Genomic DNA, 72,089 nt, shown 5'->3' with positions numbered 1-72,089 from the left:
GGAACATACCTCAACATCATAACAGCCATGCATGCAAAATCAAAGGCCAAAATAATTATAAATGGTGAAAAAATGAAAGTCTTTTTTTTGAGCCACTGGAATTTACTACTTTGTGTAGTTATATTTTCATTTTCAATACAATTTTTTAGTCTTTTTTGTCTTTACCTTGGTAAGTTTGTCTGAGGGTTTATCAATCTTGTGTATGTTTTAAAAACAAACTGACTCATTAATCATTTTTATTGCTTTTTACTCTCAATTTCATTGATTTTTACTCTGACTCCATTTATTTCCCTTCTTCCATTGATTTTAAAATAGTTTTGTTCTTATTTTTGTGCCTGAGGTGTACTTTTAGGTAATCTATTTCATATAACTATATTTTTTTAATGTTTCCACTTAGTGCCATTAACTTTGCTGTTATTAGAGAGTTCACACTTTCCCATACATTTTGTTATGTTGTAGAGTTAGTTTCACTAACTGTAAAGGCTTTATGCTTTTTCCAAATTTTGTTTCTGATCTATTTGTAAATCAAAATAAATTAGTCTCCAGGTATTAGTGATAAATTCAGTTTTTACCTTTCATTGATTTCTAGTTTGCATAAATTTCTGATAAGATGAAAGAATTTATCTTTATTGCTTTGTGGTGTTTATGATATGATTTGTGACCTATATTATGACATAAATATTTTATGCACTGCTGAGAAAATAAATGCAGACATTGGTGAATGATATATTCTTCAGATACCTGCTAGGTTCATTTGATAAATAGTATCAATTAGTTCTAAATAATTATTACTAAATTTTTGTCTGAATATTCTATCCAGTGATGAGAGAGATGTGTTCAAGTCACCCAGTAGTATAATATTGTAGTTTATTAGATTCTTAATGTTCAAAACATTCTATATTCATGGATGAATCATTTTGGGGAGCATAAATATTTACATTTGCTGTATATTGGTGTTGAATGAAATTATTAAACAGGATTAAGACATTTTACTTTCCTATTTTGAATGATTTTTACTTGAATTCCACTTGACTGATACAGAAATATAAACCCTAATATTGTAATGGACATTATTTTCAGGATACATCTTTCCCATTCTTATAACTTCAGGTTGTGCATGTTTTTGGTCAAGGTGAGTATTTCATAAACACCATATTGTTTACTCTTACTTTTTTAACCAAATCTGGTACTGTTTATGTTTTGATTAATTGAAGCCATTTACATTCTATGTTATAGTGGTTACGCTTATTTCCTGCCATTTGTTTTATTTATAATGTTGAATTCAAAATTGGTTCTCCTTTACTTAACTCTTTTTCTAGTGTGATTAATCTGCATGCCGGCTTTCATTTTATGTTAAGTTCATATAATGTTTCATTGAGTACTTTTTAAAACAAGCTTTGCAAATTTAATTTGTGGGGTCTCTCCATCCAGTCAGGAACCACCAAACAGCTTCAGCAAAAGAGTTGATGAGAGACCTCCAGAGACCAGTTTCAGAGAACTCAATCTACTTTATTGTTTCATAGTCAGGCTTATATTGTCAAGCAATCACTGGGCAGAATATGTCTGAGAGTAACACAAATGCTCTTAAAATCAGGGTCACAGATAAGCCTTTGAAACATAAACAATATATCTAATTACTCTTGATGGAGATCCAAGACTTGTTGGATAAATAGTAAGGCTGCATGTGAGATTTTACTTTAGTCATTTTGGATGGCAAAGGCTTTTGATGTGGAATTAGATTGTTTACAGTCTCTGCAGTTTGAATGTTTTGAGTGAGCAAGACAGTGCAATGGCTGAGGTGGCTAGGGCAGTAACCAGGGCAATAATGAGGCCAATTGCACACCTGGTGCAGTGCAGGATTTCATTCAGAAGATTCTTCACCTCCATGTCCCATGGACTCTTCCATTCTTGTGACATGTTCACCAGAAACTATATGGCAAGAGGAATTCTAAAATAAACACACATTTAGCATTCATAGCAGGATTTAAGCAATTAAAAAGCCAGCACGAACAGTTATACATACAAGGGACTAGTTCAAAGGTTATATTTGGACTTCCCATCTTATTAATTATCAGCATAGTGAAGTGTGGTGTGACACAAGTTTGAAATGTGTATGAGTGTAATTAGGAAAAAAATTAATAGAAAAAGTAGTTCCTGTATTACTAATATTCATATAACTGACACCCCTTTTATGGGCATCATAGCAAGTAATATGGATGTAAGATCCATTGTGCCAAATTTATTCCCAGCATAATTTTCAGTTATAGATTGTTCACAGTAGCATGTTGCACAATATCCCTGGTGAATTTTGGGTGTATCTGTTATATTACAGGGGGCTGCACTCAACCAGGCACACAAATGTTGATATAATCCAGAAATGTTTCTACCATCTATGAGATAGGCATTGAATTAATGCATTGATTCCAAGGTATGGAGTTATTATCTGAGGAGGATAATCCAAAAAGAGTGATTGGGAAGCTCAACAATGAAAGCTTTTAGCATATACCACTGGGGGGTTTATGAACATTGATCCTTTTAGCTCTGATCCTTAGATCTAAAAAGGTTAAGCCAACATAGGTGTAGTTATATTTATCTACAATTCTCCCTTCAGCAAGGGAGAAGAAAAGAGGTTGGTTTGGATTATAGGTGTCATTTGTAATATCCAAGAAACAAATAGATCTATTAGACAAGGATATGCTACTATTTGATTTTATGGTAGTTAACATCATATTTAGTTCAGGGTCAATGATAGTTGAGTCAGTAGAGAAGAATCTCAGCCATGCTCCTTCCCAATTTGCTACTACCAAATGTGGTGGTCTGGTGATCTAGGCCAAATTTACCTTATAATTAGCTTCACTGCTTGCTGTTAGAACTGTATATAGCAACACTACCATTATAATTCTTGGAATAAGGCCCCCACTGGGTGAGGGGCCATTTATGGTACCTTGCTCAACTATGCCTTTAAGATCAACCCATGAGACTTGTCTGTTCTGTTGTGTTCAGCACCTCAGGGGTCTCTCTTCCAATGATAGTTCTTTCATCTTCTTTGCTGGTGGTTTGAGGTATCCAGAGCTTGAAATTTCTAGTAGTTACACAGATAGGTTGAGGCTCATCCTCTGGAATGACACAAGCAAGCCCTTGACCCATTGTTAGAGGGGACCTGCACCTTTTGAATGTTGGTTAGGGAGTCCTTTTATAAAACCAAAGGCAAAAATAGGGTCCTATGAGGGGAGCCCAATGCTTATGGGCTACTGTTTCTTTTGAAAATTTTGATGTGGTGAGAAACTTAAAAAAAAATGTATGGCATTATGTGGGGAGTTAGTACAGCTTTACCCACTCAGTTTTTGAAGCATTGTATTTTCATGAAGGAAATCAACTATGCCTTGAGCTTAGGGATTATAAGGTATTTCAGTCACAAGATTTATTGTCAAAATGAGCAAAATTTTTATAGGTATTGTTCATATAGACTGGGTCATCATCAATTTTAATGGAAAAAGTGACTCCCATGATCCCAAAACAACTAAGTAAATGAGAGATAAACCTTTTGGTGGTTTCTCCAGAGAAAGCATAGCTAAAACAAAGCCTAAATAAGAATCAATGATTACATGTATGTATTTAAGTTTGCCAAAAGGAGAAAAATGGGTGGCATCCATTTGCCAAAGAGCATTGGATTTCAGCCCAGGAAGGTTTTACTCCTGAGGGCTGTAGGAGTCCAATGGGAAAAAATGGAGCGCACCTTTTACAATCCCTAACTAATTGTTTACAAGATTCCTTAAGAAGGCCTGGGAAAAGCCTATGGAGGCTTTAGGTGGATTGGTGGAAATGTGTGTGTAACTTGCAGGCTTTGTCAGTTATTTTCATGGCCTTCATGGGCCAAGTAAGTTGATCCACTGTCTTAGTGAGATTCACTAAATGTTCTGGTAAATGAGAATGTGCCCTGATTGATAAGTTGGATACAAAGAGGGCATCTTCTTGCTTCTAGCATAGTGTGGATGCTAGAAATCAAAACATCTAGTAGTTTGGTTAGATCTAGCTTGAAACAAGCTTAAGCAAGCTGGGGAATTAACTGGACACAATATTAGCTGTCTGAAAACAGGTAGAAAATGAGAAGTTCTAGATATTGGGGGACAACAATAGCTTGTCTGTCTGAAATATCTGTTGTTTATTGGAGATTACATCCAAATACAATGGCAATGGTTCCATTGGAGGTGGCATCAGTGAAAACTAGCATAGCTTCAGTAATGGGCTGAGTGGACACAGGGTTTATATACTGTAAGGTTAATTGGTTCAGAGTCTGGAGAAATTTATCTTGAGTCAGATGACTGTCTGTTATGCCTGGGCATCCTTTTTAACATATATAGTATAGAGAGATTATTTTGTAGTAGAAAGTTTCATTACTCTTTTGAGATCAGGAGTACCAATATATCAGGCTCTAACCCATAAGTGCCTACACTCTGCATTCTGGACTTTGTACTAATGTGGTTAGGGCATTGAGTGGGCTTCAGGTCTTAGGCATATTGTTGGAGGGCAAATTTATGCATTCCAATTTAGGTTGTTTGGGTTGTCACAATACCCATGTAGGAAGGCCTGGGGTTGCCAAATTGATGGCATATAGATCCTTATTTGTATCAAATATGAATAATTATAATGTCCCAAATGCCTCATTAACCAACTGGATTCCTTGTATTGCCTCAGGAATTAAAATCCTCAAAGAATTTGTGGGTTGCCTTTAAGGCAATTGAATAAAGGAATAAGTTGGGCTGTAATAATCTTAAGCAAGGGACTTACCTAGTTAGTATGTCCTAATTGTACCTAAAGATCATTTAAAGTTTCTTAATCTGGAATGTGAATAGTGGGTCCACTAGGTGTTATGGTGTTAGGTAGCACCAATGTGGCCAAACGAGTGCAAGGTGTGATTTTTTTGTACCTTTTCAAGTGCTACACAAAGTCTGATAGACTTTAAGTTGTTCTGTAGCATCATTAAGGCTTGTTCTATATCATGCTCCTTAGTATCAGCTAGCAGAATATTATCCATGTAATATGCTACTGTTAAATGTAGCCTAACAATGGTTAACAGCCTGTAGTACATACAGTTGTCATATGGTTGGACTATTTTTTAAACCCTGAGGGAGGACTGTCCACTGATACCTTTGTGTTGGTACCATGTTATTGGTGATAGAAACTCTGAAGGCAAATTTTTCTCTATCTGGTGGATGTTGTGTAATACTGAGAAAGCAGTCTTTAATGTCTAAAATTCTAATAAGATGACCCATGGGTAAATTGGTAGCTCTTGGTAAACTGGGCTGTGTAGCGCCCATTTTTTTTTTCATAACAACATTAATACCCCTGAGATCATGGAGAAGCCTTAATTTTCCTTTTCTTTTCTTTTCTATGATGAAAATGGAAGTATTATATGGACTGATAGAGGGATCTTTATGTCCAGCTTTCAATAGTTTCTTTATCAGAGACTTTAAATGTGACAATTTGTCTTTATAGGTCACTGTTCAATCCAGATAAGTCCTTCATGATGCCTTTGTAGTTTAATAAGAGGTTCTGAATGAACACTGACCCTTAGAAATGGAATTGTTTTTCTTTCACCTCTCACAAGTTTAGATTGTTTAACTCTGTGTCTACAATATCTTCATAAAACACCTTGTAATCAGTAGTAAGAACAGCTCCCATGTGCATAGTTCAGAGAAAGGATTAGACTCTGATCATGGAGGGGGACCTAACAAAGGCAGCAGGGGACTGTTAAGGTTGTCCATTTTCTCATCATCTATCTGTAATTGCTGCATGAGTTTAGATATTGAGGAGTAAACCTTCTTTGACTTAACTACCCCTATTTTAGCTTCTGTCTTTTCCTATTGTGCATCGAGAGGTTGAGCCTCTGCCCTTGATGTTACAGTAAGTTCTTACTCTTTCTTCTTGTGTTCCCTCTCTTGACTCCCTATTTCTGCTGGTATTGTGGCTATGACATGAAAAGGATGGGATCCATGGTGGCACTAAGATTGTTGTATGGCTGTCATGATAGGGAAAAAGTTAGAGGTAGGAAACATCCTTGTCTGACCTATTCTTGCCTAGCATTAACTGTGATTCTCTCCCACATCTCTGGATCTAATATATCAACAGTTTTAAATCTAGGATTAGTGTTCAGTACTATATCTCAACATTTTTTGCTTCCTTTATTTAATGTTAGTTCTCCTATGCTAAGAAGGGTATAAAGCAGTTGTAGCTGCAAGTCCTTCATGGAGCTGATAAATTGCCCATACTTCCCCTAATTTCTATGGTGTCCTACATCCACACCTACCTGCTTTCCTCAGGTCCCTGTTTGTGGCACCAAATGTGGAGTCTCTTGGTTCAGCCTGGATGCTCTGAACAGCTGAGGAGGGTGTGGTGATGGAGTCAAAGAATTATCTCCAGAGACCAGTTTCAGAGGTCTCAATCTACTTTATTCTTACATAGCCAGTCTTATATTGCTAAATAGTTGCTGGACAGACTATGTCTGAGTGTTGGAAGGCCGAATGGTTTTCCAACATGTGCAGGGATAAAAACCAATGGACTAAAAATCACTGGCAGAAAAAGAAGAGGAAAACAACATGCTGAGGATAAAAGGGGTTACCATAGTGATGGGGCTCAGTGTGGTTAGTTATCCAACCACAGTATCTGAATTTAGTGCTGAGACATGAGAGTCTCTCACATAGGCAATATAAAACTTTTCACATTTCATGTTCTCAACATTAATTTATTTAAATTCTGTTTATTATGGAGTGCCTCAATTTCATTTTGAACTCTGTAGGAAACATTTTTCCTGGGTACAGTAGTGTTTATTTTCATGTTATTTCTTTTGCATTTTTAATGTATTAATCCAATCCTCTTGTCTTTCAGAGTCTGTGTTGAAAAGATGCATTAGAATTTGAATTGGTTTACCTCAAAATGTAACCATTCATTTTGTACTTGTACCACAAAAATTATTTATTCAATAATTAAAGCATTTTTAATATAATGTGCATTGCAGTAGATCTGTTGTAATTCAGTTGATTTGGAGTCCTAAAAATATCTTCTTTTGTATTTACATATCATTCATAAAAATTGGACAATTTATCAAATTCTTTATTTGAAATTTTTGTTTATCCTGGTAGTTTGTATTTTGGAGTATTCATCAACCCTAATGGTTCTTCAACTTGGTTTCTTGAATATTCTTTCATGTTATCTTCACATTTTTAACTTATGGTCAACTTTAGATATAGGATTATAGAGTATGTCTTTTATTCCTTAAAAAAACTTTATTCAAATTAGTCTAATCTGGGCAGGAGTTGTGAATCCATTGGAGAACCTATCACAATCATATATAAATAAATAAATAAAATAAAACAATCCATTTCCAAATTATTTATATATATATATATATATATATATATATATATATATATATATATTAAAGTGGTGTAATCTGTTCGTCGTGCTACATACTGCATTTTTTTCTATCAATAATTTATCAATAATTTGTAGGATTCTAATTTTGATTTAAACATTTTAATTTCAAAATTGTTTTATTTGTAATTATTTGATAAACTCCATGACTGTGGAGTTTTTTTGATATATTATGCAAACATGAAGTGTGTCTTATTCTAATAAGAATCTCATTCTTGTATGTTATATGTGGCATTTCACTGGTAATATATTCATATATGAACATAGGAAAATTATGTCTGATTCATTCCATTGTCTGTCCTATTCCTCTTCTCCTCACTTTCCTCATTTCCTTTTGCCTAATCCATTCTATTATTCCCTTCTTTTGTGTGTTCACATAAACATATCAGAGAATATTTGGAATCTGCCTATTTTAGCTTGGCTTATTTTGCTCAGCATTATAGTATCCAGTTTTACTGCTTTGCAAACAAATGACATAAGTTCATTTTTCTTTTGGGCCAAGTTGCAATCCATAATGCATATATACAACATTTTTCTTTATTCATTGATCCATTGAAGACACCCACTTTGGTTCCGTAAGTTGATTGTTCTGAATTGAGCTGCTATAAATATCAATGAGGAAACAACATTGTAGTATGCTAATTTCACTTCTTTTTGGTATGTACTGAGGAGTGAAATATCTAATCAAATTGTGGTTCGAATCTATGTTCTCTGAAGTAGCTTCATACTGTTATCCATAGTAGTTGCACTAATTTTGAGTCCCATACACAAAATATGAGTTTATCTTTTTCCCAATATCCACACCAACATTTATTCTTTTTTTCTTGATAACTGCCATTCTGACTGGAGTGAGAAACATCTCAGCATTGTTTTAAACTGAATTTATAAAATTACAGAGATGTTGGTTTTCTTTATTTATTTGAAAATCATTTGTATTTCTTCTGTGAAGTGTCTTTTGCTTTCTTTTGTCGACTTATTGATTGAGTTATTTATTGTTATTTTTGGTGTTATTTGATTTTTGTAAATCCTGAATATTAATGGTCTGAGGTTCAGTAGTCAAATATATTCTCCAAATCTGTACACACTCTCTAATTGCTCTTGATTAATAACTTTGCCATGAAGAGGTTTTTAATTTAAATACCATCTCATTTATTGATTATTTATTTTATGTCTTCTGCTTCAAGAGTTCAGTTGTTGAAGTCAGTTACTAAGCCAGCATGTTCTAGAGTTTGGGCTACATTTTGTTTCCAGTAGTTGCAATTTCTCTGATTTAATGACTAAGTCTGTGATCCATTTTCAGTTCATTTTTGTGCAGAGTGAGAGACACATTTAATTTTTTTCTATTATATATGAAATTTCCCAGAACCAATTTTTGAAAGAGCTATTTCTATACAATATATATTTATGACAACTTTGTCCATTCTGAGATAACTGCAATTATGTGAGACTTTCTCTGTCTTTTTCCATTGTTTTATTTTTTGTGTGTTTTTGTGCCAGCACCATGTAATTTTTGTTACGTAGATCTGCAGTAAATTGAAAAGATTATCTCTGGCTTCATTTTTCTTGATGATGATTGCTTTGAGTATTCTGAACCTCTTATTTTTCAAATAAAATTAGTGACAAATTTTTCTATTTCTATATGAAGAATATCATTGGACCATGAGTATTGCATTAAATCTATATACTGCTTTTGGTAGTATGCATATTATGACAATATTAATTTTCCTTGTTCAAAAACATTGGTGTTATTACCATGTTCTCATGTCTTTTTCAAATTTCTTCTTTAGTGCTTTGTAATTTTCACTGTCATCTTTACTATTTGTTAAGTTGATTCCCAATTATTTTATTTTGTTTTTTGAGGCTATTGGAAATGGGGCAGTTTCTGTAATTCCTCTGTTGGATGGTTAAGTATTGGTGTATAAAATTGCAATGATTTGAGTATATTAATTTTTATTCTGCTTTATTGAAGAATATGTTTATGAGTCCTGAAATTTCTGGTGGAAATCTTCTATGGATGGACTGTTTTGATGGCATTAGGAAAAGATTGAGTTCTTTTTTAACTGTTCATATTTTAAAATTTCTTTATTTTGCCTTATTGCACTGTCCTGGTTTTCTAGGAATATTTTGAATGGAATTATTGAAAAAGGGCATGTCTGGTCTTTTCCTGTGTTTAACAAAAATGATTTCAATTTTTCTCCACTTAGAATTAGGTTGGTCTAGGCTTCATCAAATGGAGCTTTTACAATGTGAATACATGTTTCTGCTATGCCAACATTTTTAATTTGTAATGTTTTGAGAATAAGTGGATGCAAAATTTTGCCAAATTCTTCTACTTCATCTATTGAGATAGGCATGTGATTCTTGTCTTTAAATCATTTGATGTGATGAATTACAGTCTGTAATTTCATACATTGAACCAACCTTGCAACCCTGGAATGAACTGCATTTAATTATGGTGCACTCTTTCAAGTATAGTTTTATATGTGATTTGCCAGCATTTTATTAATAAGTTTTGTATCTATCTTCAAAAGGGATTTTGACCTGAAATTTTCTTTCCTTCATTGTGTCTGTTCGATCTTAGTATCAGAGTGTATACTAGCTTCAAGGAATGAATTTGGAAAGGCAACCTTCTCTTCTGTAGTAAAACAATTGAGAAGTATTGGTATTACCTACTTTGAAAGGTCTGAAAGAACTTAGATGAGAATCTGTCTGGGGTTGAGTTTTTCTTTTGTGGTAGATTTTGAAGACACCTTCAGGTTTATTTCTGAAATTGATATTTTTAAATTTTATATATCCTCCTGATTCAGTATGATTAAGTCATAGGTATACAGAATTTTTTTTTTTTTTTGCGGTGCTGGGGATCAAACCCAGGGCCTTATGCTTGTGAGGTAAGCACTCTACCAACTGAGCTATATCCCCAGCCCTAGAAATTTTTTTGAGAATTATCTATTTCTTTGCAGTATAGAGTATCAAAATTGTATTTGATTATAATCTATTTCAGTAGTGCTCATGTTTATATTTCCTTTTTCACCAAAATATTAGTAAATGGAGTTTTTTATATTTCTTCATTAGCATTACTAAAGCTCTACCACTTTTACTTATTTTTTTTCAAAGAACCTACTTTGTGTTAGGTAGTTATTTTCAAATTTATATTTTATTTTCATTGAATTTAGGTATAATTGTAATTATTTCCAATCTTCTGATTTTGTTGTTATTTTCTTCTTTCCCAATGACTTTGAGATATACATTATCATATTTGTTTTGTGACTTTCTACTTCTTTAATAAAAAATCTCAATGTATTGAACTTTCCTCTTAGTACTGCCTACATAGTGTCCTTGAAAACTTTGTATATGGTGTTATTTTTATTTATTCCTAAGTAATTTTCAAAATTTTATCCCTAATATTTTCTTCTATACATCAATCAATATGTAGCATATTATTTAATCTCCAGGTGACACATTAGCTTTTATTTTAAATTTTATTTTTGATTTCAAATTTAATATCCTTATAATCAAATAGAATGCAAAAAATCTCTAATTTGTATTTGCTAAGAATTGCTTTGTAGGCTGTGTGGTCAATTTAAGAGAAGAATCCATGTGTTGCTAAGAAGAAAGAAAATATATTCAATTTTTGATGCATGAAATATTCCATATATGTTTATTAGTCAAAATTATTTGCATTTCTACAACTTTTCTTTACTTTTTGCTTGAAGGATCTATACAGCGATGAGAGAGATGTATTAAACTTACCCAACGATATTGTGTTGTGAACCATTTAATTATTGAATTTAAGAGTGGTTTTCTTGTTGTATGTAGATGCTCCATTGTTTGAGGCATAAATATTTATGACTGTTACTATTGTTGATATAAATTTCCCTTAAAAAAACACAAAAAGACAATCTTTGAACCTTTTGATTAACTTTGGCTTGATGTCCACTTCATCTGACATGAGGATAGAAACCCCTACTTTCTATGTGATTCATGCAAATGATACAATTTTCCTATTGTTTTACCATCAGTCTTTAGAGATCTTTGCTTTTATCTCAAAATACAGAGCAAAAAAAATGTGCTTCTAAAACTCAAAAAAACAATTTCAAGATGACAGAACAGAGGAGATTGCTTTTTTGCCTGCTCGGTTGAGAAAAAAACAGGAAATCAGACAGGCAGTTCTCAGAAAAATGGGTGAACAGGAGCAACAACAAAAGGACAGACTTTACTTGAATTAAAACTGGATTTTCTGAGCAGACCAGGAATTCAGATGTTGGATACAATAAAATAAGAAATAAAATTCCAGCAGAACATTCACTTCCATGGCCATGCAGGCAGAAACACAAGCAAGGGTGGTCTGTCCATTAGAAAAGTGGAGTGATAAGTTCACTAAATATTCCTCATTTTAGGAGGTCTGGGACATGTCTGAATATACAGTATTTAAAAACATTACCCTACTAAACTGAAATGCATGCTGCATACTAACCATGTGTAGGAAAAAATCCACCACCTCTTAAGGTGGCATGCAGAGGACAAAGGAAGGTATGATTTTGCACCTGCAGCATGTAGGACAGTAGCTGAGGAAACAGATTTCTAGCAAATTCAAATTTGGAACTTGCAGCCCCAGCTTGGAAAGATGTATTTGGCAGGGAATACAGAAGAGAAGTGGTAGGAGATATTGAGCTTGGATTTTAAACCATAGACCATAAAATGTGAAGGCTAAAGATGATGTAGGGGACTAAGATTTAGCTCTTTCACCACATGAGTGGAATACACATGAGATTCCCTACACTACAGTTTTCTAGCATGAACAAGCAATTACTGGTCCCTCGAGGTGTGCTGATTTAAAATCTTCAGAAAAATTGGCATTCAATGAAGATCCTACAGCCCACCTAATGCTAGACATTATTTCCAGGAATTATGCCAATGGGATTATGTTTCTCACTCCAGCAGTGCAGAGAGTGAAACTTCATGCTTCTCATGACTCTGCATAAAACTGTTAAGAAGAGAAGCTGTGAATCTTTTGAACTACAACAGAAAGAATTTGTTAACTTCATGTATATTATTTCTCCTTTTTTTCTTTTCTTTTTCTCTATTACGCTATGTAATACACAAAACTAGATTTCATGTACATATATCACAAATCCTGCTGTTTTTAATAATTTTCACTTTCTAAGTCTGATGAGATAAGAAATATTTCAAGTCTTGTGATCTAGTGGAGTTAATTTGGCTTTGGAATCAGGCACAGTTCATCCTGAGTCCCAGTCCACCTGCTTATTAATTATGGGAGTAGGTCCACAGAAGGAAACAGAAATTACAGCTTGACCATTATGTCTAACCCCAAATTGCCAAATAAGTTTGTATTTTATGTATGTAAAAAATAGTCAGGCCAATGAAGAATGCAGTCTATATCCCTAACCCCTAAGAAACCCAAGTTGTTTTTCCTGCTGTATAATACCTGCAGTGTGAAAAACCTGTGGTCATTATGAAGTGAGAAAGAATGATCAACTTTTGGACTCTACCTGTATTGAGCTCCCTCCTCTCACTCAGGATCTTGTTTCTTCTGAATTTGTGCCTGAGGAGTAATATTATTGGGGAATTGTATCCCTCAACAATAGCATATAAAGAGATATATCAGGTCCTTTAAGTCCCTGACATCAAGGGACCCATAGCCCTCAAACCTGGAATGTGGCTACTGTGAAATGAGGTATGATGGAGAAAGTCAAACTTGATCATGTAGTTCCTAAACATGTTCTTCATTTGTAGTATTTTATAAGTCACATAAAGGTAATATTCTGGAAAGGTTGTGTTATGTTATTAATATCCATTTCAACTCTTTCCTTTTATGCTGTTAATGTGAATACTAGAAATATTTAAGATACATTTGTGGCTTAGGTGTTGTTTTCAGTAGATAATGTTGCTTTAAGAGGTTGTTCCCATTCAAAGTTTACTCTGTCTCCTAATGAGTACAGAGAGCAGAAAAGTTAAATAACATTTCATAGTACTTGTCATATTGTTTTCATTCATGAACAAAATACTGGCATATAAAATCCATAAACTAAAATGACCTTGTGCATTATGTTAAATGGAAGTGTTCTGCTGGTTGGACTAGATCCCACATTTGTAAGGAAATATTGCCTTAAAATAGCAGTAGCCTGAGATTTTGGGGAACAATTCCAAAACCACACACAAAAAAAAAAACTGCTACCAAGAACATGTCATTCTGGTCTTATTCATGCCTGGATTGGATATTATTTGCTGTCAGTCACAGAGAATGCTCCTTGACTCCAGGGGCAGGTCTGAGGCCCTGTCCAATTAGGAACACTTAGATACTGTCTAATACTGTTTGTTTCCAGGGAGTTGGGGGTGGGCTTCCACCTCCTTCCCCATTTCCCCTGAGATCCCCATACCAGTCATTCAACTCTAGGTTTCACTCTTTTACTTTGGAGTCCCAGGTTGCTCTGCTGTGCAGGGGTGAAGATACCTAGGGATAAGGACTGGCTCCAGAGCACCAGGAAATGGTGAGTGGGTAGTGGCATCATGAGACTGAAAAGGGAGGCTGTTGGAATAATGAGACTGACTGTGCAGGAACGGAAACTGGCAGACCTTTATTCTCCGCAGTCTCTGGAGTCTGCAGGCCTGAACCCTCCTGTTGGGAAGTGCACCCTCAGCCCTGGTGGCCATTCAGGTGGGGAGCACATAAGTGGCAGAGACCCTTTCTCGCTTCCTTATCCTTTTAGGGCATCCTCAACCTCTACCTCTAATACCATTTGGCAGGTGTGTGCCTGTGGCCCAGCAGCTAGCAATTGACACGTGGGCCCATTGTCTTGATCAAATCTTCACATGCCATTTTCTGGCAGGAGAGAAGCTGTGGCCTATAGGAATCTTATTTCCTCCTGATCTAGCCAATTTTCATTCTCACTTTCTTTTTTCTTTCCATTTATTTTATTTTTTTGCTGGAAGTTGAACCTCAGGATACTTTACTACTGAGATATATTCCTAGTACTTTTAATTTTTTATTTTGAGACAGGGTCTATGTTAGTTGGTGACATTGGCCTTATTATGGTTTGATTTATTTAGATTTTTCTATTGCAATTAAGTGTATAATTTTTACATACTTATGGATTCATATATGGATTTAGTTTATATTGTGATTCCTTAATGATTATTAAAATACTATAGTTTCATAATATACATGAATGTCAGGTAATGATAAATACTCCTTTTGTTCTTATAATTGAAAAATTTTTGGCTTGGCTACAGTTATATATATATATATTTGTGAATAAATTTTAGAACTTTATAATTTGGTTTCTTATTTCATTAAAAGTAAATCATGTTGATTTTTTACTATTGCATTGTAGTTATACATAATATTCAACTTCATTTTGACATAATCATACAAGTAAAGAATATAATTTGCTCCATTTCAGTAACCAGTAGTTCCTCTTTCCCTCTCCTCCTATGTTCCTCCTCTTTCATTTATTTATAGTTTTATAAATTACTGCTTTACAGATATACATAAAAGTAGAAACTACTATGATGTATTCATATAGGCACATAACAACTTTACAGGGATATATTGTAGGTTAATTTGGGGGAAAATTGTTTTCTTTGTAAAGATTAGTTTTATCATCTACACGTGGGATGTGTGAGTTTTTATGTACTGATATTTGTTTCCTCAGAAGTTCTACATTTTTTTCTAAATATATATACATGTGAAATATCACATACATATTGCACATATAAAACTTAAACATGGTGTTTTATACTATTTCTTAAACTGGATGTACTATAACTAAAAATGTGACTAGCTCCTAGGAACCATTTTTCCCCACAGATTATTATTTATTTCTTCCAAGATGTAAATTCTCTTTAACCATGCACCTCAAATTTTAGGGTTGGTGTTTGAGTGAGAAATGTTGTGTTGTTACATGTTATGGTCACAAATGCTGTAAATTCCGTTATTCTCTGTGACAGTGAGCATCATATATCTTCAATAGCAAGAATTTCCACAAATAATAATAAACTGTTGAGTTTATGAATATTCACTAGTTTTATGTTATCATCAATTTTATTTAGTTGTGTCTATGATGGAATTTTATTTTATATTTCTCTAAATATTTTTTAGTATTTCTTTAGATTTTGAATTTCTTATGATTATTGAAATCTTAGCTATAGCAATCCCTTGTATTAATTGGAAATTCAAGGTATTTGCCTGCATTTCTTCTTTTGTTTCTTGCTTTAAAGATAAGAAAATGTATCCAAAAAGGCAGATAGATCTGGATTTCAAGGAAAAAATATTTTGTTTTTAATTAATAAAATAGAATATTTACATTTTTATTCTGCTGGGTTTGCTTTGTAGGTATCTTGTATGTTTTGTATTTGGAGGTTATTCCAAATGAAATTCTAGGGCTTATCTTTGGAAATTCTAACAGGAAATATAAATAAGGAAAATCTCACTTCCCTATTGCTTCAGGAAAATGAATATATTTACTCAAAATCATTGGTTAAGTAAATTGTTGAATGACACGTTCACTAAAACATCCACTCCTCTTTCTTGAAGTTTTTTAAAAATGATATTGACAGTGAATCATTCTTTGTCTTATCTGAATTCTGGACTTTATTACAAAATATATAGAATAAGATTTGGCAAATCCTAGAAATATGCATCATAATTTATTGTTTTCTAAATGATATGTTATAGAGACAGCAATGAAAGGACATATATTTTTAGAAATAGTTACATATTTTTCCTTCAAAATTTCTAATGAGCTTTTTAAATTTATTTCTTTTCTGAGTCATACTCAGACTCTGGGTCTGTGATGTGCTTTTTTGTACCCTGTAATCTCCAAGCAATTACCTCATAAGGAATCTAGATTGGTAGCTCAGGTTTTGAATAGTTACTTAACATGAAAGAGGGAAAAAAATGTTTTGCTCCTGGGATGTCTTGTTTAAGTACTTTATTCAAAATGGAGAGAAAATAATATTTCTTCAGATACATCCTCTACATCAGGAGCAAATCAAACTTTGAGGAGCTTTGAAGGAATTTCATATAGTTCTGCCACTGTGTAGTACACTCTTTGCAGCTGAGTTGACATTTAATATCCAGAAACCTGTGTTTTCTCATCTCTAAAATGGGAATAATTTTAGAGGACACAGATGTATCAAGCTTGTCAAGGAGGCTAGTAACACATGTATGTGCTATGGCCACAGCTGACAAACCACCTGGAAAATGATGTGCAGATACTGATTGTTTATGTGCCACTCACATGAATTTTATTTCAGAAACTTGTAAAAACCTTTTCACTGTGGGCACTAATGACATCCACATTGCCAACATAAAAGATTGAGTCTTCCTGTCTAAATTCCAAATTCCTATTCTCTGGTGCTTCAAGGTAGTATAACTAATTGTTTCCTTGAACTGCTTTTACTGTGTCTCCCTAATAAAAGAGTTGTCTGTTCAATGCTTCTATCACCCACATTCAGCTATATTTAGAAAATGACATAGAAACCTGTATTTTTTGCTGGTTTGTAAAGGAAGGTTGACATTGCTTCTGACTTGTGTCATTCCTTGTTTTAAACTGAACCAGGATTTCCACAGGACTGAGAAAAGTCATCCCATAAATAATCAAGTATATAAAAAGGTTTTGCTTATATGTAACATATGTGCATATTATATATATACCTATAGGTTTAGGCTAGTCTCTTACCTGATTTTTTTTAAGGTGAGGACACAATTTCTTACCCCTATTTCTTCTCAGGTACAAAACAAAAGGAGAGACACTGCCCTGAGGGAAAGCAGGGAATGTTAAGCATAAAGCTTTGAGAGTTAGGTTTCTGTCCCTCCAAATGCTGGCCATGGTCCATTCCATTCCAGATATCAGAAAAAAGGCAAAATACATTAAAAATTATATAAATGCATGCACACACACACACACACACACACACTCAGAAATCCTGCTTTTTTGAATAAGTGCCACTATCCAAATTCTTAAATAATAAGTAATGTATGAGTCATGTGGTGTAGTAGAGGTGTTTGGGTTTTAAATTATACAAAACTTTTTTTTGTACTCTGGATCAAACCCAGGGTCAGTTAACAACTGAGCCACATCCCCACATATTTTATTTAGTGACAGGTTCTTGCTAAGTTGCTGAGGCTGACTTAGAAATTGCAAACTGCCTATCTCAGCCTTACAAGCTGCTGGGATTACATGTGTGTGCCACCATGCCTGGCAAGAAAATTTGTCTTGATTTCAAGCCCACTTCCTTATTTATGGGCTTTCATCATAGAAAGAAAAATATCATGGTCTGGAAATTATTTCCAAGGCCAAATTGCAAAATAAGGTGTTGATCTTTAATCCTGAATCCTCACAGACAAGTCAAGTGGGGAATATGTCAGCAGTAGGCTCCAGAAGTTCTGTCCTGTTTCTGAAGAATATATTCAACCACTTCCTGAAGTACTATTTGAGCACATATTTGCCAGCATTCCAGCACATTCCCAGCTTGTGTGGTGGATTGTGGAGAAGAATGATCATCAGAATCACAACTCCATGTATTGTTTTCTGCTATAAGGAGAGCTATGGTCTGTGTCTGTAGGTGTTTCAGATCTTTCTTCCTGAACTTGTTTTTCTTTTTTGGTGGGATGGTGGTACTGTGCTTTAAACCCAGCAGTTCTTTACCATTAAACTACATCCCTGGTACTTTTTATTTTATTTGAAACAGATGCTGAGTCAGGTTTTGAACTTGTGCCCAGTCTCATGAGTTGCTAGGATTACCAGTGTGTACCACCCTGGCTGAATCCCCCTAAATATTCTAAATAAATGGGAAGCAAAAGGTGAAATACAGAACCCTGTCTCCCAGCCTATGCCTTTATATATATGTCAATAAAATCCTAAAATTTCACCTCCCTGTCCATATTTCCTATGAAAACTTCTTCTCTGATCAGTATTATCAATAATTTTCCCCTATTACATTTCAAATGAGTACAGCATTTCAATTAATCAATTAATTAATTAATTTTTTTTACAAAGAAGTAGGCAGAACTTTATAAATAATTTGGTTTCTGACTAGGTTCAATGGCTCATGCCTACACTCCCAGAAACTCAGTTGGCTAAGGTATGAAGATTGCAATTTCAAGGTCAACATCAGTAATTAAAGTTGAGCATAGGCAACTTAGAAAGACCTTTCTCAAAATTTTAAAACTCGGACTGGGTGTGCAGCTCAGATTTAAAATGCCCATGTGACAAATCCCCAGGACCATAGAAAATGTTAAAAACAAAGGCTTTCATTGCTGGTTTTTTATGAGTATTTCATATGATAGAAATTAGAGAAAAATCACTTGACCTTCACAAAAATACGTGCTTGTGCTTCTTTTGTCTCAAAGGCCAGACACCTTGTCACATGTCTTTGTGTTCAGAAGTCCCGGGGTGGAATTTATGGTCAGAAGGTTCTCCTTCCCCCTCTGGTATTTTCCTGGTACTGTGTTTCAGAACTTTCTGATATGAGGATCCCACAGCTGACACACCTAAAGTCTCTTGAGAGTCTAATGAATATCAATACTTGGATCTTATCTTGTAAGAGAGCAGACTAAATTTAGGCACTCTAGTTTTTCATGGAAGTAGTTGAGTGCCCTAAAATCTGGGAGAAATCTCCTGGTTTCCCTTCATCAAAGGTCATTTCAGTTGTTCCCTGACCCTGGCTACTGTAAATAATGCTATAATGGAGACTATAATGCAACCATTTATTTAACATACTGATTTTAAATATTTTGGGAATACACCCAGAATTATTATTATTGTGTTAATGTTCAAAGAACTTCAACTTTCAAGGCTTTTTAAAAATTGGCTCTATTGAAATAATATTCTAGCACAGTGTGCAAGTGTTTATTTTTTTCCATATCCACATAATTGGAGTCCTAGCTGTTCTTCCATTTTTTTGATAGTAGCTGCACTCAGGCTACAGAAGTTCTCATAGTTGAGTGGTGCACTAAATTTATGCTAAAAGCTAGAATTCAGGCTGCCTTATACTCATTGAAAGAAGGTGATGTGAACCTATTTTAGAAATAAACAGGAGTCTGTACTTTTAACCCTTTTTCTTCACTCCTGGTGGAGATTGCAGCCCATGGAAATTCTTGCATGTCAAAGTAGAGCCACATTTTGTGATATAGAGAGATATGCACCTCTATATTTGTCATTGCTCCCAAATCCTCAGAGATTAGAATGTAGTACATTGATTGGAAAAAGTTGAATTTTGGACAAATTCCTTACAGAGAGAATTGGTTAGCCCTGGAGTTATTACTGAGGTGTGCTGAGGAAGAGGGCTCATGATGTACTTCATTACCAATTTGGCTGCCAGTTGTAGACTGTATTTTTCTTCTTCACTCTTTGATACTGGATAGATAGAAACTCAACTATTAGCAACATCATTTTGCACATTATGCTGGCAAATGTTTCCTAGGGAAAAGTAGGAAAATTGAGATTTAACTCCTCATCCTCCCTGGTCCCATGGAATAAAGCCCATGGATCTTGCAATTTCATAGAAAAACACTCTTTTTCTCTGATCTTGATAATTTTATATATCTAATCTCTTTCTCTGTGTGTACGAGTTATGTTAAAATTCAAACTACAAATGATTTAGAGTTAAATGTGCTATATTTATGACCCAAAGTGTCTTCCTCTACTCACAGTGACAGTGGATTGAGGCATCCTGTCCCAGTTATAAGGATCATTAAGGAACACTAAAGTCATAGTATAACCCAACTTTTCCAACTGATCTTATCGTAGATTTTTTATATGTTTCTAATTAATTTATAAATTTAAGAGGGATTCACACCAGGAGTAGATATTTATTTGGTGTGTCCATGATTGAATCAAGAGTCAGGAGGTTCATATTCTGCTATATTTTTGTAATCATCCCTTTTAATATCTGCTTTCTGTTGGGCAGCGCTGGGGTATAATTCCAGTGTTACACACATTCTGCACATAATCTCAACCAGTGTCCTGGGCCGCTAGTTCAAATATCTACTTTTAGGCTATATTATATCATTTATTCACATTAAATAATTTTCTTGATATAATTGATTTTATATAGATAAATTATAGACTTTATTGCACTTAACAATAAACACAATGTTTACATACATATGGATTTACCTTTGTAATTTTCTCTATTGTGAATTCTTGATCTTTATATTACCACAATACTATACTTTTATAACATATTTTAGTATCGGGTAATGATAGTTGGTAATTTTGCTTTTACATTGCATAGAGTTCTCAGCTAATTATATACATATGTATAATCTTCCAGGAGAATTTTAGATGTTTTTACTTTGTTCCATTCTTAAATTTTGCTGGGATATTATTATAGATTGGCTTGGGGAAAATAGTCGCTCTTACAATGATAGTTTTACCATGTATACATTGGATGTGCAATTGGATCTTTGATGTACTTCTGTGTATTTGTATTTTCTCAAATTCTGTATGTTTTTAAATATGCTTACATATGAAACACAACATTCATGTGACATCTTTATAAAATATTCATGGTGTTTTTTGATATTTATAAAACTGGATATAACAGAAAATGTTTCAGGTTTCTAAAACCATTATATTCCACAGTTTAGTATTTCTTTCTAAATGTACATCCCCTTTAATCATGACCCTGGATTTCAACTCTGGAGGAACATGATTATGTTCTCATATGTCTAGGAGTGTAATTTCAGTCTCTGTGTTTTGTGGTGGTGTATCACATATTTTTGTTTAAAAAATACAGTTTCTGCACATGGAGAATAACAGTTTAAACTATATTTTCCCTTTATGAGAATACCTTTATTGCACATCAATACTACTTAATTTTGTGTACATGATGTGGTTTTATTTTACATTACATAATCTCAAAGATGTTTAGTTTTTTTATGATTATGGAGCATATATATATCTTCCATTTAAAGTTACTATTCAAGTCTTTTGTGCTTTTCTTTTGCAGTCTGTATTTTCTTTCTTTTATAAGTGATTGTATATGAAGCAATTAAGTCATTTGTGCTTGCATCATTTCATAGAATCATTCAATGAAAATAATTTTTATATTAATATTATATAATTTATAAATTTAAAAATACCACTGTGTAATTTTTAAAATTTTAATTTTTTGTTGTTATTTTTCCCCTTTGTGATATTGGGGATTGAAGTTTGTGTACTATTACTGAGCTATATCCACTGCTCTTTTTTAAAATTTATTTTCACACTTTGCTCAGTTTTATGGGTTGGCCACAGACTCATGATCTTCAAGCTTTAGCCTTTAAACTACTAGATATTTTAGTTGTGCACCACCATATGCATCCTGTCCCACTCTTTTTTATGTCAACTTTAGGATGCTTTATATTATATTTTATATTTCACTATTATTTATTCTTAATTCTTATATTTAGTATGTGAAAATGGGCTTTATGGTATGAGTGAAGGATGCAATAGCATTTTTATTATCATACAAATATTCCAATATCCTAACACCTTTCTTTGGAAAGAATGCCATTTTTCCTCTTCCCTTCACTACAATCTCTAGGATTTAAATCTGTCTAAATAGAAGAGACTTCTTAAGAGTTTTCTCTTGAGTTTCACCATATACTCAATTTATTATGAGTTCTACACTGGTTGTTTTCACTTCATAACACCAGTCTTTTGTGCCATCATGGTTTTTGTTACTGGTAGACTTCATGTACAACAATGGAATGGATATATCATATAGCTTCACCCTGTAATAATCTGTACCATCTAGATTCCTGTCATTACACTCAGATATTTGGAAAATAACAGAATCATCTTAGAATGAGTATTCCAGACTATATTCACTTCAAGTGAGACAACATTTATATATATATATATATATATATATATATATATATATATATGCATTTACATAGTATATAATTGACATAGTTTTTATTTGTTAAATTTTTTAATTTATCAGAGCTCTTTCAATTTTATTTGCTTTGTTTTTTTCTTGGTACTGGCAATTGAACCCAGGAACTTAACCACTGAGCCACATCTCCAATCTTTTATTACATTTAAGTTACAGTGTCTCACTGAGTTGCTAACTGACTCACTAAGTTGCTGAAACTGGCTTTGAACTCTTGATCTCCTGCCTAAGAATCCTGAGTCACTTGGATTACAGGTATGCACCACCACATTTGGCTCATTTGCTTTTTAAAATTACCATCATTGATATTGGTGATACTGTGTTGCTTATTTTCAATATTTTCTATTTTACTCTTTTGCTTAGGATTTTTTCTCTACTTTTATTTTCATAAAATTTATTTTTTCAAACTATTGAGATGAAAGTTTTTGCTAATAAATTTCTAGTCATTTCATGATTTACTAATTTAAGTCTGTATATTTCACTTTGAACGAGAGATTTAGATGCATTCCAATTTTTATAGTCTTATGGAGATTTAATTAGCACATATTAACCTGTATATATCTTCAGTGTATATTTTTATATTCTGGCATATGTTCATATCCACAAAACCAGCACCATGATCAACAAAAATGTCATGTCCATTATTAATTATGTTTATATTTATGTACGATCTATCAAAATGTACAAATGTATTCTACTGTCATGTATAAGTAACTAGAAAAAATAAAATAAAATAAATTAAAAGTAGAATGCTCCCAATTGTCATTTTAAGTCCCTTCTTTCACTCTTCCTCACAGCATTTCATGTAATAAATTTGATTTTATTGAGCACAGCAAGAATAGGCAAACATTTTAATTATATAGATCCTGGAATTATCACAAAGGAGACATATTATGTACTATTGCTTACATCAAGAAGTAGCACTTAACATCTCTGTGACCATTAGTCTCTTTTGCATGTGTGTGATAGATTGTTTCCTTCCTGATGAGTATACAATAGTCTTTTAGCTTGAATTTTAACTTCATTTATTAGTATTGCTTTATACCCATATTCATGGTTTCTTCTGTCATTTAATGTTTCCTCCTTTGTGAAATCTTTTGAAATTTCTCATCTTTGCTGTTCTCTATTGAGAAGTATTTTTCCCAAATAAATAGTCAACAGTGGGTTTCTCAACCTCTTGTTGTATATCACAAATGGCAATCACACTCCAAAAGAAGGAGAAACCTCCTTTCACTGTATGGTCAAGCTGAAAACTTCAAGGACTGTACCTTGTTTTTATCTCTATATAGTCTTATCACCTTTTAGGTGTCAGGAAGGAGTAGGGCAGGGAATGTCATGAGACTGTTTTAACTTCTCAAAGGTAGGTTGGGTTTATGGTTTTTATTTGTTACTTTTAAGGCTTCATGCAGGAGTTTAACTATTAGTCCAAATTAGGGATCAGCATCTGACTGTTTTAGTCAGATTTTCATGGTTGTGACCAAAATTCTGTACAAAAACAATTTTAGAGAAGGAAAAGTTTATTATGGGGCTCACAATTTCAGAAGTCTCAGTCCAGAGATGTTTGACTCCTTTCCTCAGGAATTGGGATGAGACAGAACATCAGGGCAGGAGCGTGTGGTGGAGGAAAGCATCTGGAAAGATTGTGCCAGAAAGCAGAGAGTGTTCAGCTAAACAAGGATAAAGTACAATTCTCAAAGCCCTGGCCCCAGGACACTTCTTCTCCTGACATATCCACCTTGCCTAGAGCTACAACTCCATCCCTATCAGAAGCTTAATGCATTGAACAGGCAAGACTCTCATAACCTAATTATTTAATATCTAAACCTTCTTGCCTTGACTCATGAATGAACTTTTTGGGGAAAACATATATCTAAATTATAACACTGACATGTATAGAAACCTATGTACCTGTCTCCAGTTCCTGATTACTATAAGACTTAAGATAGGACTTACAGAAGTCAGGATAAGGCTTCTTTAAATCTCACATCAAAATTCAGGTCCATTGGGTAATCTGGAATCCCAGATAGGAGACTTGTTTATAAAACTTAGCCATTTTAGTGAACATTCATATCCACATGTGTTTAAGTGTTTCACTGCAGCAATATAGTATAAATATAGAAAAATTTAGTTCATAGTTTGAGTTGGTTATAAGCAGATCATCCACACAGTGTGAAAGGATTTCTTGATCCAGTCATAAACCTCAGCTAACAATTTTGGTAGACTTCTATTCAAAAATATTACAAAAAAATAAATCCATTTGTAAGAAAACCCAGTAATACTGAATAGTCACTCTTGTATTGAAGCCTTTTACTCAAGAGCAGTGATTAGGAATACCTTATCAGAGGAATGCAGAGGAACTCATCACTTAAAATTGGTACTTTTAACCAGCAATTGTTACCTGGCATTACCAATATGAAAGGATAAGGATTTGGTACTATTGTATGATTATCTGAAACTGTGTTTCTTTAACTCTCAGATCTGGCACAAATTCTTATGCATCAGTGCGTTTTTTGAAAATTTCTTTTTCTAAACAGGGAGGATTGGGTTATCGCATGGTGTTTGGCATATACAATTGTACTCATCTTTTAAGAACTTGACCACAAAAGACTTCATTCCTATTAATACTTCACTCTTAAGGGGTTATTTTTTCTTCATGGGGGATTGCCACCTCCTTCAAAAAAAAATTCTTTGAGATAATATCATCCTTCTCATGGTTCCTCTGACTAATATAGCCTCATTTATTTATTTATTTATTTTGTCCATGGATTGTACTCATGGATACATATTCCCAGCACTTTTTATTCTTGTATTTTATTTTGACTCAGGGTCTCACTAAGTTGCTTAGGACCTTGCAATGTTTCCTTAAGTGGCATTGAAATTATAATCATCTTGCCTCCTGCCAAACAGCTGGGATTAGTGGTGTGTGCCTCTGTGCCTGACTCAATCATTTGTTTAAAAAAATCTCAATCACAAATTGATATGTTTTAAAAAATTGAATATTTTTATTTTTCTTTATATAACAATCATTTTAATGTATAAAATGATTATATTTTTATATATGTACACATAGAATGTAAATGTCATTTGATCTAATTGATTTTGCTCTCTTCTTAACATGTGCCCATTGCTCTTCTCATTAATAATAACTGCCCTGCTCTGATAATTGTTTTAATATTCAAACTGTCATTTTGATCTTAATGTTTCTTTAAATCTGAATTCCAGAGCAAATAAACTTTGGTCAAAATTGAGTTGTACCTTTTTATGGATACTTTATAAAATATCATAAAAATGAATATTATTACTGGTGTCATATTATTTTTGGTTTTATGACTTAAGATATGAAAAACTTATGAAGTGTTTTGTACACATTTGAAATAATCAAAAAGATTATTACCAAGGCAGGCAAAATGGTGTATTAGAGTCAGGCAGCATGTCTCCTAAGTCAGTTATTCAGAACTTCAATAGTGGAAATATTACTTCTCTCTGAGACTTCAAGTGAAAAATCTTGAGACTGGAGAGTCAATGTGCTCTTGTGGAACCAGAGACTGTTCAACTCATTAAATTTGTCTAAAAAAAGTTTCCCTGAGTTTACCAAGCATCATTGGAGAGCTGAACCAAGAGTCATGTTGGGAGTACACTACAGATGTGCCAATGGGTAGTGGAAACCCAGATCAGGGAGATTATGACTAGACCTGCATAAACCTATTTGAGCCTAGTAAAGACTTAACTGAGCTTAATAAAATCAGGGAAAATTTCAGAATGAGAGCATTTTTGATCATTAAACTCCACTTTGAAGGCTACAGAAAAGCCTACTCTCTTCAATGCTGTGAGTCCTGTAGCTCAAAGGAACTCATGAGGCTAGCTACATTGGATTCAAAATGATAATATAATTAGTGTCAGGACACTTGACCCTCTGATTGCCTGTCTACTCTTCCTTGGCACTTCCAAGACCACAGCACCCACTTTTCCCTTGCACCCACCTAGTTTGGCACCTGCTGAGTCACTGGCAACAACCCACTGCAGTACCCTCCCTGTTTCTGGCACTGCCAGGTGTCTCATATACAAGTGGTTCTGGCCTTCCTTACCTGACTGGTCACTGAGATCACAATCTCTCTGGGCCCCTCAAAACCAGGGAACTAGTCTGCCAATCCCTTCAGCCTCACACCCTGCCTACCACTTGACCTACTAAACCTGCAGTTTCACTGTTTTGTCCTTAATCCAGCTTGCCAGATGGCAACATTCCTGCCAGGCCAACCTGAAACTACATTGCTCTCTGGCCCACAGCCTGTTACAACCAGACACCATTTTACCACCTGACCTTTCCAGTCTATCACAGATTGACATTTACCATGTTTTAGAAGAATATTGACTCAACAATGCCAGCAACTCCCCACAAATTAAAGTAACAAGAACCACACTAATAGTAAGTCCTTGCAACCAGGAATTCCACCTATGGGAACTGCTCTCAAAGGGGAGAACACACTGGTAATGGATGGACAGCACTTACCATTCCACCCCATACCAATCTCACAAGACGGGAAGTTTAGAAATCTTAGAACCCCACTGGAAACTTGATGAACAACACACTATAAAGGAAGGACTCAACAGGTTACACCCATATACCCACACTCAGTTCACACCTCAATAAGAAATAAAATCAGTTGGAAACAGACAGCAAACATATACGCTCACTATTTGTCAAACATAGTCCAAATGAATCCATAATTTCTTAACTTTTTATTCAGATTGTACACTTTTTTTTGGTTATGATTTGTGGTTTTTTGGGTGTTTTGTTTTACTTCAATTTGTACTAGTTTGTTCAAGAACACCTATACATATAAAGATTTGCTTTTCTTTACTAATTTCTAGCCTTTTTGTTGAAGGTGATTATTTTTCATGATCAGTTGTTTGAACATCAAGGTTTTGATTAGCATAGCTTGATTTTGTTTTGTATTTTTTTCCAGCACTGTATTCTATATTTCACTCTTCTCCCCCTCCCTTTTCTATTGTGAACAACCAAACTCTTGCTTTATATTCTTTCTTCTATTTTTCTCCCTCTTTCTCCTGTTACCACTGCATCTGCCCTATTTATCATTTAAAATTGCAAACACTTTCTACCTTTCTATCACTTCTCTCCTCATACTGAATTCTATCCTTAACATCTCAATGCTACTTGATGTATGTAATGTCCTCCCCTACCACCCCTTACAGAGCAGTAATTAATATGGCAGAAATCATAGACAACACCTATTGTTTGACTTTGTGCCAGACATAATTTATGATTACTGAAGGATATTGCTGATCCTTCTATATCTGCATATTATACCAAGTAACACTGTATATGTCAAAATAGGAATGAAGTACCTAAAGTACAGCTATATATAGTTGGCATAGGTTTTTGTTATCATTGACTTCTGTCCCCAAACTGTAAGGTGCTTATAACATAGAGGGACACTATAAACCCATAAGATAGAAACTCTACTTCTTAAGATTCAACCAGATAGTTGGGTGGACACTCAAACAATATGAGAAATGAATGGAAGAAACCATACCAAACAACATAGAATACCTCAACAACAGATTCCATTGATACAACAATGGAGAAAATGTCAGAGATGATATATAGGAAGTGTGTTGTTCAACTGATCTATGAGGTAAAATATGACAAACTAAATCAAAGCAGAGAGAAAATACAAGGTGAAATGTAACTTCAATAAGGAAATATAGATCTTTCAGAAGAATTAATTGCAAATTCTCAACATGAAGGTATTAATAAATCAAATTAAAAATCCAGTGGAAAGCATCACCAACAGATGAGACCACAAGAAGATAGATTTTGAGAACTTGAAGACAAACTATATAATCTTAAAGGAACAGATGACTACAGATAAATGATATTAAAGGACTATGAATGGAAATTTTAAGATGAAGGTTCTGAAATATTAACTAAATGATGCACAATATTAACAATGAAATAACATCAGGAAATTTCCCAAGTCTTAAAAACAAAATGGAAAATCAAATACAGAAAATATACAGGACTCCAGATGTACAATATTGCAAGAGACTTATATGAAGACACATCATTTTGAAAGTGCCCAATATACAGATAAGAGTATATTAAAGCATCAAGATTAAAAGGCTGGTCACTTTTTAAGAAAAGCCAATATAAATCTCAGCTAGTATTTTAACCCAGACCCCAAAAGGTAGGAGGTTTTATTTTTTATTTATTTATTTTTTGTGGTGCTGGGGATTGAACTCAAGGCCTTGTGCTTGCAAGGCAAGCACTCTACAAACTGAGCTATATCCCCAGCCCAGTAGGAGGTTTTAGAATAACATATACCAAACACTGAAAAAAATAGATGCCAACCAAGAATACTATATAAAGCAAAATTAAGACTTTGACTTGAAGACAAAATAAATATTTTCATGATAAAGAGAGGTTGAAAGAATTTACAACTTAAAGGTGACACTATAAATGATATGCAATAAAATATTTCAAGAATATATGGAGTAAAACCAAAAACTATCAAAGCAGAAACAACACTAAAAGAATACTCAAAGAAGAATCAATTCAAGTTAAAAACTAGAAATAAACCAAAGTGTCAAGAAATTAGAAAACATATTTCAATAAAAAACACTGAAAATAAATTGTCTCAGCTCATCTAAAAAAGACATAGGCTTGCAAGTTGAATCAGAAAACAAGACCCAAATATATGTTGTCCTCAATAGACTTAGACATAAAGAAAGACATACAAAGAATGAAGGCAAAAGTTTGGGGAAAATATCTTATTCATGTTGTCTTCATATACAAGCGGCAGTTTCTATTCTCATATCGGATAAATTGAACATCAAAGCAGAGTTAATCAGAACAGACAAAGAAGGTCCTTTTATTCTCCTTAAGGGAATTATGCAAGAAGTAATAGCAGTCATTGATATTTATGCCCTAAGAAGAGTAGCTACATATTTCAAACAAACTCTCCTCAACATCAAGAGTCAATTAGGCCAAAACACAATACTACTAAATAACCTTAACATACCCCTCTCAAAATAAGTTAATCTAAATAAAAACTAAATATGTTACAGAATGAAAAAAAGTACACTTAACAGACATATGTAGAATATTTCATCCATCAATGACTGAATACACCTTCCTCAACAGTGCTTGGAACATTTTGCAAGGCCAAAAAGCATCTCATTGCAAATAAAAAAATAAAAATAAAGAAAATCCTCTGCATACTATCGCATCAAAATGGAATTACATTAGACATCAAGGAGAAAACAAAAGTAGAAAATACACAAGCACCTGGAGATTAAATCATATTAAATCATTTTATTGAATGATTAATGGATACCAGTGTGAATCAAAGATGTAATAAAAATACTTAGTAGTAAATGAGAAAAGTGGTACAACATATCACAACTTCTGGGCCACTATGAAGAAGGCTATAAGAAGAAAATTCATATTACTGAGCCCATTCATTAAATAAAAAGGAAGATACCAAATAAATGAATTATCATTACATCTCAAGGTCCTGGACAAAGAAGAACAAATCAGTAACAATATCAATAGATCACAGGAAATTAAATCAGACTCCAACTTAATAAATTTGAAATTATAAAAACAATTTAAAAATCAATGAAAAAAGTTCATTCTTTGAAACATTAATTAAATTTGATAATGTTTTAATCCAGCTGAGTATAGGAAAGAGAGAAGAATGAAAAATTTAAAAATCTATTATGAAAATAACATGACAAGCCCTAGTGAAATACAGAGGAGAATCAGAAAGTACTTTGTTTTTGTACTCCAATATATTAGAATATTCCTAGATACATATTACCAAACAAAACTGATTCAGAAGGATATAGAAAATTTGAAGAGGTCAAATTCTAATAAGGAAATTGAGGAAACCATCAAAAACATACCAAAGAGAAAAGTCTAGGACTGGATGGATTCTCATCCAAGTTCTACAAGGCTTTTAAAGAAGAACTGACATCAAAACTCCTCAATTTTTTCCACAAAATAGAAAACTAAGGCATGCTTTCAAATTAATTCTATGAAACTTGTATCTTTGTACCAAAATCAGACAAAGTCACATCAAAGAATGAAAACTTCACATCAATTTCCTTGATGAATATAGACGCAAAAGAATCTTAATAAAATACTGGCAAATTGCAAAGAAAAACATATTAAAACAACAGTTAACCATTGTCATCTCAGTGATGTAATTTGGATCAACATGTGGAAATCAGTAAATCTAACCCATAATATTAATAGACATAAAGACAAGAAATACATGATCATCTTGGTAGATGCAGAAAAAGCATTTGACAAAATATAGCATCCAATCATGTTTAGAACATTGGAAAAACTAGGGATAGACAGAATTTCTCTCAAGGTTTTAAAAGCTATATATGACAAAACCAAGGCTGCCGTCTTTCTAAATAGAGAATCTTAAATCATTCCCACTAAAAGCAGGAAGAAGACAAGGATGCCCTTATTTACCAATTTTGTTCAGCAAACTCCTTGAAACTCTGGCTAAAACAATTAAGCAAAAACTAGAGTTTAAAGTGAAATTAATAGGAAAAAAGAGTTTAAATAATTTATTTTGCAGACATCATGATTCTATACTCAGATGTCCCAAAAACTCATCTGTTAACTTCCTAGAACTCATGAAGATATTCAGCAAAGTAGTGAGATACAGAATTTATACCCATAACTCAATTGAAATTCTGTACATCAGTAATGAATCAGCTAAAATAGAAATAGGGAAAACTATCCCAATCACATTAGCCTTATAAAAAATAAAAAACTCCAGAATCAACTTAATTAAAGTGGTGAAGTACCTATACAATGAAAAGCAGCAAAGAGAGCTTTAGTGTATATATATATATATATATATATATATATATATATATATATACATACATTTATATACACATATATATGTAACACAATGGACACAAAAGCAAATGGAACAGAATAGAAGACACAGAGATAAACTCCACATAAATATACTACACTCATATTAGACAAAGTTGTTAAAAGTAAGAACTGGAGAAAAGATAGTATTTGCAAAAAACAGTGCTGGGAAAAGTGGAAATCCATATGTAATAGAATGAAAGGTAATTCTTTTTTTCACCCTCCACAAAAGTCAACACTAAATAGATCAAAGACCTAGAAATCTTACCAGAAAAACAACACCTTCTACAAGAGCAGATAGCCCAGAACTCCAACACATTGGTACAGGTAATGGTTTCTTGAACAAGACCCTAAATTAAATAAAATTAGTAATAATAATAAATTAGATGGGATCAAACAAAATACTTTCATAGCAAAAGAAAAATGCAGACAGAACCTACAGAATGGGAGAAGACCTTTCCTACATGCATATGTTGTCAAATATCTTAACACACATATGCAAGAAAATATAGAAAGAAAAACATCAAAAAAGGGGCAAAGGAATTGAACAGACCATTCGCAAAGAGTAAATAGAAATGATCAACAAATATTTGAATACAAGTTCAACATCTCTGAATATTAGAGAAATACAAATTAAAACTACCCTGAGATTCCCATCTCAGTCCAGTCAGTATGACATGTATCAACAATAAAATTAATGCATGTTCCTGAGGATGTGGGGAAAACAGAATGCTCACATATTGTTGGTGGGACTGCACGTTGTTGCTACCCCTCTGGAAAGCTATATGGATTTTCTTCAAGGAATGGATCCACCATTTAACACAGTGAAATCACTCTACAATATTTATGCAAGAGACATTAAAATCAGAATAATAGATTGACAATTAAATTAGTATTTTTAGCAGCATAATTTAAAATATCTAGGTTATGAAACCAACTGAAGTGCTCTTCAACAAGTGAATAGATAAAGAAATTGGACCATATATACACAATGCATTTTTATTCAACCATAAAAAAGAATGACTCCATGACTTTTTCCAGTAAATGGATGGATTTGAAGAATATTATTCTATGTGAAATAAACCAATTCCTGAATCCAAAGGTTAAATTTTTTGCTGATATGTGAAATTTAAACCACATAAAGTGTGTGAGGGTAAGAAATGTTCATAAGATTAAACAACAGTGAATAAATGGAGGGGAAGAGGAATAGGAAACAGTAGAATAAATCTAACATAGTTTTCCTATCTACACATATAAAAATACCTAAATGAGTTCCACCATCATGCCCACCCAAAAGACAATTGTTATTTTAATTACAATAAGATATATCCAATGTTTCTATAAGTTCATGAAAATGGTTTCTACTGTCATGTAGAACTAAAAAGAACCAATAAGATTAAATAAAAATGACAATTGTTTGAAGAACTAGATGGTTATCCTGTTATAAACACAACACAATGTAAACATGTATCAAAGCTTTATTACAAAATTGTTTATAATTTTATTTTATATATTAAAGTAAGTTCAAATTTGAAAATCAAAGCATAAAATACCCAAATGGGATTACTGTTGCTCTTTGATATTTTAATAACATACATAAATACCATAAAATATTTGAACTCCAATTCACTAGTAAATGTTTTCTTTAAGTAGTCAACCACATTGCTTTTCAAAAGTTTCTCTAATTCTTCTGGTTCTGGAATAACTAGAGAATTTGCTACATTTTCAGACAACTGCACCATTGCAGAACTGTTAAACCAGATTTTTCAGTTTTGTAAATTTCTGGTTCATGGTTGTGCAATTATATCTGAGGATTCTCTTTATTAATGACCATAACTTTCTCATCTGAGGGATGTGTAAAATTTAATACATGATATATAAAATTACAAAATCTATATTGTTGTGTTGGTGCCTGAGTTTTATATTGTATTCCATAAAAATGAAATTATCATACTCCTTTTGGATGTATGTCTGTTTATCTTCAGAGGTATATAAGAGTATCACTGTATAAAAGTATACTAATAAATAATTAAAGACATCACCTCCATAGGACTCTACTCTCATTGCAACTTCTGTTAAAAACTCTGTGAATGATCAAGTATTCAGTGTACTCTTTATTTACCTATTATTTCAGGATCTGTTGACATTCAGAGATGTGGCCATTGATTTCACTGAAGAGGAGTGGGAATCCCTTCAGCCAGCTCAACAAAACTTATATAGAGATGTGATGTTTGAGAATTACAAAAACTTGGTCTTCCTGAGTAAGCAGCACTTCCCTTCATAATTTTTAATGATTATGATTATTTAATTTTCTTCCCTTGCAGAATACCTTCTGGGAGCATTTCTATAAGAATGTGCTTCAGATTTGTGCTTTCAAAGAAGTAAAAAGACTTTTTTGGTACAGATAAAATGTTAAGGACATTCCTTTTCATCTTTAATCTCTCCTTTTCTTGGGAGGTTATATATCTTTCACTTTAGAAAAGTGGTACTGAGAGTATTTCAGTGATATAAAATATTGTGGCCTGACATAGCAGAAGACATAGTTGAGAGGTCCAAAAGTCAAGGAGGATTTCAAACTTAGAAAGGTTGATGGAGAAGTTATCAAGCAGAAACGATTTCTCAGAAGCTTAGCTTGATTTCTCCTGCTGTCATTGAACATGTACTGCCCTATGTTTATCAAGTTTTCAAAATTTTTAAAAACTGTTTCTCTCCAGTGATGTCCCAGTTCATTTAAATTAACCAACCAAACTCCCCTTTGCCAGGGAGTGTCAGCATGATCTAAAAGATCATCTGTTATTTGTGGGTCTCCATATGGAATGTGTACATTTTTGGAGAATTAAAGGTCAAAACATTGTAAAAAATTAATATACCAAATCTGTTTAACATTATTCATATATTTATTCATTAAAATTACCTTATACATGCTCTTTGTAAATACTTGTAAAGGATTTTCTGTGAAATGAACATCAAGATTCAAAATAAATGTTTTTTGATCTATAGTGATAGTTTCAATTTGTAATTATATGAAACTGTTGTAAATAATAAAACTATTGTTATATATAAGTTATATGTTAAATTTTCCTTTCCCTTTTTCTTTCATTTCAGAGGGTAGGTTTCATGTTGTAGAATAGGTTTTTCCCTTCATGTATTAGTGTTTTATTTTTGGCTATATTATATGAATATATGGCAATTTCTATTATTTCAGAAGTTAGTATGATATTGAAATTAATATATGCTTGATTTTTGCTTCTATTACCTAAAAATTATATGTGCTTTACCTTGTTTCTATAAATAGCACACCTTTTTAAATGAGTTTTATATTTTACTTATATTGCTTTTATCATATGTACATAGTAATGCATATTTTCCACAGTTAATGTAATAGGGATAGAATCCAAGGGTAATCTATTAATGGGTTACACACTTTCTATTACATGAATTTATTGAGGATGGCCTTGAGGTTGTAAATTTCCTACCTCAGAATTATGCTAATAATTCTAGATTATATGCATGACCTTTATCTATATATTTATGAATTTGTTCTTATTTATAGGTTAAAGACCATAGCATTTTAAATTTAGCTTTCAAACATTTTACAATTGTTTTTATTTTTCTTTTTGAAAATTTAATTGTGATCAAAACCACAAAACAGTGCTTGATCTTCCCTACATATCATGTCACGTATACTGTTCAGCAATGTTAATTCAAATTGTGATGTAATATATCTGTAGAAAGTTTACATCTCAAAAGTCAATAAATCAATTCCCATGCAAACAAGCACTCATTTCTGTCTTCTCTCATCAATAATGTCCTTTTCATTTCTGTTCAGAAGGATTTTTTGTTCGTTTGCTTTTGGTGTCTTATGTGAGTAGAGTTTTGCTATATTTTTCTTTGTGATAGTGACATGTTTCAGTCATCACAATGTACTGAGAATTTATCCTGATTATAGACTTTGCAAAAAGGAATTACATTTTTCTTGACAAATATTATGTAGTTTCTATATTCCAAAATCCTCCATTCACTCACTTCAAGGTATATATGTTTTGCTTCCCCATGGTAGCTCTGTTGAATAATACCATAACAAACATTGGTGTTCAAATGTCTTAGTTGCTATATATGCAATAACTTATAAAACTCAGAATTCACTATGTTTTTCTCTCTTAATTTGTCACTATTGCCAATTGAATATTGTAGTGTTTAATGTTTTTAAATCATGAAACAACTTTCTCCCAATTTTTTCTATTTTGAATATATTTGATATATCCATAAAATTTTGACATTCCATAAAATTTCTAGAATAAGTTGGTTTCTGTCTCTGCAAAAAATAACAGGAATTTACATGGAATCTCCATATATCTTTGAGGAGTACAAATGTCTTTTAATTTAATCTTTCTGTTCTGGAAAATGATCATATTCAGCCCTCTTCAATCAACTGCCACATATGTGTGGATTTTTGAATATCCTTTCAACTTTTTGATTTTTATCTTTATTCTATTATGATCACAAAATCATTTTAATACTTACATAACTATTGGCCTTTAGTCTTTTCCTTTTCTATTGGTTGATTCAATTTAATATTTCATATGCTATTGAGAACAATTAGTATATGAGTCAAGTATATTTAAATTATTTTCAAAGTCTTCTGTTTTTGATTACCATTTTTTTTACTTCCTTACAACAAGCATGGATTGATTTCTCCTAATATTAAAGTGTTGCTTTCTATTTCTTTATTTAATTTGTCAATCTTAACTTTTTAATTTTTTGAAGTGTGATGTGAGTTGAAGATATGTCTATTCTTATTACAGTATTCTAGGGAAAGCTCTTTTTTATCTTTGCCTCTTTTCAAAACTTGTTTGTTAAATTTAAAATATATTTATCTCATGTTACTTCTTGCTTTAAACTGTTTCCTATTTCATAATTTGACCGTGCAAACTTTCTTTTGACCACATTTTTATGTAATGCTTTTGTAATCTTTTGCTTACATTCTACATGTTTTCTTAGATATATAGTTCAAAGTTGATTGCATATATTTGTATTTCTTTTAGATTTATTTTTTCTTTAATAAATTTTAATTTGCTATTTTTATACATAAAGTAAAAAGTTATACTTGGAGTATAACTTCCCATGTTTGTGGTTGTATGCAATGTGGAGTTACTCTGCTCGTGTATTCATATATGAACATAGAAAAGTTATGTCTGTTTCAGTTTATTGCCTTTCTTATACTCATTCCTACTTACTTCCTTTAACTCCACCTTATTTAATCCAATTAAACTTTATTCTACACTCCCACACATTATTGTGTTAGCCTCACATATCAGAGAGAACATACAGGTTTATGAATTGATATTTTACTACCTCTACATTTAACATTCACCAGGCACTTCTAAATATCTAGAAAGACTAGAGGTTTCTATTAAAAACTCAATTTGTCCATTGTGTACATTCAGTCTTGAAGGAAGTGCACACATTTAACAATAGTTCTAATTTAAAGATGTCTTTAAAATATGAGCATTCTTGTCCTTCACCAACCCAGTCTGCTGTAATACTCCAATTATAAGAAGAAAATCCTTCCTAAAAATTTAACAAAACATACAAAATTTTGTTTACTGATTCTACTTTTGTCATACATTGGCAACCTATTTAAGATCTAAAAAAGACACATGTAGACTAGGACTCATTTGTCCTTTATATACACTATATAAAGACAATATAAAACAGAACCCATACACATAGTAACAATAGTTACTTTTGCCTCATTTTGTGCACACTGCCATGGTGTTCCAGAGAAACAGCATACAATGCTTATTACTCAATAGAGATATTGTTTATTATCCCCCACAAAACATTTCATAGAAATTTTTAAAGTTAATTTTAAAAATGTTTTTTTTATTTTAGTGCTTCTACTTTTAAAATTGGTGTATCTAAAATATTGATATTTCTAAAAAAACATTTTCAAATATATATACAGGAATGAGGAGTAAAATGCACACACCAAGAAATGGTTAAAATATGAAAAATGTCTTTTAAACAACCAGTCTTGCCCAGAATCCTCTCTTCTCAAGCTCAAAGTCTTCTTCATGTTCTCTTACCCCTGAATAAGTGTGGACAATGTCAGTTCTAGAGGTGGTCTAACAATTCCTTTCAAAATCACTACCAGAGGACATTTCTGACTTTTTAAAACAAATGGGTATTTGTGTAACATTATATTCTAACTGCAACATATATCAGTAACCTCTTCAAAATTTAGAATGTGCAGATGTAGCAAAAGTTTTAATAGGTTGGGGGCAAGTTGAGAGCAGCTTTTTCATAATATATACACAGGTTTTCTACAAATACCTAGTAAATCTAATTGAAAGGTGATGACCTTTCCAATAGATCATATTGTTTTTTACCCTGCAGTTTCTCTTTTTGGTAGAACCAACCACAACTGTTCAAAGGTGTTCACTGTTCCACCTGTCATAATCCACAGCTTCACTCACCTTCTGGGATGGATAAGATTTTTTTGTTTACCTTCTCAGGACAAGGTGTCATCAAATGGAGTCTGCACATAATGGACACAGAGTGCCCTAGTCTTTGCTGATTGGATAAACTTTATGTCATCAATTTTTTCCCCTGCTAGACTCAGTACTTTTGGTTGACTACAATTATTCTTGAAATACCATGCCACCAGAACCCCATGGTGCCATTTTTTCTGTGCAAACTTTGGCCAGGATGGACAGTATTGGGTCAGAAGATTCAACTCCCAAGGATTCCTGGGTCTGGGGTCAGAAAGGTCAATGCAACTATCAGGTCATGCAGGCAGAGATCCCAATCCTTCACAGCCTAGGCCAACCCATGGGAAGTCACAGCAGGAGATATGGGACTCTGCAGGACAAAGATTAAACTTTCCCTCGGTCCTGCATCTTACCCAGCAACCTGGAGCTGGAGGGCCACAGAAGGTTCATAGGATGCTCCATTTCTTGCCACTTATTCTCTGCCAGAACTAACATGGCAGTTCCTTCTTTTAGATTTAATTTTGTTATTCAAATTTTTATTTGTTTTATAATAATGCATTAATAATCAAATAGAATTTGAAAAGTGAAGAACTCGCTACTTCTATTTTGTAAGTTGTTTTCTAAATTTCTTTTTTTTTTCTAATTTGCTCAATAGCTTAATGTAAAATTCATTGCTTTTCATAGTGGCATGTGTTGATTTTTCTCACACTTCCCTTTATATATTTTTATTTTCACTTCTCTTTATATATTTTACAGGTTTTTAATTTATCACAGGATTTCACTAAGTTGCTAAGACTGATTTTGAACTTAAGGTCCTCTTTACTCATCCTCTCCTATGTTGCAGTATTACAGATTTACACACAATTTCTACCTCTCTCAGACAGTTTTTCTTAAGAATATCTTCACATACAGAATTTCTCCTTATTTGTATTAACAATTTTTCTCTGAATTTGACTCACCAAACTTCCTTGGAATTGTTATTCAGCATTCTTTGGGTAATTAATAACTGTCACTTATCTAATGTTTTATTCCTAATTTTTGTTTCATTACTTTAATTTAATCCTGATTTCCTTTGTCTTTATGTGCTGTACTATTTTTAACTTGTTTGTCCATAAAAAAAAAAAAAACAGTCAACAGTAGATTATATAGTCATTTGAGAAAACAGTATGGAAGATATTAAATAAATAAATAAGTCAAGTGGAGTTTCAAACTACATATTTGAAATCTCAGCTAACTGTGAATCCATGCAAAAGAATTTCAAGTTTGAGACAAGTCACAGAAATTTAGAAATAATGTGTCCCAAAAATTTTAAAATGACTATTTTGTAGTTCTTTGGTATAGCACCCTTGGGCTTATACCCAAGCATCACATATATAAAAAAACAGTAGAATGTCTTCATGATCCAGAAATATTAGTCTAAATATATATACATGGGAGATTAAATCAGAATGTTGAAGACATAGACTCAGTATTATGTTCAATGCAAAAAGCATGTCTCTCAATATTCAATTTATAAATTAACTTATGTGCCCATCAATGATTGTATGATTAGAAACAAGGTATTTATATGCTATTACTATTTTGCTATAAAATAAAATATATTGTCAATTAAAGTGATATGGGATTAATATGCAGGATTTTGCCTTATGTGAAATACAGAAGATACAAATGTTAGTTTCAGGAGCAGCTGATTCACATGTGAAAGAAATCCAGAGTGTAATTGTGGTCTCCAGGTACTGTGTTTTGTGAAGTGTTTTTGTATTGTTACTCAGAGTCTACAAATTTTTATTTCAGTGGGAAAATGTAATTAAGAGTTTTGCTGGACCCCATGGTGACTGTTATGTAATATGTTCTTGATAAATACTACTGGAATAATTGTAATATTTGTAAGCAAAAACTGATAATTATACAAATAATACTTATATTACTAATATTACATGTGTCATTTCACCTTGTATAACTACATTAAAATACAATTATATAATTGGTAAATATAGAAAGTTGAATTTGTCAGTAAAAATTCAGCAAATAACACAAATATCAAAAAACATTTTGTTAGTCTTGATTTCCATGTGTTGGCTTCATCCAAGTAATATTAACGTAGGTTCTGAAAGACTCTTATTGCCTCTTGAATTTGTTTCTTTTTTTTTGCAAAATCTTTTAAACTTGTATATGTTTTTCTCATTAAATATTTTTCTATATTTTTTCTTAAGATTCCCTACTCTCTTTGAACTTGTTTAATATCCATTGTTTTAGCATCCAAAAGCTACCTGTTACCTCCAGATCTGTGTGTCTTGGAAGGCAGATACCAGTTTTCACACAATCTTCAAAAAAGTCAGAAATGTTTGTGTATGCTTTATATTTTGTTTATTTCACTGAGAGTGATGGTAGCTTGCAGATTTTTTTCCTAACTGCCCAATGCTATATTAGAGAGGAGGAAATACTATAGTACATAAGGGATAAATTCCTTTCCTCTACTATATTGCTATTCCTAGTAATGCACTCATCTTGGATATAGTGCTTTCTATAATAATTTGGGTACTTTTAACAGCATAATTGTGTATGTACATTTTTATGCAACATATGTTTCTGTAGTAATGATGGCCTTGGATTTATTAATCTGTTACACTTCTGATGTTCTCATATTGTTAAAATTGCTATAATTTCCTGTTATGCATGCAAAATATAGGTATTCATGTCCACTAAGTAATTTTTGTAAAATTTTTGTTTATTTCAGCAATGACTTGCCAGGATACCCAAGAATTTTTACCAGACCAGGGCATAAGACATATATTTAAAAAAGTGATTAATGGAAAATATGGAAATTGTGACCTTGACAATTTACAACAGAGGACAATATGGAAAACTTTAAGTAAGAGTGAACATCACAAATCATATTATCAGAAATCAGACCAAATTCACTGGCAGAGAATTTATACTGGGGAGAAGCCCTACAAATATATAGCAAAAGACAAGAGTTTAAAGGCAAAATCATACCTTATTTGCCATCAGAGTGTTCATATGGGAGAGAAACCCTACCAATGTAAAGAATGTGGCAAAGACTTTACTTGGAGGTCCCTCCTTGTGCAATACCAGAGAATTCATACTGGAGAGAAGTCCTGTGAATGTAAAAAATGTGGCAAAGCTTTTAATCTGAAATCAAGCCTTATTTGCAATCAGACAATTCATACGGGAAAGAAACCCTACCAATGTAAAGAATGTAGCAAGGCTTTTAATCGGAAATTATGCTTTAGTGAACAACAGAGAATTCATACTGGAGAGAAACCATACAAAAGGAAAGAATGTGGCAAAGATTTTAATGCTAAAGCAAGTCTTGTTCACTACCAGAGAATTCATACTGAAGGGAAGTCTTACAAATGTGTAGCATGCAAGAAAGGTTTTAATGAAAATTTTTACCTGATTTGCCATCAGAGAATTCATACTGGAGAGAAGCCATACAAATGTTACAATAAGCAACAAATCTTTCTGTAAAAAATAAACCTTATTTGCCATCAGATAGTTCGTACTGTACAGAAGTCCTATGAATGTAAAGAATGTGGCAAAGCTTTTAAGCACAAATCAAGTTTTACTCAACACCTGAGAGTTCATGCTGGAGAGAAGCCATACAAATGTGAAGAATGTGGCAAAGCTTTTAATAAGAAATCAAAGCTTATTCTCCATCAGATAAATCATACTGGAGAGAAGCCCTATGAATGTAAAGAATGTGGCAAAGCTTTTAATAAGAAATCAAACCTTATTCGCCATCAGATAATTCATACTGGAGAGAAACCCTATGAATGTAAAGAATGTGGCAAAGCTTTTAATAAGAAATCAAACCTTATTCACCATCAGATAATTCATACTGGAGAGAAACCCTATGAATGTAAAGAATGTGGCAAAGCTTTTCATCAGAAATCAAGCCTTACTCAACACCAGCGAGTTCATACTGGAGAGAAGCCATATGTAAGTAATGAATGTTGCAAAACTTTTATTGCAAAATCAAGCCTTATCTACCACCAGATAATTCATACTGGAGAGAAGCCCTATGAGTGTAAAGAATGTGGCAAAGCTTTTAACCAGAAATCAAACCTTATTCACCACCAGAGGATTTATACTGAAGAGAAGCCCTGTGAATGTCAAGAATGTGGCAAAGCTTTTAATGAGAAATCAAACCTTATTCACCATCAGATAATTCATACTGGAGAGAAACCCTATGAATGTAAAGAATGTGGCAAAGCTTTTCATCAGAAATCAAACCTTACTCAACACCAGCGAGTTCATACTGGAAAGAAGCCATACAAATGTAAAGAATGTGGCAAAGCTTTTAATCTGAACTCAAACCTTATTTGCCACCAGATAATTCATATGGGAGAGAAACTCTACCTACATAAATAATGTGGCAAAAATTTTAATCAGAAATCACAGCTTACTCAACACCAGAGAATTCATACTGGACAGAAGCTGGTAGATTACTGCTTTATCTAAGGTTTATATGGTAAAGATTTTCTCTCATTCTGTAGGTCCTCTGTTCATGTTATTAATTGTTTCCCTTACTAAGATTTTTATTTTGAATCCATCCCATTTATTATTTCTTGATTCTTACAAGTTTTGCTAATGAGGTCAGTTTCTAAGCTGACATGGTTTACATTTGGTCCAAAATTTTTATTAAGTTCAGGCCTCTGTTGTAGTGCCTACATCTTTAATCACCTTTGAGTTGATTTTTCCACAGGGTTAGAAATAAAGTTATGATTTCATTTTGCTACATATGAATTTCCATTTTTTCCAGCATCATTTGTTTAATAGGCTATCTCTTTTCAATGTATTTTTGATGCCTTTGTTTAGTATGAGATAAACCTATTTATTTTGGTCTTCTCTACCATTGTACTACATGTCTATTTTGGTGCCAGTACCATGCCATTTTTGTTACCATTACTCTGTAGATCTGCATTGGGAGCCCTCCTGCTTCATTCTTTTTGGTAAGGATTACCTTGTCTATTCTGGATCCCTTGTTTTCCAAATGAATTTTGTGATTGCTTTTTGCAGTTCTGTGAAGAATGTCATTTGGATTTTATTAGGAATTGCATTAAATCTGTACAGTTTTGGTAGTATTGCCATTTTGACATTATTAATTCTGCCTATCAAAGTGCAATAGACATCTTCTCATTTTCTAAGGATAACCTCAATTTTCTTATTTAGAATTCTGAATTTTCCCTTGTAGAGGTCTTTCCTCTCTTTTATTAGTTTGATTCTCCCTATATAATTTTTTGCAACTATTGTGAATGTCGATTCATCACTGATGTATAGAAATGCATTTATGAGCATTGATTTTATATCCTGATATTTTTTCTTAATTTCTTTATTAGGTGTAGAAGTTTTCTGATGGATTTTTTTGTGTATTTTGAATGTAGAAGTATATCTTTGACAAATAGTGATATGCTGAATTTTTATTTACTATTCATGTCTTTTTAATTTCTTTCATCTGTCCTATTGCTGTGGCTCGAGTTTCAAGGACTATGTCAAATAGAAGTATTAAAGAGTTCATTTATATCTTCTTCCAGTTTACAGGGGGAAGGTTTCATTTTTTGTGTATCTAGAATGATGTTATTCTTTGCCTTAGCATGGATGGCTTTCAACCCGATGAGGTATGTTCCTACTCTTCCTAGGTTTTCTAGTGTTTTAAACAGAAATAGATGCTTTGTTTTGTCAAATGAATTATCTCTATATATTGAGATGGCCACATATTTCTCTTCTTTACATCTGTTGATGTGATGAATTATATTTATTGATATCCATATGATTATCTAACCTTGCATCTCTAGGATAAACCCAATTGAATTGTAGTGCACCATCTTTTTTGTTATAATTACTTTTTATTTTTACAGACTGCATTTTAATTCAACATATGGAAGTGGGGTACATCTTTTCATTCCTATGGTTGTGCACAATGTAGATTCATACCATTCACGTAAACGTACATGTACATAGGGTAATGATGTATGCCTCATTCCACAATTTTTCATACACCCCTCTTTCCTCTTATTTTTCATTATGTAATCTAAAGTTCCTCCATTCTTTCACCCTTCAGCCCCATACTAAAATTATATATCATTGTCCACTTCTCAGGGAAATACATTTTGGCCTTTCATTTTTGGAATTGGCTTATTTCACTTAGTATGATATTATTCAGTTTCATGCATTTATTTACAAATGCCATGATTTTATTCTTTATGGTTGAATAATATTTCATTGTGTATATATACCACAGTTTCTTTATTCATTCATCTGTCAAAGGGTATCTAGGTTGGTGCCAAATCAACATCTCTAGTTATTATAGAAATGCAAATTAATACAACTCTAATATTACATCCTACTCCAATTATAATGGGTATTATCAAGAACAGAAGAAATAATAGATGTTGGCATGGATGTGGGAAAAGAGACACACTTTTACATTGCTGTTAGAGTTGCAAATTAGTGCAGCCAGTCTGGAAAGCAGTGTGGAGATTTCTTAGAAAACTTGGAATGGACCCACCCTTTGACACACTTATCTCACTCCTCAGATTATACACAAAGAACTTAAAATTAGCATAGTACAGTAACACAGCCACATCAATGCTTATAGCAGTACCATATTTTTAATGTGTCTTTGTGATTTGACAGAATTTTATTAAGAATTTTTGGGTCTAGTTTATCAGGGATATTGATCTGAAGTTTTCATTCCTTGATGTGTCTTAGTCTGTTTTTTTGTATTAACATGATACTAGTCTCATAGAATGAATTAGGAAGGGTTCTATTCTTTTCTATTTCATGGTATAATTTGAGAAGTATTGGCATTAATTCTTCTTTGATGGCCTTGTGGAACTCCACTGAGAATTATCCTCTGGTACAGGGCTTTTCTTGGATGGTAGAATTTTGATAGTGTTCTCAATTTTATTGCTTATAATTGGTCTGTTTACATTATTCATATTATCTTGATTCAGTTTGGTTAGTTTATTTGTCTTTTGAAATTTGTCAACATCTTCAAGATTTTCTACTTCATAAAAGCACAAATTTTCATAATAATTTATTATTTTCTTCTGTATTTAAATAGTGTCCCTCATGATATTTTCTTATTCATGAATAATTTTAGTAATTTGGGTTTTCTCTCTCTTTCATTTCAATAGACTAGCTACAGGTTTATCAATTTAATTTATTTTCTAAAAGAACAAAATTTCAGTTTTCTCAGTTTTTAAAATTGTTTTCTTTGTTTGAATTTCATTGATTTCAAATCTAGTTTTAATTGTTTCCTGTCTTTTACTAGTTTTACTGTTGATTTTTTCTTTTTTTCTAGGACTTTGAGATGTAAAATAGAATATTTGTTCATTGGTCTTTAATTCTTTTAATGAATGAACTCAATGCAATGAACTTTTCTTTTAATACTTCCTTCATAGTGTTCCAGATAATTTGACATATTCTATAGGTGTTGTCACTCATGTCTAAGTACATTTTTTATTCTCCACCCAATCTCTACTACTGTCCATTTTTTTATTCAGTAGCATGTTATTTAGTCTCCATGTGTTGGACTACCTTTTATTTTTACTTTATAATTCATGTATAGTTTCATTCTATTATGATCTGATAGAATGCAGGGTAGTATTTCTCTTTTTTTGTATTGGCTAATTGTGTCACTGTGGCATAATATATGGTCTGTTTTAGAAAAAGGATTTATGTGCAGTTGAGAAGGTTGAGAAGATAGTGTATTTGCTCAATGATGGATGAAATACTATATATATGTCTTTTAAGTCTAAATTATTGATTGCATTATTTAGTACTATAGTTTCTTTGCTTAGTTTTTGTTTGGAAGATCTATCCAGTGGAGTTAAAATTGTGTTAAACTAAGCCAGTATTACTGTTTTGTAGTCTATTTGATTCTTGAAGTTGAAAAGGGTTTGTTTGATGTAGGTAGATGCTCCACTTTGGGGGACATATATATTTATAATTGTTATGTCTTCTTAAGTATGAGTTCCTTAGCAGTATGAATGTTCTTCTTTATCACTTCTAACTTTGATTTGAAGTTCACTTTGTTTGCTATGAAGATGGAAACTCCAACTTCTTTATGAAGTACATGTAAATGATATGATTTTTTCCCAGCACTTCATCTTCAGTCTTTGAGTGTCTTTGAGTGGTGCATTGAAAAAACAGCTGAAATTCAAATTGGCTTTTTCCTATATGTAATTTGATTTCTTTCTCTCACAACTTTTAAGGTTCTATCTTTATTCTCTATGTCAGTCATTCTTATAATGTACATTGGTTTTGTTCTGTTGTAATTTTTCACACTAGTGGTTCTGTAAGCCTGTTTTATTTGATTTTCCATACCATTCTTTAGATTTGGAAATTTTTCTATTTGGTCATTGAAAACATTGTCCATTCCTTAGGTTTTTATCTCCATTTCTTTTTCTATTCTGATAAATCTTAAATTTGCTCTTTTTATGTTATCCCATATTTCTTGTAAGTTCTGTTCATGGTTTCTCACATCTTCTCTGTGTGGTTGACTTTGTTTTCAAGAGTATAAATTTTGTGTTTGTCAGAGGTTCTGTCTTCCAAGTGGTCTAGGCTGTTTGTGATGCTTTCTGTTGAGTTTGTCATCTGGTTAATTGATTACTTCATTTCCCAAATTTCTTCTTGATATTTTTTCACAATTTCTAAATTTTTTATTGATGTGATCCTTCATTTTCTGTATTTTTTCTTGGATTTTATTTCTTATACTATACTTCACATCACAGGGCAGTTCAACTATATACATTCTGAACCCCATTTCTGGCATTTCTTTTAATGTGTTGTCAATTGGTTCAGCATATTATGCAGCCTGCTGACTCAGTTGACTGTCCTATGCTTTTCACAGAATCCCACTGTGCATAGTGAAAGCCTCAGTGACCAGGATTATTAAAAAAACTGCATATTTTCTTAGGCATTATCAGGAGGTATGAGAAATTCTGTCTCACAGGCAGTGTTAGACCAGGTCATGGACACTGCCTGACAGTATGTGGATGAGTAAGTTTGAGTCTGCATCATTCAGTGATGTAGTTGGAGTGATTGAGGTCATTAGTGTCTTCTCTTGATGTCTTCAGGTAACTGGTGCTGTGCTGCTACTGAAGGTGTGTGTCAGGTAAGGAAAAGTTCCTGTTCACAATGAATAGTCATAAAATGGTGGGCTCTTAGAATGACTTGATTCCATTTTAGTTGACAATGTAGTGTTTAATGACAACAGATTAATAATCTGTGTACAAATTTTTCATTTGAATTAAAACGTCCCTTTATTTTACATGCACAGATCTAGTGACAATAAGACATTTAAAAATAAATATTAGCTTATTATATATCTTAAGTCATTTGCTCTTAATTACAACTAAATGCTTCAATTAAACATTTATAATTTGAGTAATGTTTTAATGAACAATAAATTCTGAAGTTTCTAATCCTGGAATTTGTTAGTTGAAACATACCTTTGTTGTTCTGAACTCCTAAATTTGTGTCCATATAATGTTTTGAAATGGCAACTTTCATAGCAAAAGACATTTTGAGAGCATGTATTATGACTATACAGTAACTCTTCCTTATGGTTTTTTTAATCTTTTTTAAATCTATTGCTTTCCTGAGTTAGCTGTACTAACTGTAATTCCTGGAGGCAAAGAAATGACCCAGCAACTTAACCACTATGATCATCTATAGTAAGCAGGGACTATTTATCAGATGAGTAGATAAGTATTTCTTGAATTAATAAATAAATACATGAGACAGCATATGGTTTCTGGAAAGGTGATGTTAGATAAAGTACACAGAACCAAAAGCTTCAGTCTTAGTCCTGAAATAGTGGCTCTGTGACCTTGGGCAAGTCAGATAACTATCCTCAACAAAGCTGAGATAATGGGATACCTTAGATGAAGGCAGTCATAGATGCCCTCCTAAGTTCGTGGAGGTATGACTGCAAGTATTTATGTTTTGAATAAAATCATAGGTGGGAAAGCGTACTTTAAAATAAACATTGTGTAGTAATATTCGTATAGTAATATTATTATTCCCATGCATTTTAATTAGACACATAAACATACATCAGTATGTATCAAAACCTGTGCCTTATCTGTTTCAGAGCTTTATTATTATGTGGATTTTGCAAAATGAATTTTTATTCTTTCTTAGTGCTGCCTAACTCTGGTGAGTGTTAGGAACTTTGCCCCATTTATCCTTCCCTGCCCTTCTTCAACTGTGACATTGTACTTGGGATACTCAAGCCATTCTAATATTGGCTGGGTAATTAGGAAAGCATCACAACTCTGCATCTCATGTGCAGTTTATTACTCAGTAAAATATGAGTGAGATTTGTCACCTTATATTTGAATTTTCAGAATCACATACAGGTTATTTCATCATTTGTTCACTCACTCATTACTCATTTAAGAAGTAGTTTCTTATGCTCATATAATCTATGAAACTTAACTCTTAAAGCTCCAAATTTCCTTAAAGGCAAATATGTTTTGATCCTGGCCAGGAAAATGTTGTAACGGGGATTTTGGAAGACTTTGCAAGTTTATGTATTTGGATCCATACCTAGGCATGACCTTTAGGCACAAGTTCTGCTATTGCTTCAGGATGCTTATCACATCTAAGAAAGAGTCAAGGATCACTGGGGTTCAGTCTGCACTGGCACCTAGAAAACTTCATCATGGTGATTTGGTCTTATCTCTCCTTATCCCAGGAGTTTGGGGAGAATTATCGGCCACCAAATTTTTTTCTCATGTATAAAGAAGGTGAGGAGAGGCTGTTCTCTCATCCCTGGAAAAGGAACCAAAGAGAAGAGCTATATTTGGAGCTCAAGGTGATGTGTGTCCCTTGCCAGGCCATTGGAACTCTTCAAGGTCAGGTCTTCTAGCACCTTATAGACTGGAAATAAGTAATAATCTTGGCATGGACAGGGTCAAGTATGTTAAGAAGATAAAAATAGACCACTCAAAGTTCAATGAAACAGCTGATGCATTTGTCAGTTTGTATACAGGGTGGGTGCCCACTGAGGTAGAGTTCTTGGAAGTGGATGAGGCACATAACTGTCTCAGAGTGAAAGGAAGTGTGTGGGAGCTTAATGAGTATGGAGAGAATACTGGGATAGAGTGAGAAGAATGTCCTTGAGACTCAGTGGTTCTCAATCATTTTTTGATTCTAGAAAATCCTAACAAATGTTTTGGGGATTTCACTTTTTACATGTGAAGTGAGTGCACAGCTGTCTTGTGATTATCTAACATGAACACATCTTTTTGTTTGATGGGGCACTGATAAGGTCTGGATGGCCCTGGCAGTTCCTTAGGAGAATGGAACCTGGAAGCAAGGGTGGGAGACATGCAACTCATGCAAATGATGTGGAATCATGTTTCTTAGCTCTCTGCATGACCACTCTCTTTCTTCAAGGCATGAAGGAAAATAGAGGAAGCCTTATTAAACAGATGCTGTGAATAACTAGATAGGGAAAGAAAATGACCAGGTGATTTAAAGACAAAGTATATTAGAGGTGGATTTGGGATAAACCTCAAACCTTGAATGGGACCTTCTGGTTATTTTTGTGAATGCTTGTAACATGGTTCATCTCCACTTACCCACAAGAGTGGCAATGTGGCAAAATGTAATTTGTGCCTGGCCTCTGCTGTTGTGATACCATTTTCAGCTTGGTCCCAGGACAGACTACTAAGTTCTAGGAAGTTTCTTTTCTCCCTTTGTGAAGTTCATAGATAGTGAACTGCCCTCCCCACCTCATAGAACTTTTGTATGTGTGTATAATTATCAAATAACTGGGACAGATATGGGAGTTTCTGTGATTTACCAAATTTCATACCTGTAAAATCATGTCTACGGTGGGCTCATACTTTGCAGTAATCAGAGCTGACCAAAGCCTAGCTAGTTCTAATGACTTGAGTGTTTTCTTCAAAGACCATCCCCAGTATCCAGTCTTTATTCAGTCTGTAAGTCTCACACTGATGCAACTCTAGTCTCTGCAGATAAAAAAGCAATAAAAATGCATCACTCTTTAGGTCATGTGGTCTAGTGAGTGGGCTATAGCTGCCTCAGAACACTTCATTTCATGTACTCTTTTTTTAAACAAGCATTATTGAGTTGTAATCTATCCACCAAGAAATCCCTTTGTGAAGTGTCCAGTTCCAGTTCTAGGGAATTAGCTTATCCACAGTGTTGTGCACCTACATCAATGTCTATAAGAATTTTTTCTTTACTCTGAAAGAAAACCCTGTACCCATTTGTAGCCATTCCCTTTTATAACCTCTCTCTAGCTACAGAAACCATGAAATTTTGTTTCAATGATTTGTTCATTCTCAACATTTTGAAGTAATATACAGTGCATGTGTTTTTGACAACATCCACGGCTTTACTCTTTATGAAATTGAATAAATTTTGCATACCCTGAGAACAGTTTAGCTATATCTTGATCTTGTGTAAAACCAAGAATTGTTGCAGTAATGGAATTTTTGATAGCATCTTGTGATTAAATTTAAAGTAAAAATACTATTTCTGAATTGCTCATGGAAAATGTCCCTGATTTAGCCCAATTTTGTTATCTTACTATTCTTTTTCACCTCTTTAGAAATATATAATAAGTAAATGCTGAAAAGAGGCATTGATCAAAATGGTAGCTTAGAATGTGAACTTGGACATCAGACTGCCTGGGTTCAAATCCTGACTCTGACACATCACAGCTTGTGGCTTTGGGCACATGACAGACTCTCACAATGAAATCTTCCATTTCTCTAAGGACATGAATCATGTTTTCATCTGGTGTCTCCATACTGTATATGCTACCTTTATGTTATCAGACTGCATCAGTATCACATGTTGGTGTTCAAATAAGCCTATTTTACTTAATAGTGACCACAAAGCATATGGATAGTGGTGAAAAGGGGGTAACTGAGCATAGAACTTGAAGGATGATTTAACTCCAGTACTCTGTGTCTAACTAGGAAAAATCACTTTGAGGGATTTGGTAGTGTTCATGTTTTCAGATATCCATTGAAGACCTTAGAATGTATCCCCTGGGGATCAGAGGAGGGCCTGCTCTAATATTACATTTTTGAGTGTTTATAACAATGTTAGGGCCAATGGTGGAAATATTCTATTGTTAGTTCAAGCAACTCTAAGAAAGAAAAGTTTCATTTTGTGTATTTGATTCCCCTCAACATCAATAGGTGGAAGAATCATTGCCTTAACCCTTTTTTGAACAAGATTCCATATTCTTCACAAGGGTATGTAGAAATAAACTGATGAGGTAGTAATGAAATAAATGCTGTGAGATGAGTTGTAACTTGTGCAGATTTTAAAGGTATTTTCTGAATGAGGCATGGTAGGACACATCTGTAATCCTAGTCACTCAGGGGACTGAGGCAGGAGGATCACAAGTTTATAGAAAATTCCTGGAATGTCTTAGTTAGAAACAGGGAGTGAGAAGAACCCCTTCTTGCTTGTTTTTCTTGCCTGACACAGTAACCTTGAAAGTAAAACCTATTTTTGGTGACAACTCTCCTAGATGTTGTTTGTCCATATCAAGGCCCTGTTTTAGCAGACAGGGAAAGTACTGGTGATCCAGATCATCTTTCCTGTGATCCTCAGATAGGATGTGGTGATGATGACTGCTGAAGGTAGGGTCCTACACTCACAGTCTAAGTACACAGAAGCAACAGCAAATGTTTTGTTGTCTGTGTCCTCCACATGTGTCTCATGCTAACATGTTAAAGCTATGTAATCTACCTGCAAGTGTGTGTGACTACATAGATGAAGTGTAAGCATCAATGATTTCACTTCAGATTTTCATAATTAGAGGTGACAGTTTAATTTGATAATTAAATAATTAGATTATGTTGTTCCAGTGTTTTAAAACTTATTAGAGGGTTAAAATTATTTGACCCTTCTCTGAGTCTCAAGTAAAATGATACTGATTTTTAGTGTATGATTTGTAATGAAAATAGAATATCTTATATCAGAAAAATGAACTTCCATGTTTTTGTCTCTAAGTGCAGTAGGTTAGGTGGAGAATAGAGCTGAAACTTGTTTCATACATACCTTTCTTCCTTTTAACATTTTTAATTAAAGAAAATGTTTAAGAATACGATTTATGCTTGGGACTTATCTCCTTGGTCTCATGGATTTTTCCTTTATTGTGAAGCTGTTCGATTAGAAATTTCTGCTGGTATTTAGGTATTCCTATATCACCAAAAAAGTTATGTGAAAGAAAGAAAGACTGTGTAGACCATACCTCTAGAGGTTGTGTGTGTGATTATATGGCAAACATCCCAGTCTAGTTTGTCCCAGATTATTTCATTTAGCTGTGAATGTTTTCTTAATCCCTGGGCAAACTACAATGTTTCCTCACCCTGCCTGTTTATAGCTCATGGGCATTACAATGCTTGTCCTGTTGTAATTATGTCTTTTCTTTACTACTGTCAAAGGTTCTGCATCTAAAAGGAAATATGGGAAGTAAAAAAAATCTAAGATTAGCTAACTATTCTAAAAATGCTAATCAAGGCTGAAATATTGTGTGAACAGAACTCAATTTATTTTCAAAGCATTTCTCTTAGTAACATTATTGTCACTACTAGAAGAATTTGCTGTTGATTCCATTTATAGAACATTATTGAAATTAGCAAATGACAGGTTACTTGAGATTAGTGAAGTAGGGAAGTTCCAAAGTTGAGTGAACTATAGAAGGATAGATCAAAGGAGACTTGTGAACAGGGAGTGTGAACAGGAAGTACATTCAGAAACCTGCTGGTTACCCAGAAATTATTTGATGAAGACTTCTTGGTGGCATCATGTTTTTCTAGTCAAAAATAAATAAATACATAAATAAAACCTAAGGCAGGATCATGGGAGCAGGTCCCTGGGGTTTGAGGTTTAGGGACTGGAAACTGGTGCCTGGTTACAGAGCACCAGTGATGAGCTACCTCAATATTAGTGTCTGATAACAACCCTTCACAAGTATGAACAGAAAAGGAAGAGTGGGGAAACTGAAGTCTGAAGACAGCAGCCAGGGAGCAGATGGATTAGGAACTACATCTGACAGTCTCGCATTTGCCCCCTTTCCTCACTTTTTTAGAAGGGACACAAGGGTTAAGTGCAGCACAAAGGTGACCTGTTTTCTAAGAACATATTGAAGGACCCTAAGGATAGGAAATCTACACTGACCCTTACCTCCACCTATCTCTCAGCAGGACCCCAGCACATTCTGGCCTATAAAGACTCTGGGCAGCTTGGGCCACATGTGATTTTCTCCAGCTCCATATCCTGACCTGTACCCCTGGGGGCTGGGAATTTTGCCTGAGTTCTTGTTCTGAAACCAAAGTCCTTACTCTGAGGGTATCTCTTTTCTGATTAATTTCATTTTTGAGGTCACTGTCTTTTATTTCAGACTTTGAATCTTTTAAGGAAGGAATATTACTACTATCTTTTAAGTTATATGTATCAAAATTCTTCTTTTCCTGTGAACTAAAGCACCCATCTCTTGCTCTTTGGAAAGCAAGTTCTAGATGTCAGACTTTCATCACAATGATATGGGGCAGCAGTCAGTCTGGTAGTGTATGATTTGACTTTTGTTTCCATTACTTTGCATTTTTCTCTCAATTTCCAGTGTAAAATTTTGCATTTTATTCTCCCCTTCTGGAATATCAAACTTTTCATTATGCTGGAATGTTGTTTTTGTAAGTGTTTCCTCCATCAATTTGTTTTGGAGGTCATCACTATTTCCTCATAAAATTTTAGTAATATCAAGGCATTTCTTTTCTGGTTCTGATATTTATTTTGTCTCTTTCCAGTCTCATCATTGAGCTGTCCTTCATCCATTTATATATATGCCACAGCTTGTTCTCTGTCATATCACTAGTAGAAACCTTAGTAAAATCTGGAACACTGCTGTCTTGATGTGCTTCATGCAATGAAGGAACCACTGCAGGAGGAAAAAAAGTCAGGAAGGCTTTGTCACAAGCCTGAGAGAGAGCAGCTACTGATCTGACTGGGATGAGAGGCTGAGATTGAAGTCAATTAACTCCTGCAGCTCAAATTCTTCAATGGTGTCTTCAGTCTCCATGGCATGAAGCAGAAGTTGACTCTGAGGACTGAAGTTTGAGGTGAGTGTAGGCCTAACTTGCTGTGTGACCCAGGAAATGTTACTTAACCTTTCTGGTCTTCATTTCTACATCTGTTGAAGAAGGCAGAATGATTTCTAATGTGAGTGCTTGAGGGGGCAACAGAGAAACCTAAGGAAATCACAGTAATTCCCCCAGCTGGGAATTATTTTATAGGAAATTGAAACATCTTCTCAGGCTTCCTGTCACAGACTGATGTTCTTTATATTAGCCCTGTAAAGGAGGCTGATTTGCCATCATCATTCCTTAGTGCTGGGTGGTGTGCACACACAGAAGGATATGCCCAAGAATGGCGATACACAATTTAGGGTGGTGCCTCTCTGTGCAGGGGAGGGAGTGTTGGGGGAGCAGTGTAGAGGGCCTGGAAAGTCTCCCAAGGCTGGTGGAGAAGTGGATATGCACTACAACACTTTAAAAAAAATTTTTTTAGTTGTCAATGGACCTTCATTTTATTTTATTTATTTGTATGTGATGCTAAGAGGCCTCACACATGCCAGACTCTACCACTGAGCAACAACCCTAGCCCAAATAAACAATGAATACATTTTAAACAGCTTTTTATTACAGAATATTGTTATAATTTTGAAGGGTTATTGAACTCAGAGCCTTGTGTATGCGAGGTAAGCACTCTACCTTCTAAGCTACATCCCAGAGTAGTTTAGCTTTATGTTAATGCTCTGTGGCAGGGTGTTTATCAGCACCCAAAGACGTGACCTAGTGTTTCCAGACTTTTCCAGGTGTCTCCCAGGAGTAGACCACCCACACTGAGAATCACTGGTTTAGAGAAAAGAGGACCTTGGTCTTAGAGATGTTAGATGCTTTCCCAAAGTCAACAGAGCCAGTGTGGAGTGGGCTTCAGCTGGCAGCTCCTCGCCCTGGTCCAGTGCTCTTTTAATCACCCTGCTGCTCTCCAGAGGAGGCATTTGGTGGTCAGGGAGGCAGTGCAGTTGCATAGACATGCATAAAACTGAACACATGGAAGATGAAGCACGGAAAGACACAAATATGGAGCAGACATCTGCTAGTGAGTGATGTGGAAATGGATGTGCCTATTGATAGGCCAGTTGTCACTGTCCTATGTGGGCCCTGCCAGTGGGGTAGGGATGAACCCATGGATTCGCTATTCTGTCACCATGTTAGTGCCCTGCACCTGCCTCTCTGAGCTGAGGGACACAGTCTGGAGGGACACAGTCTGCAGAGGGAAGTGGCTCAGAAGCTCAATGTGCAGCCTGCAGAGCCTAATGGTAGGCACCAGTAATTACTCTTGGTTGTTACTTAACTTTCAGCACTTCACTGACTTTACACAAAATAGAATTCCACTCCAAAACAAGACACAGGTTTGTCCCTGGTTTTTGGAAAAGTTCATGAGGCAGAACAGTCTTGGATAAGGTAACCTGAAAACATGAACTAGCAAATTCTCCCACTGAACACTAATCTGGTCCCGGAAATCAGGATCTAGAAAGATGCATCACAGAAAGAGATCAGATTGGGAAGTCCCCAGAGATGGGCATTCTCAGTTTGTATCTAAGGGGATTGAGGGTAACTGAAGGAAAGCTGAGCCAAGGACTCATGGGGGGAAGAAAGAAAAGAAATTGGCAAATCACATACCAATGCCATGATCAAGAGATAGACCCTTGTCCTGGAGAGGGACCATGTCAGCAGCTGGTGATGCTCTCTGGAGTCCACAGGCCAGAGAGGACTCAGAAATGCAGTGTAGGCCAGCAGAAGATATATAGGCCCATGCAGTCCAGGCATATGCCTGCATGTTGCAAAAATGGATGAATATTAATAATGAGTTGTCTCTAAAGACCACAAATCAGCTAATTAGGGGCATGCCAACCTGTTTATATTATCTATAAATGAAAACCCATCAGCATTCAAACATGAAATTAAGCCAGCCATGTGTGGGCGGCCATCTCTCTGATGAATGATTCTGACAGCTACTACACCTGCCTGCCAGGCAGTGGGCCTTTTTCCTCCCGCCTGCTTTTAATCAAGCTGATGGTTCCAGCAGGCACATGATGGATGCACCTGGAGGTTCCTCGTGCATGTGGGGGATGATTTAAGACCATGGGGAAATGAACTGCAACCCAAATGTGGAGGAGGGGAGGAACAGCCATGAATCAATGTCCCCACCAGGTAATCAGCCCACTCCAAGCTGATCACCCCAACTTCATTCCACCACCTGGTCTTCCCAGGTTTGTGGGTCTCCAGTCTCAACTGGTCTTGCTGGTTCCTGGATCATTCAGCCCCTTGAGGCTCCATGTTTGCTCAGTGGAAGGAGCCTCTGGAAACCACAGGACTTGAGAGTCCAAGGAAGAGAGTTATAAACAGATCTATTCATCAGTCAGCTGTACCCAGCACTGTACTTTGTCCAGAAACTTTGAGGGCAGCAAGGGAAACAGACAGAGGGAGGACCCACCAGAGCCTGCCCCCAACAGACCCAGATCCGACCTGGATCTTCCTCCTCGTGATGACACGGTGGTTCCTCCCCATAGCCTTCTTTCTGAAATCCCTCGTGGGACAGACCATAGTGATATTTCTCCCTTTGGGAAACAGGTTGTGTGATTTCCCAAGGACCCTGATGCCAAGACTACACTGAATTCCAGTGTGAAATTGGCACTGTCCCCTGGAAAGGTTGTGCCCAACACAACACCCAGCAAGACTTTGCCTACCTGAGAAAGTCATTCTGGAAGCTTCAGGGAACTGGGAGTCCAAGCATAGATCGGGGAGTGATCTTCCTGGTTCAAATCTAGGCTTTGCTGCTCCTGGGCTGCTGACCTCAGGCAAGTGACTTAACCTCTTTAGGTTTCCTGCCTCTTCTGCTCATCTGTATCATGAGGATAACAGGATTGCTCTTGTGGGAGAATTAAAGGAGCTAATCCATGTGAAACAGAACAGAGAAGCCCTCTAGGAATTGCTTGCTTGAGGGGTAGTAGGTAATATTGTATAGGGTTCTCTGATCTAGTTCCAGCACAAACCAGCTATGCAATCTTGGTAATTTATTTAGTCTCTCTGTTCCTCCACTTTCTCTGCATTCTTCTAATGGGAGGAAAGAATTCAGGAGCCAGGTTTGGCCACATAGATAAGGACCGTTCATCTACATTGAAGATTTGCTGACGTGGTTCTTGCTTCTCTTCCATTACATTGGAAGCTCTGGGGTTAGGGACATGGTGTGACTGAATGGTCACTGCTGGGTCCTCTCCCTGGGGTTGCAATCTAGGCTGTCATCTCAGGGAGCTGGTCCTGCCTGCACACAGGTTTTGTGTGCATTCTGGTAGAGAAACTGGACTGAGGCCAGAGGTTCTAAGTCCCTTCCCAGTAAGTGGCCATGTCTTCTCCAGCAAGGTCTGCTGCTCTGGGCTCTTCTTGGGGTTGGGAAGCTTTAGTTTCAGGCCCCAGCTCTGTCTGTCTTAGAAAGGCCCTCTTTCCCACACAGTTGTGTTTGGGGCATCCATATGCTTTCCAGGCACTCTGGAGTCACTCTGACGTGTCCAAGTCCTGAAGAACCCAGCAATGAGTGGCTTGTGGTGCAGAGATATGGCTGCGTGCACTCACCTTCTTCCCTCTCCATGGGCTTCCTGGGCTGACCTCATAATTACCTCACCTGGCTTTCCTGGAACAGCAGCACTCTCTCCTCTCCTAGTTCCAGAGGCTGGAGTCTGAAATCAAGGTGTCTGTGGGGGCGGGCTCCTTCCCAAGGCTGCAGGTGAGGACACTTCCTGCCCCTTCCAGCCCTGGTGGTTCCAGGACTTTCCTGGTGTCCTGCCATCACTTCAGTCTCTGCCTCATTGTAACAGGGGCTCCTCTCCATGTCTCTGTGACCTCTCCTCCTCTGTCTTTTGTGAGGACCTGTCCCTGTACCTAGTCCAGCTGTTAGACAAGGTGAGCTCACCCTTCACTGTATGCCTGCAAAGACCCTCCCTCTATTCACTGTGAAGGGCTGACAGATCTGGTTCTAGGAGAATGTTATAGGCCACAATGTAAGTGAAATGACTGGACAGATTCAATTTTTCTCTGAGACTCCATGTTATGTAGAAAAATTTTATCATGGGAACACCCCACCACTATACCCATCAACAATTGGTTAGCTTCTTCCATGGGAGCACACCGCCTCTGTGTCCATTGTCAGTTGCTTATCATGACATGATTAGAAATACAAAATGACAATTCTTAATGAAAAATTTCTCTCTTTTGATTCCTATTGCTCCTAAACAATGTACCATGTGAACAATGATTGTGTGGATGCTAGTAAACATTCTTTAGTTTTTCCCTAGGCAAAATGACCCACTTCCCCCTATGTTGATGATCTCATTATGTTAGTTTGCAATTTTGAATCATAGCAACAGAAACTTATGATTGATGTGATTTCTGTTATAAGAACCCCTACAACCCTGTGGTTGGGGCTGTTCTCCCAATAGCCATTTTTGGGGGCATTGTTTGAGACAGTGGGTTGGCTGGTTTAATAAAGATTCTCAAATTTGGACTTCTCAGTGGTGATTGGTCTGTTCTTAAGTTGCATCCCATAACATTCACAGTTCTAGTGGGGGCCTTGCTGGTCCTTCCTGGAGGCTCTTCAACCCACACACAAACCAGGAGTTGAGGAACATAATGGGAAGGCTGGAGGAACACAGGAGCTGGCTGGTGGGTCAGTACACGCTGCCAGAACCTCCCAACTGCAGGATGGGTCCCCCCATCCTGCCTGCATGTGAATTCCTTCCTGGACCCAACAGGTGCTGCACACATGCCCATTTTATTGATGAGGAAACCAAGTCCCACAGAAGCACCTCACCTACCTCAAGTAAGCTTGCAGTTAAAACTGGAAGGTGCCCATCCATTTGTGGAGCCTGAACCCTGACCGCCCTGCCACCCTGAGGACCCCATTCTTGGATGCAGTAGATTGGACCAGGCAGGTGACACCAAGTGAAGATGTCCCCAGGGAGAGGCAGAGGCCAGGTGACACAGAGAGTTGGGGAAGCCATGCTCCCTGGGGACAAGTCACAGGCAGGGTTCTTGCACTTTGCTGGCTTTCAAGAAGAGGGTAAAATCCAGACTGCCCCTATGAAACTCCCTACGTCAGAATTAGTGACATTTATTTTTCAGAAACCAAATGGAACACATCAGGAGTCTGTGAATCAGCCCCAGTTCCAGGAAGTGGGCAAGACTGTGAGTCCTGGCTGGGGTAGTCAAGGGTCCCAGGCCTGGCCCCAGGAGACTTAGGGGATGGTGGTGGCCCCAGGAGACTTAGAGGACTTTGGTGGCCCCAGAAAACTTAGGGGACAGTGGTGGCCCCACCATGGTGGGCTCTCTTCTATCCTAGAAGAGCCATCAGCAGGAGGTGGCAGCAGCTATAACTCTGTGTTTGTGATTGCAGAGGGACACTCATCTGGGCTTAGAGGTGCTGAGACAGGAGGTGATTTAGGGCCCCACAGGGGACAGGGGAGGAGGGACAAAGGTGTTTTCCTCCTAGGTCTTTGCTGGCTGCAAATAAGTTTCATGGAGGATGCTGATAAAAAGCAAATTATTTTATTCTGTGCACAATCAACTCCAACTCCAGACTGCATGTTCCCCCAAGAAATAAGACAATAGCATTTATCATGGGAAGCCAACTCTTAGAGGAACAGTAATGCTTCCATGGGCCCAGCAGATGCTGATTTTAAACCATCCACATCCAGTCCTGTGCCCCTGCATACTTCCTAAAGAGTCACAAGCTATCTTGAGGGGGTTTGCCTGTGTGGCAAGTCCAGGCCTCAGTCCCCAGCAGCACTCCTCCTAGGGAAGACATTTTTCCCCTAGGTCCATGTCTGTGCCACAGGCCCTGTATCCTCCTGACTGTCCAGTGTCTTTTCTTTTATCTCTGGTGACAGCAGACTGCCCCTTCCTCCATGCTCCTTCCATGCTCAATCCATGTGCTCTAAAGGGGGGTCCACAGATGGGCATGTGACCTAGGCCTGGCCCTTCTGCTATCACTGATCAGGGTGTGGCCTCTGTTGGTCCAATCAGAGCCAATGGTTGCTGGCACACTGGTTTCCCTTGCTAGAAGAGTTGCCTTGAGGGCAGGTGGGGAATGAAGTTGCCAGAAATCCTGACGCCATAGAGACCTAAACTTTCACATCCTAAGACAGTCTACACCTTCACTCCCAATCTGTTTGATTTGGGTTTCTGTCACTTGCAACCAGAGTCCTGACAAACATCCCCCTGTAACATGGTTCCCTCTGAGTGCTGATCAATCCCAGAGCTTTCTTTAAAGGTGGTAGCACAGGGACAGTGTCCCTTTACTCAATCAGACACACCAGACTAGGTTTCTCAGGGTACTCTCCCTCCTTCAAGCCCTGCTCCAAACACACAGAGCTCAAGTCCTCCCTGATGGTCCCTGCAGACCTGGCAAATGACCACCATGTTCCCATCAGGTAGGGCTAGCTTCATTCTGGAAAGAGCTTCACCTGCCCAAAGAGATTCCTGAGCAACAATACTTTTGTCTCCCACCCACCATAGTGTCCTTGCTACTCAAAAGGCCATTAGAGTGTCTCCACTGGAACTTTCAGACCAAAATCACTCTGGGGAAATAGTAAGAATTTAAGCCAGAAACAAAGCATCTCAGATGAAAAGCTGAACCTCTGCTCTCCACAAAATTGTTGATAAAGTAAAGTGTGTGGAATGGTCCATTCTGGGAGCAGGACAATCCCTGGGGATATGACATCAGAGAGTCTGGCATCTAATCCTGCTGGTGGCTCTGTTCCCAGTCAGGAGGCAGGGGACATTCTATGCACTCTGGTCCTTGCTAAGTGCCATCTTGGGTGTTTATGACTTTGAACAACCATCTTTCTGAGTTGGGGAGGTAGGTCAAAGACTGGGATCATGAGGACAAGTGGGACATTCTCCCTTGCTGCTCAATGGCAGATGTCACCAAATCTTGATTCTACATCCTGCTGGGATGTGGGATGATTCCAAATCCAATCAACTGACTCTAGGCAGCCTGTTCCTGTCCCAATAGACTGGATTATATGGCATGAAAACCAAATGAATTCTTTCCAGACTCAAAAGAACAAAGGTGTTCTTTTCCCTTGGGCTGCAGACAACACAGGTGGGCTGCCACTCTGCCTTTGGTCACCTGCCCCCCAGAACACCAGGCTCCTGCACAGGGCTCCCAAACCTCAGCTTTAGTCTCCGCACAGCTGTTCTGAGCATTGCAGGGAGTTTAGCAGCATCTCTGTTCCCCAACCTTCACATGATGAAGTCCCAACTCCTCCAACGGTGACTGCATTTGGGAAGATGGTGGTCACTGATAGGATTTATTAAGATGAGGTCATACTGCAGTAAGTGGTTCCTTATCCAATGACTCATGGCCTTATGCAAGGGGGATATTTGGACACAGATGAGCACCCAAGGAGAATGTCAGGCAGATGCCAGGCAAACGAGCATCAAATTCTGGTGCCTAGTCACCAGGGACAGCAAGGGGCACAGCACAAATCTTTTTAGTCCTAGGAGGAAGCAACCTTGATCCCAGACCCCCTCCTGCAGACTGGGAGATAACTGCATGTGGCTGAAGCCCCCCATCTGGGGTGCATAGTCAATGCTTGCAAATTAGTTCAAGCCACTAGATGCAGTTGTACTCTCCCCTCAAGTCCTGGTGACCAAAGATGTCTCCAAACCTTGTCAAATGCCTCTGTGGGCAGAATCTTGCTGGGCTGACCAGGAGCAGCTCTGGGGACAAGTGTGCTCAGTCCCATCTGAGCAAGGTCACTTCCCCTCCTTCAATCTGTCAGTCAAAGGGAGTCATGGGCCACAGCTGTTTCCACAGAGTGGGGGCTTATGACCCTCCTCAGGACTGGGCATTGTAGGGTGAGCAGAGATCCACTGTCACCAGAATAAGAGGTGGCAGGTGCAGCCAGCCCTCCCTCCCCACTCGGGTCTTTGCCCACTAGTGCCTCACTGAAACCTGCCCAGGCATTCCCACAGGTCCCATTCTGTATGTTACACTCCCTCCACACTCTCCACCTTCTGGCACATAAACACCACTACCTTCCCACCCAATGTACTCTGTGTCATCTGTGTCTCTCCCCTCCCAATTGTACCAGCCCCATGAGTTCAGGCCTAGGCATCACTCAACTCAGTTCCTTGCAGACCTCCTGGCCCAGCACAGATGCCCCACAGATGCCTGTGGAGATGGAGTGAATACATGAAGATGGAGCTCCTGTGGTACCTCAGGGTGCATGACCTCCCATGGGCAGAGGAAATCCCCCAGGGTTCTGGGGAAGGTGCCATCCTGCACAAGTATCCAGGTCCTGTGTCATGGATGGAGAACAGATGCCCTGCCCAGGAAGTGGGAGGGAACAAACGTGCATCCATGGTCTCCACGGAGACATGCCAGCAGGGCAACCTCCCTGGGTGGCTGGGTGGGAATCTTTTGTCTTTGTCAAGCCTTTTGTTGAATGCAAACACTAAAAGCATAACTGCCAGATGTCCCAAGGGACAGGAGTTTCCCTCCTGGTCACATGGAGCTTGGCTGACCAGGACACCCACTTGTGACCCTTGATGAACTCTCTGGGGTGTGTAGGTACAGAGTCTGGTTGACTGAGGCTCACCTCCATGTGCAGTTTTCCAAATAGGCTGTCCTACTATGAATGCCCCACATCACCCCGAAGAAGGAAGACATCCCTGTGTGCTTGGATGATAGTACCAAGAGCAGGTTTGGTAGGAGGAGGCAGAAAAACAGGCTGTGGTGGGTTGTCTCTTCATTCAGTGAAAACCAGAGTCTTGCTAGGAGTCAGCAGGGCAGGGGAACATTCCAGACACCACCTCTTCTCTCACAGAGCTGGCTGGGATCCCAATACATTGTCAAATACATAGAATGCTTCCAGTCCAGGTGATAAGCCTGCACAATCGTGAGCTGGAGAATGGTGCAGCATATGTCACTGGGGGCATGCAGAGACCAGTGACTTGTGGGCGGGGAGCTAGGAAAGGGGGGACCAAGATAGAGCACAGGAAAGAGTGGTCCATAAGGGACTAGCCAGAGCAAAGTCTCAGAGTCCACCTCATGCCAAGTCTAATGCCTTTAGGATGGTTCCCCACCTCTCAGGATGCTTCTTGGCTTCCAGTATGTGGGGAATAGCCTGCCATCTGAGGTGACCTTGCAAGATCCCTTCCTCTTTCAAGAGTAGAACTGCTGAGGGGTGTAGAGGACACCATGGGGCCCCTCTGGGGTAACTTGCCCACAACCAGATGACCAGACCTGTTGTGACTTAAAGCCACAGTGTGAAAGGCTCCTTCATGGTCACCTAGGCCAGTGTTTCCCACACCTGGGCACCTACCTCCACCCACAGTGTGGTGCCTGGGTGCACACCCACATTCCCAGTCTCATACCTCCTCTCTAGTTAACCTGGTCTGTGGTAATAATAATGATGACCTTATTTGTAGTTCTTTTCTTGTTGAAAGTTACTAAAATAAATATTGTTGACCACCCCCTGAAACCTGCCTGTTTTAGTCAGTTTTTCATTGCTGTGGCCAAAAGATATGACTAGAACAACTTTGAGGAGGAAAAGTTTATTTTGGCTCATGGTTTCAGAGGTTCAGCCCACAGTCAACTGCCTCTGTGCATGTGCCTGTGTGTGTGTGTTTGCACATGTGTGTCTGAGTGTGTGTATGTGTGATGCATCTGTGTGCCTCTGTGTGTGTGGAGAGGTGTGTGTGTGTCTGTGTGTGCATCTGTGTGTGCTTCTGTGTGTTTGACAGTGTGCTTGTGGGTTTTTTCTTTTTGCCATGCATGTGTATGAGTGTGTGTGTGTAGGTGTGTGGTTGTGCCACTGTGTTTGCAAGTGCACAGGGTCTGGGCTCCCTCTGCTCCACACACTCACTGTGCCCCACCCAGGGACCAAGAGTGCAGAGCCCCAGGGCCTGGGGCCCACACACTTGCAGATCTCTTTGCCTCCTTGGTTCCACCTCCCTGGTGAGCATTCCTCCTCCTCTTTCAGCATAAGTCCAATAGTGGCCTCCATGGGGATGTCCCCAAGCCCATGGCACCACACTCACCTGGACTAACATATGCACCTCCATCTTCCGGTTCTCCTTAGCAATGCAGGCAGAACTGATTTTCTAGTCACCCCACTCCTCCAACACCACTCGGGAACCCCTTCCAGTGCTCCTCAAGCCACCCATGGCCCCTTACTCTGCTCTTTAATCAGTAGCCCAAGGGGCCTTTTAAAAACATAAGTCAGACCTTGTTGCCCCATCTCACTCCATGTAATCACCAAAGCCAGACTGTGGCCCAGGAGAACTAGGAACTGCCCCATCCCAGTCTGCTTGGTGGCCCATAGGCCATGCCAATCCCAGTGCTGTTTCTCCTACTTCAGGCCCTCATACCTGCCATCTCCTCTCCCTGTTGTCATTGGGATTCCATGAGGATGGGGATGATGCTATGTCCCCAGAGCCCGGAACTGAGGCTGTTACACAGCTCATCCCAGTGCCTTTGGTTCTCTACACTGTGGCATAATTGACAAACTGCTTGGATACACATCTGCTTTCCTCCATTTGACAGCCCTGAGGATTCCTCAGTAGGGGAAGAATGATGAGGGGAACTCCTGTCCCCACAGGGAACAAACCAGACCAGGGTGTTCCAGGCTTCCAGCCCCCTTTTCATCTGGCTTCAAGACTGCATGTTTGTAGCCACTGAGTGATTATAGACACAGGTGGGGGGTGACAGGAGAGGTGGGAACAGTGGCTGGTGTGGGTTACAGGGAAGGAGTAGGGGTCCTGCAGGCAGATTCTTGAAGAAGGGCAGAAAGGGTGGGCTCCAGGGGCCTCAGGTCCACAGGGCAGTGCCAAGGGGTGGCTCTGCAGATGAGTTTCTGCCCCCAGCAAAGCACAAGATTCTCCTTGAGAGACCAGGGGTGAGGGCAGCAGCTCTGTCACCACTGCTACAGCTGCTGTTACTGCTTCTGGTTCCTACAGGTTTTCCTGGGCTCAGCCCTTACCAAGTGCCATGCTTGATACCTCCCGAGGGTGGAGAGGGTCACCATGACACCCCTCAAGCTGGGCAGGGACTTATACAAAGGGGAACACTGAACAGAGTGGGCTGATGGCTTTCCAGAGCTACACAGCTCCTAGCAGTGATGGGGTTTGACCCAGTAGACCTGGCTCCAGACAGGCAGCTCAGCCACTGCTGCCTGAGGACAAGGAGTCCTTTCCTTGAACTGAATCAGCCTGTCAAATCAGTCCCACACTGAGAGTAGGAAGGAAAGTTTGAGTGACTGAATGACAGAGTCAAACTCCTGCCAGAGCACACATCTAGAATTTGCTGAATGTGGAGGAACTAGCCCTGTCTTAGAGTGTCTGCCCCTCTGGCCCCATTCTAGCCCCTAGAATTTGCAGAATGTGGAGGAACTAGTCCTGTCTTAGAGTTTCTGCCCCTCTAGCCCCACCTGTGTGAACACTGCAGCTGGTCCCCTGCATGGGGACCAAACTAAACTCTTGCTGTGAAGCTCAAGTCCTGGGTATCCTGGTGGTGAGATCTTTCAGGAAGGGATGGTTCTCCACTGGGACAGGTCCCAGGTGAGGGTGGTGCCCTCCTAGGGAGGAACTCCTCCTCCAGGTGCACTTTACAGAGCATCAACCCCCATCCCCTCTGCCATGCTGCTCTGGGATGGGAAGGTGCAGAGGAAAGCAGTGGTGAAGAGGAAGCAGAATTAACAAAGTGTTAGGATGAACTCCCAGCTCTTCCAGGAAGTAGCTGTGTAACTTCAGGCAAGTTGCTGAGACTCTCTTTGCCTCAGTAGCCTCTTGTATAAAATGGCCACAAAAGTAATGACACCTCCTTCAGAGGGACATGTGGGAATCAGCAGGTCTGCATGCTCAGTGATGCAGTGCTGTGAAGAGATGGATTGCTGTATCCATTTGCATCAGGCTTTAATCATGTCCCAACCAAAACCAGGAGAAGCAGATAAAACCTAACCCAAAAGAATGTGGTGGCTACATTCCCCCTAAGTGCCTCAAAACAGCACTGTCCACTTGTGATTCTTTCTGCAGTTTCAGGCCCAGAGTACTTGTCCAACAGGACAGCCACCCACCACCCTGGTCACACACGAGTCAGGAGGACCAAAAGTAGCCCCAATCTCAGACCAGAAAGAAGAAGAGCAAGTAGCTAAGCATTGGGAAGGGAGCCCCGAGTGCATCAGGTGCACAGGTATGATTTTCATCTCTGTAGCCACTGGAAAAGAAATGGCCTCATCCTCAATGAAGGTGGAGACAGGCTGGGAACCCAAGGAGCATATTTAGGAGGAGGTTTCTCTGGGCAGCTGCAGGAACCCAGTCATCCCTGGGAGGCAGAGTGTTTTTATTGTCCTGAACATGTCCTCTCTTCACCGAGGAGAAAATGAGTCCTTTTCTGGAGCTGAGGCTGGAGAGCTGGCTCATGGGGAGGCCATCCTGGAAAGAGAGGGCCATGAGCTCCTGAATGCCCTGACCCCAGGTGCAGGCCAAAGTGTCTTTCTGTGGAAGCGGAACCCTGTTTCTGATGAGTGGAACAGAAGCAAACTTGCAGTTGTGGACAAAGAGTCACTTGGGCCCAGAGGGGGTGTCATTGATATCTGGTGGAAAATTAAGGATCCACCAGGTGGGCTAGGAGACCATATGTCTAGGGACGATCATTTTTTGTATTTTATTTAAATTGTGCAATAGATCACACATCAAGGAAGAACATGATATGCCTTTGTCATCATTAACAGGCAGGTGAAGTGAACACTCTGGTGCCACTGCAGGATGCAGGTGGTCCCAGAAATCTTCTGTCCCCTTGCCCAACCACAGTCTCCAAGGTCATCACTCCTGACTCAGGCAGTTGCCCCGTGTGATTCTCTGTTTCCTTGCCAACCAATCCCACTTGCTGACCACAGGTCTGAATTTTACCCAATTCCGACTTCACATACTTTCTTTTGAGTCTGATTTTGCTGGATGTGGCTTCATCCTGATAGTCACAGTGGACTGCAGGCATACCCCTGCTGTAAGAGACTTCTTGGATCATCTCCAGGTCTTCCCTCTGCCACAGGTCTGTGGTGGGCTTCCTTAGACATGTGTCCTGTGGCATTTCTGCTGAGGATACACCAAAGGTGTGTTTCTGGGCCCTGGAGTCTCCACAGCTTCAATTCCATTAGATGAACTGCTTTCCTTGGGGCTGGTCAGCACCCATGCACTCCACAGACACAGAGGGTTCCAGTCCCTCCACATCCTCCCCTAAAGTTGTCAAGAGCTTCTGTGCTTACTCAGGTCCCTGCACTTGGCCACAGTTAAACCTGTATCCATGTAGGTCAGGTCACAGAATGAGCCTCCCAAGGTTGCAGTGGGGAGAGTGTGTCTAGTTTGCTCAACAGACCAGTCTCAGAATGGCTTAGGAAAGCAACCCTGGAACTTCCATCCTGGCTGCCCCTCTTGTCAACTGTGTCTTCATGGGTGATTTAATTAACTTTCCTGTACCTCCACATCCTTGGATGTGGAACAGGGGTGAGAATGTGTGCCTCCCTGGGCCATTGTGACCTTTAATGTGTGAAGGCTGCAAGCATTTGGAATGAGGCAGGTGTGCTCTGAAGTTCTGTGAGATAGAACTGGAGACATCCCAGGGATAGCGAGGACTGTGATTCACAGGGGGACTTACAAGACAGAAACAGAACTGGGTCCACATTGCCAGTGGAGCTCTGTGTGTCTGTGTGTCCCTCTCAGGGAGGGAAAGGCATCAGTCTTTCCTAGGTGAGTCCAGATGAAGGGGTTGACTGTCTGCAGAGGCCTGCGCTCATCTGCTATTCATCACTGAGACCCATAAACCTGACAATTACAATCTGCTGGAGGAAAAGTTTATTTGGGCTCCTGGGCTCACAGGTCTCAGTGGATGGTTGGCCTAACTCAACTTCTCTGGGCATTTGGTAAGGCAGATCAACATGGCAGCAGGGTGTGGTAGAAGAGTGCTGCCCATTTCAGGCAAATGGAAGCAGAGAGAAAGGGAGAAGCTTGCAGGACAAAATACAATCCCCAAGGGCATGCCCCAGAGACCCATCTTCTGGGCCATGTCCCATCTGCTTACATTTGCCACCCAGTACAGTAGTCTTCAAGCCCATCAAATGAATTAACCCTCTAATCAGGTTTTGGTTCTTGTGATCTAATCATTTCACCTCTGAACACTGCTACATTGTCTAACATGAGCATTTGGGGTCACCTCACATCCAAACATAACAGACCAGTCATGTTGGAAAATAGTTTATCTTTCAAGAGCAAGAGTGCTTCCTCTCTGCCAGATGTTCAAGGGACCTAACACAGTGGGCATCCACAGGAGAGGGAAGGAACTCATGGGCTTCTGGTCCACACTCACCTGGTCTGGTAACTGGTGGGTGGCCAAGGTGGCCAGTGCTGGTCCTTCCCTTCAGCAGAACACACAGATGAAATGGTCTCAGGGTAATGGGCAGAGGAAGACATGATGGCACTCAAGATGAGTGGAGGGATCAGAGACACAGCACTGGGGAAGACACAGACCCTCCAGCCTGGCTTTTTTCAAATACATTTCCATACTTGTGATCACATCAGGAGGAAGTCCCAGGGTGGTCCTGGGAGTCCATGGCCATTAACATTTGTGAAACTTCCTTTATAAAAAAGATAAAGTCAGCCCTGCCCAGAGCCACCAGGGCCCATTTCTGCACAGAATGTCCCATTAGGGATAGTCTTCCCAGGTTAGCAGTCTCCTCATCCTGGCAAGCATCTGAGGGCTGAGGAGACTCTGCAGCTACTCTAAGGTGAAATCCAATAGAGTCACATCAGCCCTGAAAAACTGTAACCAGTCTGGCGAGCTAGGATCTGCGTACCTAACCCTGCATGGCTTCATTGTGCCCCTATACTAGACACAGTGATGCTTAGCGTGTGATAAACTCTGGTGATGGTGCATTTGCAAAGACATGCTTTGTTGCAGTTTAACTCCCACACCATTAAATACACCCATTCAAATCAATCTTCTCTCCCACTCAGGACACACATCCTGTGCATGAGGTCAGAGGTCTTGGGAAAGCACAAAGTTGTGCATCCATGACCACCATCTAGTCTCGGAGCATCTCCATCTTGGAGTGTGCCCCACACCTGCTAGACTCTCTCTCAAGTCTTCCATTCTGAGCCCCAGGCAACACCAAGCTGCGCTGTCTCCAGGAATGTGTTTATGATAGATACTTCATCTAGTTGGGGCCGGACCACAACATCTGTGTGTCTATCTTTAATTTCTTAGTGTATTTCTAAGGTTTATCCATGGAGCATGGGTGACTTCCTTCCTTTTTATGATTAATATGCACTGCACATAGAGAGTCCATCTTGTTTATCCATCCATACATGTTGATGTATTTGAAGGAGACAGGCAAAAAGATACAGAGACTGAGACAGTCCCATTCTCCACACACCCTGACCCTCTGGATTCCTCCCCTCTCCTCTGCACCTCCCTCTGTTTCCCACTCTCCCAAAACTTCTCTCCTATCAAGGTCATGAGCCTCAATGGAGCCCAGGTCTGGGTTTCTGGAGGGGACCACCCACAGGCTGGCTGCCAATCCAACTGGCATGTTGGCAGGGATGGGAGGGGAACTGACAACCCAGAGGCAGCATGGAGGAGCAGAGGCATACACGGGAGAGGAATCAGATCCACCACCCATGTTGTTCTCACCTCTTGGACCATATACCACTGAAACAAGACTCATAAATATTTGTATCAGAAACCATCTGCAGAGTTTAATACCAAGGAGCTTGGTAGAATTTGTGACATAAGTTGTTTACTGAATATGTGTTAATTATGATCGTATCAAAACAAGTCCTGCTCTTCAAAACAGGAGAGGGAGGCAGGGGTGGGGATACAATTGATCTCAGCCTCCTCTACGCTTTCCATGGTTTCACTTATGCACAAATATCAGAAAAAAATAAATGGAAAAAGTCAGAAACAAACAATTCATCATTTTAAATTGCATGCAGTTCTGTGCAGTGTGATGTGATGTCCTGCAGTTTTACCCCATCCTTCCTGGGGTGTGACTCACTCCTTGTCTGGTTTATCCATGCAGTATGCACTACCTGCCTGTTAGTTGCTTAGTAGCCATGTCAGTTATCTGATTGACTGTCTCAATCTTGTAGTGTTTGTGTTTACATAGCCCTTATTTTTCTTAATAATGTCCCCAAAAATGCAAGATCAGTGATACTGATAATTTTATTACTCTCTGCTGTTATAATTGTTCTATTTTATTGTTTATTGTTGTTGTTAATCTCTTACTGTGCCCAATGTATACATCAAACTTTATCCTAGGTATGTATATGTAAAAAATCATGGTATACCTAGGGTTTGGTACTGTCTGAGGCAGGATATGCCAGACAAGGATGCCAACAGACCCCAGGGATCTGTTTGAGAGGCTACTTTGCAGCTGGGGGCTGCTGTGGGTCATAGACCTCCCAGAAGATGTGGTGGGAGGAGATGCCAGCATCTTGTCCTGGCCCAGAGACATCTCCAAGCCAACACCCTCTCTGTGTCTCCTCTTGCCTCTCCCAGTCAGAATCAGAGCATCTGGAGGAATCTACAGCCCTAGGAATTGATGGGGCTAAAGGAAGGGAGGACCTTGAATCCCTGAGTCCCTACATGGAAGGTGGCACCTGACAGTGGTGGGTGCTGGATCTACACCCTGAACCCTGTCCATGAACCCTCCTGGGGCTCCTTGAAGCCTCTGTCCCTGTGAGATCAGCCAGCTCTATCTTAAACCAGTTTTCCCAACTGGATGGAGATCCTTGTTGTTTGCACCTTTGTATCCTAGGAATCCAGCAGTACTCTAGTCTAGTGAAGGTGCTTTAGAAATGTTTATTGTGAGAACCAAACATTTATCCAGAGCCAAAGAAATGAACAGAAGAGGTTCACACAAACTGGGAAAGCAGAAGAGCCTGCAGAGAATTTGAGAAAGACATGACATGAAAACATGGTCTTCATTGCTGGGTGTGATTTCTCAATAGCTTACAAGAGATGGCATCCAGAGAGTGCCCAGGAGGCTGAGGCAGGCACTCCAGGTGCGTGGGCACAGGGCACCAGTCTTGGGAATGCTCTGTGCTGCAGGATTCTGTGATCAGTTTCCTCTGAGCAGAGACTTGCTGCTCCCAGTCCCTGGTGGGAGGGTGGTAAGAGGTGTCCCAGGTGGGAACCAGAGAGTCCAGGATTCTGATGTGGGTTTTTCAGGAGAACAAGGCTGCTGGGGTCCCTTATTTCCTCTGGAAAAGAGCTTTCCAGAGACAGGACAGAAGGCCTGAACTGATTTGGCACAGCAGGAGGAAGGATTTGCTCTATCATCAGCTGTGTGGGCTCCTTTCCAGTTTGAAGATTTGGTGGACTGTGGAAGGATCCTCTGTATGAGATGGTTGTGACCCACAAGTTTCTTCCATTCCAGGTGATCACAGGATGATCCAATCTGTGTGAATCCCAGGCTTTTTGTAGGGATTTTTGCTGGAGGTGCTTGCCATGTGGCAGCATTTTAACCCAGAGGTGTTGGGCACCTTTGTCAGTACAAGGGCAGAGCCTGCCAGACAATGAAGCCAAGATAGAGGGAAAGTCAAGAATTGGAGGGTTTTCTGAACACACCATTTAATCTCCTGGATCTAGCTGTGTCTGAACTGTTCCCTTTGTTGTTATTTGAGACACTAGGTCCCCAATCAAAACTTAAGTCCATTTGAGAAGGAATTCTGTCACTTCCTTCTTAACAAAACTCTCCCTATATTTCTTCTATGTTTATCATCACTGCTGAGGTCAGCCTAACTGGAAAAGATAGCTAAAGAGGGATATTGAGGGATTCCAGGAATAATTATATACCATTAATAGGATTCAGAAATCCACATCAAGAGTCCTCCTGTCAAGGTCCCACTTGTAAAAAGTCTCATAATTTAAATTTCCTGAAGCTCTCTTTTTGCTGGACATGGGCACTGGGTGTGTGTCCTCAGGTCCCCGTATACTCTTATGCCATTCTGTAAGTCACAGGGGGTGAAACTCGTTCAATGCACAGTCCTCAAGGAGGTTGCAGGACCAGATTCCTTATCCTGGTCAGATGTGGGCCTCAGGATTGGGTTGAAAGTCATGGTGATTAGTCAGAAAAAGGAGGGGGCTTCCAGGCAATGCTGAGCCTTGGTGCCAGTTTCCTTCGAAGA

The 72,089-nt window shown here is 37.3% G+C and overlaps 1 protein-coding gene across 1 annotated transcript; it reads left to right on the top strand.

The window, feature by feature from the left end:
- The first annotated feature begins 13,959 nt into the window (after positions 1-13,959).
- LOC124973323 (zinc finger protein 260-like) lies at positions 13,960-42,299 on the top strand. Its single transcript, XM_047537306.1, is given in 4 exon segments — positions 13,960-14,107; positions 33,361-33,522; positions 40,493-41,136; positions 41,293-42,299. Coding segments are annotated over 4 exon segments (1,902 nt in total). The 3' UTR covers positions 42,241-42,299.
- The last annotated feature ends 29,790 nt before the right edge of the window (positions 42,300-72,089 follow it).

This window comes from Sciurus carolinensis (genome assembly GCF_902686445.1).
Source record: "Sciurus carolinensis chromosome 14 unlocalized genomic scaffold, mSciCar1.2 scaffold_124_arrow_ctg1, whole genome shotgun sequence".
NCBI classification, from domain to species: domain Eukaryota; kingdom Metazoa; phylum Chordata; class Mammalia; order Rodentia; family Sciuridae; genus Sciurus; species Sciurus carolinensis.
The sequence above is the reverse complement of the archived record's forward strand: the minus strand, read 5'-3'. Positions and strand labels throughout refer to the sequence as shown.